The sequence below is a fragment of the Thalassophryne amazonica genome, chromosome 12 (assembly GCF_902500255.1).
Source record: "Thalassophryne amazonica chromosome 12, fThaAma1.1, whole genome shotgun sequence".
NCBI classification, from domain to species: Eukaryota; Metazoa; Chordata; class Actinopteri; order Batrachoidiformes; family Batrachoididae; genus Thalassophryne; species Thalassophryne amazonica.
The window spans coordinates 12389822-12461910 of NC_047114.1; the positions used below are offsets into that span (position 1 = coordinate 12389822).

Genomic DNA, 72089 nt, shown 5'->3' on the forward strand with positions numbered 1-72089 from the left:
GCTCATTTTAAAATGGATGCTCTAACACATTTCAAAAAAGCTGGGACAAGGCAACAAAAGACTGGGAAAGTTGATGAATGCTCAAAGAACACCTAATTGGAAACAGGTGAGTGTCATGATTGGGTATAAAAGGAGCATCCCCAAAAGGCTCAGCTGTTCACAAGCAACAATGGGGCGAGGATCACCACTTTGTGAACAACTGCTTGAAAAAGTAGTCCAACAGTTTAAGAACAATGTTTCTCAACGTTCAATTGCAAGGAATTTAGGGATCCCATCATCTGTAGTCCATAATATAATCAGAAGATTCAAAGAATCTGGAGAACTTTCTACACGTAAGCGGCAAGGCCGAAAACCAACACTGAATGCCCGTGACCTTCAATACCTCAGGCGACACTGCATTAAAAACCGACATCATTGTGTAAAGGAACTTACCACGTGGGCTCAGGAACACTTCAGAAAACCATTGTCAGTTAACACAGTTCGTCACTACATTTACAAGTGCAAGTTAAAACTCTACCATGCAAAGTGAAAGCCATACATCAACAACATCCAGAAACACCACTGCCTTCTCTGGGCCTGAGCTCATTTGAAATGGACAGACGCAAAGTGGAAAAGTGTGCTGTGGTCTGATGAGTCCACATTTCAAATTGTTTTTAGAAATCATGGACATTATGTCCTCCGGACAAAAGAGGAAAAAGACCATCCAGATTGTTACCAATGCAAAGTTCAAAAGCCAGCATCTGTGATGGTATGGGGGCGTGTTAGTGCCCATGGCATGGGCAAGTTACACATCTGTGATGGCACCATCAATACTGAAAGGTACATCCAGGTTTTGGAGCAACACATGCTGCCATCCAAGCAACATCTTTTTCAGGGACGTCCCTGCTTATTTCAGCAAGACAATGCCAAGAAACATTCTGCAGGTGTTACAACAGTCTGGCTTCATAGTAAAAGAGTGCGGGTACTAGACTGGTCTGCCTGCAGTCCAGACCTGTCTCCCACTGAAAATGTGTGGCGCATTATGAAGCGCAAAATACAATGGAGACCCCGGACTGTTGAACAACTGAAGTCATACATCAAGCAACAATGGGAAAGAATTCCATCTGCAAAGCTTCAACAATTAGTGTCCTCAGTTCCCAAACACTTATTGAGTGTTGTTAGAACACAGTGGTAAACATACCACTGTCCCAGCTTTTAAAAACAAAAAAGTTTATCAGTTTGAACATTAAATATCTTGTATTTATGGTGTATTCAATTGAATATAGTTTGAAGAGGATTTGCAAAGCATTATATTCTGTTTTTATTTACATTTACACATTGTCCCAACTTCATTGGAATTGGGGTGTAGATGCTTGTCATTGATATTTTATGAATTTATAGACAACAGAAAAGAGACTTACATTTTGGTGTGTCACTGCCGCTTAACAGTCCAACACAAACTTAAAATAGATGTCCAAAATTGTACTCAGTGGACTGGAAAAGCAGTCGTCTGTAAGGCTGTACACCGACTTCCTGTACTTCAAAAAACCAAACAAAACAAAAACAGACTGTGTACTTCCTTAGGGCAGTGAAAAAAATCACATCAGAAATGAGTCCAACTTTTCATCCGAACAGCTCTTTATGCCTCCAGACGGCTTACAACATAGGGGATTTGTTTGTGTGTGTATGGTTTAGAAGAATTAGCACCGTCAATTAGCTCCTTCGTCTGTTAGCAAAACAAACTCCGCATGTTTAGCTAAATGTTGCTTGCCTCCACTAGTGGGTGAAGTTCACAGCGTGCAATGGTACAAAACGTATGGAACCAAACTGCACACTAAATGGAACCAAATTGCATGCTAAATGCAAAGCAACACAAATTGGATGAATAATCCATGTCACGTGACATAGAAAGCACCAATCAAATGATGAGGGTCAACTCAGCCGTTATATAAGCCATCTCCCAGTTCCGAGTGCGCATCCGTGGGACAGCATATAGCACTTCTGGGTTAACGGTCAAGTACCCCAAACAATGATTTGCTGCAGGCTTACACAGTACAGATGGAGCTTGCATGACTCCTTTTTATTAAGTACTGTCACAATTACCCATGTTTTTGCTCAATCTCATGTGGCTGAACACCCATTGGTCCTTCTAAAAAGTTGATGCTAACCACACGGGACCGCGAAAAATGCCACAGTCTCATTCATTATTGGAATTAACCAGACAAATCACTCCACCAACAAAGAACGGTGGGAATAAACACTGACAGGAGCCAATGGGAGCAAAAGAGCGATCGATCTGTTCATATTTCCGTGTCCGGGCCGGGTGAGGTTTCCCGTGTTGAGTCAAATTAATCCACAGGCTCCTAGCGGTGCTCTTCCGTCTTCCCGGTACACCGGACGCTGCCCGGCGGGTCCTGGGAATAAAGTCGCTGGATTGTTAGTTGACATCGCTTAGGGCCCCTTCACACATAGTGAGAAGTTTGGTTGACGTCTGGTCGATTAGGGCGAAACAGCGTGAAATAGTTCAAAATTAGTGCACCACGAAACATCACGTCGACAGGCAGGCATGCACGAGTGTAGCTATGTTCATTGGAATTGGGAATGTATGATCCATTCTGTTCCTCTGTAAAAGGGTGCGATGGGTTCGCACAATGCACACTTTGTCTTTCAGGCGCTTGTGTGCGCAAATCGTTGTAGCAACAGGTGACCTAGAACCTGTTGCTACAACCTAGAATGACTCTCATGTCGAGGCATGAACGACATTACACGGTTTGCACACGATTCCTGCGTCATGCGTACTAAGTGTGCAATTCGTCCAAAGTTCGCACTATGTGTGAAGGGGCCCTTATGGTCGGAACTATGACGGTATCTGATGATCTTCGAACCTCTGACTTTCGTAACTGATTAATGAAAGCATTCTTGGTCCAATAATTTCACCTCTAGCCCCCGGCCATCCCTCTTAATCATGGCCCCAGTTAAGTGAACAAAACCCACCGAACACTGTACACGCTTTAATCACTGTAATTTTCAAAGTAAACACTTCAGACCGCATTATAACGGATACAATCCACCCGACTCATTGAGGAAATGATGTAATGCAGATTGTATTTTCTTTTGAGGTTCATAATCGTTTTGTTATTACATCTGAGTCTTTGTTATAGGTTCTGAGAGTTGTCACTGTGTTCCCTAATTCTGTTTTTTTTTTTTTTTTTTTTCAACAAAGTAAAAAAATAAATAAAATGCTTCGGACCCCGTGGGATACAGTTAAGAACATTAAGATCCAACTATGGCTGCTGGCAAACAGACAGACAGAGATAAATTACTTATTTAAATAGTGCTGCTCACAAGTGTCGGCTGTGTTTGGGTCAGATGACCTCTCACCTCTCCCACAATGCAGTGCGTCACCTGAGACTGAGAGATGGCTTATAAAAGCTTCTAGACACTTAAGACTCATCTTAAGTGACTAGGGACAGATAACTCCAGCAACAACTTTCACCTTTTCAGGAAATGAACAAAACTCTCGACAAGGAAAATCAATCAATCAATCAATCAATCAATCAATTTTTTTATATAGCGCCAAATCACAACAAACAGTTGCCCCAAGGCGCTTTATATTGTAAGGCAAGGCCATACAATAATTATGTAAAACCCCAACGGTCAAAACGACCCCCTGTGAGCAAGCACTTGGCTACAGTGGGAAGGAAAAACTCCCTTTTAACAGGAAGAAACCTCCAGCAGAACCAGGCTCAGGGAGGGGCAGTCTTCTGCTGGGACTGGTTGGGACTGAGGGAGAGAACCAGGAAAAAGACATGCTGTGGAGGGGAGCAGAGATCGATCACTAATGATTAAATGCAGAGTGGTGCATACAGAGCAAAAAGAGAAAGAAACAGTGCATCATGGGAACCCCCCAGCAGTCTACGTCTATAGCAGCATAACTAAGGGATGGTTCAGGGTCACCTGATCCAGCCCTAACTATAAGCTTTAGCAAAAAGGAAAGTTTTAAGCCTAATCTTAAAAGTAGAGAGGGTGTCTGTCTCCCTGATCTGAATTGGGAGCTGGTTCCACAGGAGAGGAGCCTGAAAGCTGAAGGCTCTGCCTCCCATTCTACTCTTACAAACCCTAGGAACTACAAGTAAGCCTGCAGTCTGAGAGCGAAGCGCTCTATTGGGGTGATATGGTACTACGAGGTCCCTAAGATAAGATGGGACCTGATTATTCAAAACCTTATAAGTAAGAAGAAGAATTTTAAATTCTATTCTAGAATTAACAGGAAGCCAATGAAGAGAGGCCAATATGGGTGAGATATGCTCTCTCCTTCTAGTCCCCGTCAGTACTCTAGCTGCAGCATTTTGAATTAACTGAAGGCTTTTTAGGGAACTTTTAGGACAACCTGATAATAATGAATTACAATAGTCCAGCCTAGAGGAAATAAATGCATGAATTAGTTTTTCAGCATCACTCTGAGACAAGACCTTTCTGATTTTAGAGATATTGCGTAAATGCAAAAAAGCAGTCCTACATATTTGTTTAATATGCGCTTTGAATGACATATCCTGATCAAAAATGACTCCAAGATTTCTCACAGTATTACTAGAGGTCAGGGTAATACCATCCAGAGTAAGGATCTGGTTAGACACCATGTTTCTAAGATTTGTGGGGCCAAGTACAATAACTTCAGTTTTATCTGAGTTTAAAAGCAGGAAATTAGAGGTCATCCATGTCTTTATGTCTGTAAGACAATCCTGCAGTTTAGCTAATTGGTGTGTGTCCTCTGGCTTCATGGATAGATAAAGCTGGGTATCATCTGCGTAACAATGAAAATTTAAGCAATACCGTCTAATAATACTGCCTAAGGGAAGCATGTATAAAGTGAATAAAATTGGTCCTAGCACAGAACCTTGTGGAACTCCATAATTAACTTTAGTCTGTGAAGAAGATTCCCCATTTACATGAACAAATTGTAATCTATTAGACAAATATGATTCAAACCACCGCAGCGCAGTGCCTTTAATACCTATATAAATCAAAGAAATGATGTTAGCTAGCGAGGAGTGTAGCTATGTTCTTTGAACTGATGAATTAGCACAGCAGCATCTCTGCACATCTTCCCATTTGTTTTCCTGTTGTGCTTTTGTGTGCTTTTGTGTGCTTTTGCTGTTACGCAGAAGATAAAAGGATATTTGCAGATGACGGGTTTCAGTATATATTAGCCCCAAAGATAACAGATGGCTATGAGCTTGCTTCACCTTTGTTGATGATGTGAAATGATCATACCACTCATTTTGAGGTTTCAGTCAAAAGAAGATAATTAGCACATGCGTTACATCACTGGTGACTAGGGGTGGGTATTGATAAGATTTTATCGATATCGATGCCATTATCGATTCTGCTTATCGATCCGATTCCTTATCGATTCCCTTATCGATACCTCGTGAATTTTGTACTAAAAGGAGGTTTTACAGGTTTTCTATGTATTTCATTGAGTCTTAAAGTAAATAAAAATGAAATTGGTCACTGTATTCTTGATCTCTGGACATAAATAAAAATAAACAAAACAGTGTTTCGCTTTGACGTTATTCATTCAGACTGGATTCTATCGTTCTACCTTGACTCGGCAGAGAGCCGCACAGCGTTTGGAGCTGTGAGAACGGAGGACGATTCTCGTTTCTTTCTTGCAACAAGACAGGAGTCCCAGTTACTAACTTTAATCTGCACAAAAGTGACTCACAATTGACCTATTCAGGGATGAAAGTGGTGAAAAACAAAAAAAGCTGAAACCCAAAATTACCCCCCAACACCACCTGCACGAAAATGTTTGAATTCTAGAAGCTCTGAAATGCAATCTGGGACTATTCCAGACAATAAACTGCAGTGAGTGCAGCATCCATTTTGATGAGAAAAAAGAAAAAAAAAACTTTCCTTATTCAAATTCATTCCAGTAGTATTCTGCTCTTACTAGGATGCAGCAGTTTTCTAGTTTGGCAGATAGTTCTGGAGGAAATCACTGAAGAAATTAACAAATTCAAAATATGGTTTGACCAAAACAAACTGTCATTAACTTAAATAAAACAGGGATGAAGTGGAGGTATAAGAGTCACTAGGTGTTCACAGGAAACACTTATTTATTTCTTATTTATTTCTGTATTTATTTATTTATGTATGTTCATTGTTATTTGCTTTTATATTTTCTGTTGTGTTTCTATTCAGGTTCTTTTTGTCTCTTTCTCTAAAATTGTATATAATAATCATTAGATTATTAATATATAAACAAAAATAAATTTAGGAAATATTACAATTTGAAAACAAATGCACCCGAATGTGATGACAGCTGCAACTGCTTAATGCTAACTTTTAACATTGAAAATGCCATACACATGCTAACGTGTTCGCATCGCTCCCGTTTTTAAGTCATAAAATACATCTATCAACTGTTTCAGAAGACCATAACAGGTCGGTTTAACATAGAAAAGGTAAATAATACTCACAGACATATGCTTTTTAGGGTTTTAGCGGGGGAAAATTAAGCGAAAGAAAGACAGAATAAACGAAGCGAGAGATCGAAGCATTGCTTCAATCTGCGAACCACTGCTTCGATTGGTTCAAGGTTCAAAGCAAAGCCGCGCTGCAGAAATGTAGAGAAATTATCATTTTCCTGACAAACACCCCCCAAAACAACGGCCACTCTGAAGGACCAATAACAGAATCATTAAGCACAAAGCTTATTGATGTCGGTGGATCGAATCATTTCTTAACGATACCCGAAAGGAAACGGTTCTCGATACCCATCGCTACTGGTGACCACTGATATCGTTTTCCTACTTTTCATTTGTTTTGATTATGGAAGGAGTGTCCAACTCTGATTCTGGAGACCACCTGCCCGCAATGTCTTCCACAACTGTGTCTCAGTTCAGGGGCCACATCCTTTGAAGTTTTCGCTTCTGCCGCCCCTACAAAGAAGGTTGAACTCGTGAGCTGCATACTAACAAACCTTTCAAATGAGACCCTTCGTTGCGTCACTATGATGCCTGTAGTCAGGGAATGCAACCTTCAAAGGATGCGGCCCAGAATTAACACACAGCGCATCTATCTGCTCCACTCACACCTGGCTAATTAATTCTGGTGGTTTCCAGCTCTTGATTGGTTGAGCATGTCTGTGTTAATTAGCTGTAGGTGAGTTAAAACACACAAGATGGCACGCAGCATCTTGGCTGTATGTTTCCTGGTGGTGCATCCATGTGTAGTAGATTTAATCTTTCACTGATTTCAAGTTGGATAATTGTTAAATTTATGTTTTCGGCTACCAGTCACATAACCTGTACGTTACGTGAATACACCAGACTATCAAATAACTTATCAAACGAGTTACAAAATATCAACTCAACACACCTGCATTAACTCGTGAGACAGATCTGAGGACTGGCCCAGGAGCAGACAAACATTTCCAACTTGTTTGGAAATGGACAGCTGGACAAACAGCACAGAGAAACTCCAATTTTTGCCAGGAACTGTAAACCTTCAGTCACACCGACGTGACACGAATGACAACCTCTCCAGAGTCACTGTCCTGACTGAGGGTGTTCTGTGTCATCAGGCCGGAGCAGAATGGGGCCAAGCAGACACAGGTCCATGGCTGGGGCCCCAGCTGGGTGGTCTGTAAGGCGCCATTAGGCCCTAAAGTCACCAGGGGGAACCAAAGCGTCCTGGGGGCCACTGAAGAATGTCCAGCACTACACTCCTCCATGTCCTTAGCCTTGTCATAGCTCTGGACGTCCCAGTGGAGGTTGACAGCTCGCCAGCGCATGAAGACATTGTAGACTGCTGCCCCCTCGTGGACAATTAGGCCTATTGGACAAAAACAATCACATCTAATGGTGCACGAAATTCGTTTTTTAAGTGTATCTCTTCAATGGAACATTCTTGCTGACATGTTGGAGAGCGCGATCATTTAATCTGTGTCAAAGGTCAAAATGTGAAGTTGCAGTCATTTTCATGAAAAGATATTTAACTCAATCAAATCAGAATTTTGGGTTTGTGACTAAGTGAAGCTCCAAATCTGCTCGTTAGCCTGATTGGTAACTAGGACTGAACTAGTAAGTGGATCTTTTTTCGTTACCATGGTAATGCCTTAATATCTACACGCTACATTTGATACAATAAAAACTTGTATCATACAGTTAATTTCACACCAACAAACATATCTCACGCTGCACATTCCTCACCTACGCAGACCAGGTCCATGAAGCCGTACATGCCATAGCAGATCTGAAAAAGAACGTCGCGGCGCTGCCAGATGGCCTGCGGGCTGAGAGCTGACCACAGGAGCCAGGAGATGCTGGCAACCAGGAAGAGTGAGCCGAGGAACACGGCAATGATCTGCACCTTCTCCACAAGGGTGATGGTGATTGTCTGCCACTGGACAAGAAGAAAAAGGACAGTGAAGAGCCTCAGTCATTCTGGTAGGACATTTCTAGAAACCACTTGGATACGTGATGAAACACCATGAAGACAAATCAAGAAGTCTATATTTTTTTGACTCAGCCCTAGATATGTCCTCAGAAGAATGGCTAAGTTACCGAAGGTCTTCGCAAACACTGCGGCAATGGCTAGCTGATTGTTTTTTTTAAATTGAAAACAGGCTCATCATATTCTCAGAGAAATGTACTGTATTGTCCTGAATATAAGAGTGTTTTTTCCCCCCTTGGTAATACATCTAAGAAAAGTGAGGTGGTCTTATATTCAGGTTCTAGGCTTTTATAGGTCATATACATCTGCAACAGGAGGTAGCACCAAATATTTGTGAAATAAATTAGCCTCCCAGGACTGAAGCAACCAGGAGGAAGAAACCTATCCATTGTGAAAAGAGAACATGCCAAAGGTTAGTTAGCCTAACCAGCAGCTGAGGAGAAGTTACGATGCAGACTTGAAGCTCAGTTCAATTGAACTGAATTAAATTTATTTATATGCTAAATCACACGGGGATCAATGTGGTATAGTAAAAAATTTTTTAAAGCAGCCAAGAAATATGGTGTGAGAGTGCAATGTTAGAAGATGGTGATGAACCCAGAAATGTTATGTGTCGGACGCAGCTCGGAGAACCGACCAGCGTTTGAAGGACCCAGTATGAAATAAGCAGAGCACGGTACAAAGGCTAACTGAATTTAATACATAACAGTGATAATATAACAAAAAGGTGCGGCCTGGCGTGGTGCGCTCCCAGCAGCGCTAACGGTCCGGAGCCAGAAGCTGTTTCGGACCCAAGGACCCCGCCGACACCCCCCAGGTGGCCGCAACAACCGAGTCTGTGAAAGAAGGAACCATTATGTGAGTCCACACTCTACACACAGAACACTTAAAGGTGTACAAACAGCAAACACTTCCTGGCTTGATTACTGATCAGCTTCCCAACCTGCAGGCATGGAACATCCAGTTCACAAAACTCCACTGCAGTGGAAGCTGATACATGACTAACAAACAGCTCAATACAATAAGGTGTGAGGGACACCACATTTACTGACTGTATAACTGTTAGTCACAAAATCTAACGTACCTCAGGAAGTGTGCTGACGAGCGTGAGACCTCACCCCCTCCTCTTTCACAGACTGTGCATCAAACCTGGACGTTCTCTGCATCCGCTGTTGATGAGATGGCTCCCGAGACGACGATCTCACCCGTCTGGTCACAAGGTCGAGTCTCTGGCAAATACACACTGTGCACTCCAGTCTTAAATGCCAACATGTTCCACTCCATCCAGATGCACCACAGCTGACGAGTCGCAGGTGATCAGGGTGAGGTCCTGACAGCCTCAGCAACACAGCCACTCAGTCCCAAATGCACGCCACCTGGGAGGAAAACCAAAAAACAGAAACAAACCGGCAGCCAGGCCCCCCCCCAGCCATATAACAAGAAAGATGCCTTAAAAAGCTTATCGTGGTCCTAAAAGCAGCAGTGTGCCAATATGCAACTGAAAAAGGATATGAGGTGCCGACTTACCATAAAAAGAGTTTATTATTGGGATTATTTTAAAATAAGAGCATTTTCTTTATTTAACAAAATGACGTATTTTTCCCAAAATATGTTTTCTCAAACAAAAAAAAAAGAAAAAAAAAAGAAAGAAAAGGCGGCTGGTGGGGGGGGGGGGGGGGGGGGGGTGTCTAAAATTCAGACAAATTTGTCTTTAGCTTAAGAGAAGCTTGTGTTAGTCACCATGGCTATGCAGTGGGCACTGGTAGGCATGTTGACACCTTCATCTACATTTGCTGCTTGTAGAAGAAATGTGTTTAATGTGTGCAACTTCAACTCAGTGATCCATTAAAGTGTAGGTGACACCATATGTAATGTTTTCTTGAGTATTTAAGACTAAAATTAAACAACAGTTTGAAATGAATGCTTTCCCGGTGCGCAGTTACTGAAGACATAAATATTCAGATTTTGAACTGTGCGCCACTAAAAATCAGGAACGTCTGGGCGAGTCACGAAATTGGAGAAGAAGGAGGAAGTGACATCAGCGGGAGAACCAATGTCTTAGCAGTCCCATTTGTTTTGTTAGCAATGGGATGTATTTCTGTGTGGAAGTGCTTCATTTCTGGAGTAATGCCAGCTCGATGTGTTGCAGTATTTTGTTTGAACATTCGTGCAGAGTCTGTTTGCTTAAGTTTCCTAAGGATCACCTGCATCAGAATGAGTGGATTAAACCGATAAGTGGCCCAGCGACTCAGCTGTCTTGTGCTCTGCACATTCTGAAGACAGCTGTTTTGACACATTGAGGAGGGTTAGGGTTGGTTTCAACAGCATCATGTTGGTGTCATCATGGTTTCATGTTCAGCATCCCAAAATACTTCTGCCGCCAGCTGTGCTGACTATTTTTCCACCAGGGAATCAACAGGGTGAAACTTCAGCTGGAACCAGAAGTTTGACGCTATGGACGAGCAGGTTACACACACAGTAGGTAGATTGCAAGCTGGCCTTCTCATTAGACCAGATTAAAAAAAAAAATTTAAAACTATTAGATTGTCATCTCCGCCCGCATTGTTGGGAAAGTGTAAGACACGGATCCACACAGGGGGCGTAAATGAACGGACAATAGAGATGCCAATGAAAACAATTTAATATTGCAAAATGTGCACTACAGGTCAAATACTGCTTTAGTCTGTCAATCAAAAGTTCCACAAGAAGGTGACGTGTGGGCAGGCCCGAGGATAGGAGACGCCTTATCCAGAGAAGAGCCGGGACCCACAAGGTTCCACCGCCAACGGAGACCTGCAACACACCGGAGCCGCCAAATCCCGAGTCCCCAGGTGGCCTCTGCTCCCAGCTGTCAGATCTGGTACTGCTGGCAGGAAAAACAAATAGATTACGGTGGGTGTGTGTACACCCAGCAACAGTCAGCAAAAGTCACAGTTCCTTCCTGAGGGAAAAAATCCACCACTCCCAGAAAACAGGGACACTGAGAACGTGCAGTACCAACAGTATACTTAAAGATAAGAGAAGTGAGGAGTGGAAACGCCAACTCCCTCCAGCTTCCACAAACCCAGCTCCAAGCTGCGAGTATACAAAGGTTACGACTGCAAAAATCAGTAGCAAGAATTGTGCGAACGGCACAAAACGGCTGAGTAGGTTACCTGTGTGGTAAGCTGATAACTCGGCAGGATTCTGATGATTCTCCCAGGCTTTTATGGTGGTCATGATGATGATGATGATGACTGACAGCTGTCAGTGTCGGCGCACCTGGAGCTCCTGTGAGGCGGCTGTGCCCTCTGGTGCCTGAAACCCGACAACAGGCAGGGCGCCCTCTGGTGGCGAGCCAGCAGTACCTCCTCTTCGGGCGGCCCACACAACACGCATGCCAAAATCAGTCGCATCTTATTATTTTTTTAATGGTGAATTTCATGGTGGAACAGGTGATGTCACTGCATCTCACTCACACAGTTAGCACGTCCTGATCACTTTTTTCTGATCAGGATGATAACCATTTTTTAATGGGGAAATCGGCCTGCATTTATATATATATAAAATCACTGTTCTGTGTTCTGAACTCGGTCAATATCGTCACTGTTGTCAGACTGAAGGTCTTCTTCCAAGGTTTCGTCTCCCTCGTCATCTAAATAAAGCTCCAAACGATCAGGCCCCACAGCTTCAGGCTGGACTTCACAAAAAATCTCCACTCTAGGAAAAAAATGGTCTGAAAACAGCTCGACCTCCGCCGTGTTTACAATTGATTTGGGCTTGAATCAGCTGGTCACATTCATGGCTGCGTTCATGGCTGCGGCTGACACCTGCAGTAGAGCTCAGGCTTCTTGTTCTTAAGATTCACCTTTCACCCTCTTATCATCAACTTTTGCTGTTCAGGATTTTTAAAAATATCAATATTTCATCATTTTTAGTATTATATTATGGGAGGTGGTGGCATAATGGTTACATGCTGGTCTGAGATGCCAGTGATCTGGGTTTGATTCTCGATTGTAGCCACGCTCCCAACTGGCACTTTCAACAGGAGTGTGGGGGAGGAGTGAGAGACATGTGCAGCAGGCCCTTCTGGAAACAAGCTTCAGGCTTTCGTTGGCTATTCATGATAAATAAGAACCTCTGTTTGTGCACATTTTTTGGTGTCATCAACTCTTTTAGATACACAGATATAACAGAATGAGGCTTTGGAAATAAAAGAAACTGACAAAAATGCTCTTTTTCAAACTACATACAACTACAAAATCACACTTGCTCCTAATTTCCACTGTGCGGATAAGCTTAATCTCTGCAGCAACACTAGACATGTCCAGGAGGTGGCATACATGTATATGGTATATTACATAAACAAAACAAGCTTGCATTTTTTTTATTGATCAGCAAATTTGAATCACTTTTTCCTCATTATATTCCCTTTCAAACTGGCGACCTGTAAGATTATGACATTTATTGTTATTGAGTTGTTATGGACTAATTTGCCCCTATTCAATCAATTGGGTACATGCCCAGGAAAGTTGAACTAAATTAGCTGCCTTGTTTTTGGTCTGTCTGTGGTTTGATACCTGCCACGGTCTCTTCAAGTTTATGGCAATGATGTGGAAACGGTAGGAGCACAGCTCGCATGTCCAGCAGCCTCGCTCGCTGATCCACTTCAGCAGGCAGTGCTGGTGGGTGTAACGCACCGAGCCGTCACAGCGACACGGGTTCAGCAGGTCACCCTGGAGACCAGACAAAGGGCAAAGGTCAAGCATGAACAGAGACAAGAGGAACACACAGAAAGGCTGATAGGATACATCAAGTTTGCACTATTCATCTGCAGGAACAGAAACAGGAACAAAAGTGTTTGTACAAAAGGTTTTCTGCAGTTCCAACTTGGGATTTTCAAGTAATCTTGAAGTTATCAGTACTCTGAAGCTGTCAGGGGACTTGGACATCACAGCTTTCTGTCTAACACCACTCTGTGACCTCTTGTTTTTGTCTAGCTTTCTCTTTGATCAGCAACAGTAATGTTGCAGTGCAGCTGGCTGTCTCTTACGAGGTGCTACGAAGTGCTGGTTCCTCAAACACTTCAGACATCAGACGAGACTTACACAAGACAAAGTGCAATCTTGTCACATCAAACACTGCTCGGTGACTTTTTTTCTTTGGCCAGCTTTAATTTTTATTACCAAAGAAGGAGGCAAAGATGCCACTGTTGGTACTGATGCAAATAGTAATTTGTCAGTAATAGTCGATTAGTAATTTTTTAGCAACAATTAGTATTAGAGTATGTGATACACATGAACACCACATGAGGCCCTGCCCTCATGTGGGCGGAGCCTCATGTGGTGTTCAGGAGTCAAATCACAATGGCAGTACTTGCTCTTCAGCTCGGCTCTTGCCTGACCTTTCCTGTAAATCAAACATTCCACTCCTCCATGAACTTCTTCACCTCATCATCCATCACTACACGATGCACGACTCATTTAGCAGTGAGGATTTCTCCAAGCCCAGGACATTAATCACATGGCAGTGTCAGTTGTTTTGAAGGAGGTTTTGATTTTCTTTAGCCTCCCTCTTCTCCAGCCGCCGGCTGCTGTAAGCGGCAGATTAATAGCAGATTAAGTCAGCGTTCAGAGAGCTCATTTTTATCATGTCATATTTACCTTTGTGGGTTTTAAAAGGACCTCAGAGGCCTCTGGCTGAATGGACACAGGTCAGTTGATTGGATGGAATAAATGTTAAAGCCATGCATTCAAGACATACAAAAACAACATTACTGACAGCAGTGGCTCTGATATGAAATTTGGGAGAAGTGGGGGGGCGACAAGACATCAGCGCGCTGATGCATACCTTGCGTGCACTACTCACCACGATATAAATGTACCTGCAATGGTGTTTTTGACCATGTGTCACTTCATTATGAAGTCATTCTTACCAATAAATCACAAGTATTTTGCTGATCAATATGCATTTTAAAAATCTATGCTTCTTGGTTGTTGATATGTATATAAATATAAAAGAAAACCTGGGGCATTTTTGGACCATGATTTCCTTGACCTGGACCAAACTATTCCAAAACCTAATCACTGGCAGATATCAGTCAAAGTAATATCCCCACAAGGTTTGATCCAGTGAGGCTTCTTGGTTAAGATACTTTTAAAAAACGTGTTTTTTTGGACCATGATTTTCCAGTTCTTTAATCTTTGTCCAAATTACTCCAAAACTGCCCCTGCTCCTAATATCCATCAACTGTGATGAAATATACCATCTGTCTGCCATCTGATCCTAATTTACATCACATACCTGATGATCAGATTATTCAATGCAACAAGTCCAGACATGTCCACTACGTGGCAGTGTTCAGCAAAGTAATGCCTTTTTAATTTGATGAGTTACAAGATACAAGATATGTTTTTTGAGCTATAATATTGATTCTTACGTATTTTCTTGTGAAGTTTTTAATTTGAAGCTCCTAGTGAATCCTCTGCATGGCATTATTTGCACTTGTGCTCTTATTTTAGTGACTTACTCCTCGCATATTTCTTTGGTTTTACTTCCTCTCACAGGCACTCCAGTTTCTGTTTAAAAAAAGTGTTTGTATGATTTGTGATATGTTCCAAGAAGTCAATAAAATGTTATGCCATTAACGTCATTATTTTATAATAACATGGATTGTGACTGGGTGCCACATCATAACAGATTCACCCTGGGTCCTGGATGGCAACCACCAAAACAAAAAAGAAGTCTGTCTCCAACTCTCAATATAACCGTCTATCTGCTACAGTGTCCTCATGTCCAGAACAACATATCATATGGACATAATGTTGTAGCTGATGTTTCCTCATAATGCCAGTGATCCTCCTCACCTGAGTCTCCATACAAAGACCTTCCAACAGTACCCAAGGACGCTCTGGAGAGACCTTGTACAAAGACATCAGTTATCACTGCTTAGTGTCCAGATCTCGCACCCGCACAGTAAGACAGGAAACAGCAGGACTCTGAAGACTTGGACCTTTGTCCTTTCTTTAAGAGTAGTAGAAGAAGTAAGTCCTATATAGGCCCTGAGGCCCATTGGTACTGGACGTGGATGAGAATTTGCAACTTCCTCTGGACGGAATACCAGGCGCAATGTAGGTTACATCCCCAGCCAAGGCCAGAAACCATTTACACCTGAGTGGGCAATGCAGGTGATGAGTCTTGTCCAAGGACACAGACGGGTACCATAAGCAGGAATTGAACTCAGCTCTACATATTGACCCGACTCATCCCACTGATCCAAGACTTGCTACAACTCTGAACATTTCATTTAATCCTCTCGGTCCTGCATTGTTTTTAAATCTTGCATGCACAGTTGTGAATGTTGCAGTTGTTGCACCGTGTTTTTGCAGTCATCCAGAGGATGTGCACATGAGGATGGAGCCGGAGGCACAACCATTAGATTAGCGGTGCTAACCATCTGTAGCCACATTCAGGACAGGATATTCACTTAGACATTAACTGCTCTGACTCGGCTCTTTGAGCTCCGGTGGGATGAATCGTCCCTCATCGATGCTCGCTGTCAAGAGCTGAACACGCCTGCTCAGTGTCAGGTTTCACACACGCATGGACAGGCCATTCATCCTTTAATGCAGGTTCACATCAGTCCATCACAGTCAGGCACGATGACTGTTACAGCCACACACCCACTGAAAGATTAATTTATTACTTAAAAAAAATTCTAATATGATGTTTTTTGAATAACAGCTATGTCCTTCATATTTCACTGGTGGTATAACCAAAGAATTAGGGAATAACCCCACTGTGTCTGATTTGCAGACGTTAATGCTGGATTTTATGGTCACAAATTGAGCTTTTCCGGAGCGGAGCCAATAAAACGGATATTGCAAGATTGCACAGAATGTCATCGGTCAATCCAGGAAGTGTTTGACATTTCACTGTGGACTCAAAATTTGGCACTTCCTGTTTCAGGGTGAACTTGCCACTGAGTTCCTGCAAGATTCCATGAGGTCTCCTCTGTCAATCCAGGAAGTGCTTGACATTTGTCATTTCCTGTTTCACTGTGGACTCAAAATTACAGTCCCTGTTTGGGACTTCCTGTACCATAGAGCCAGCCTTGCCTGTGCAGCGCTTCGCTTGTATGATAAATTAAATTCACCCATTTTGGCATTGTCGTCACTCCACCACTTTCTTTTGCTCTCAGCTGACAGCGCCATTATTGATATCTGCATAGCAATATGGTCAGGGTCAGAGTAACACATCAAATGTGAAATGGTCGAATATTTTGCCACCGTCGACACTGTATTTTATGGTTGGAAATCTCACACAATTAACCAATCAGATTTGTGGAACAAATGTAATTGGATTACAAGTAGAATGAACCTTTAGCTGTTTATTGTTGCTGCTATTGATTGGATTATATGAAAATTCATTAAGGTATATCTTCTATTATACATTCCATTTCTAAGGTATGTTCTTTATATTTGCTGCATTCATAAATAATATTTGTATTCTGTGCCTTCCGATCCCCCCATCTCAGTAAATGATCATCTTTACTGTACAAATAAATTCTTCAGCCTTCCTGCAATGCAAAAGAAGAGATCTAATTAAGTTTTCAGGTCATGTAAAGAAGCCAAACAGCAAACTCCAGAACCTGTCAAGAACTCATTAATCAGTGCATTTTATGATTTTTCACATCAAGTCTTCAATGTGAGATCGACAGACTGATTTGTACGCTGTCTGATGTTTTACGGACACTTTGACTGTTTTACGGGGACTGTTGTGGTGAAGAAGGTGAAGCACAGCAAGAAGGCAAAACTCTCGATTTATGCTCCATTCCTCACTGATGGTCATGACCTTTGGGTAATAACCAAAAGAATAAGGTTGCGGATTCAAGGAAATCAGAAAGGAGATTCCTCTGGCAGGTAGTTGGGCTTACTCTCCTGGACAGGGTGAGAAGCTTGACAATCCAGGATAGACTCAGAGTAAAGCTGCTGCTTCTTCACATCAAAAGAATCCAGTTGAAGTTGTTTGGGCATCTGGCGAGGATGCCCCCAGGTCGTCTCCCTAGACTGGAAGACCTGGATGTGCCTGGTCTTCCAGCCCAGGCACATCAGGAGGAGGCCCTGGGGAACACCCAGGAGACACTGGAGGGATTATATTTCCCAGCTTGTTGTAAAGGACTTGGGTGAGAATTGGGAAGTATGGAGTGAGCTGTTCATCTACTGCGTCCACGAGCCGGACCCGGAGAAACGGGAGAAAATGAATTAATGTAAAACCAGTGAGAAACAGACACGACCAGTTAGTTAATATTTGGTCATTTCATCTTCACAAACGTTTGATCAGAATTAACTCTGTCCATGGTGCTGGAATGTGTCAATAAGCCCAACCTGAGTTTTGCAGATGTGCATCCCCCCTGCGTTTTGAATCAGAGTCGATGTGTTAATTTTTTTTTTTTTTTTTCAGATTTAAAAATTTTTAATCCTTGGTTTTTAACTAGCAAAAGGGAGAGGTCTCAAAGTGCTGGCCTGGGACTTACAATTAAAGTACAAGTTCATTTTTCACAACCTTAGACCAATGGGCGATAGGTCTGGACTGGCATTATGAAGCACAAAATACGACAATGGAGATTGTTGAACAACTGAAGTCGTACATCAAGCAAGAATGGGAAAGAATTCCACCAACAAAGCTTCAATAATTAGTGTCCTCAGTTCCCAAATGTTTATTGAGTGTTGTTACAACCCCAATTCCAATGAAGTTGGGACATTGTGTAAAATGTAAATAAAAACAGAATACAATGATTTGCAAATTCTCTTCAACCTATATTCAATTGAATACACCAGAAAGACAAGATATTTAATATTCAAACTAATAAACTTTATTGTTTTTGTGCAAATATTTGCTCATTTTGAAATGGATGCCTGCAACACATTTCAAAAAAGCTGGGACAGTGGTATGTTTACCACTGTGTTACATCACCTTTCCTTCTAACAACACTCAATAAGCGTTTGGGAACTGAGGACACTAATTGTGAGTGTCATTATTAGGTATAAAAGGAGCATCCCCAAAAGTCTCAGCTGTTGACAATCACAGATGGGGCGAGGATCACCACTTTGTGAACAATGGCATGAAAAAATAGTCCAACAGTTTAAGAACAATGTTTCTCAACGTTCAATTGCAAGGAATTTAGAGATTCCATCATCTACAGTCCATGATATATTCAGAAGATTCAGACAATCTGGAGAACTTTCTACACATAAGTGACAAGGCCGAAAACCAACACTGAATGCCCATGACCTTCGATCCCTCAGGTGGCACTACATTAAAAACATCATTGTGTAAAGGATCCTACAGCGTGGGCTCAGAACACTTCAGAAAACCATTGTCAGTTAACACAGTTCATCACTACAAGTGCAAGTTAAAACCGCAGGGGCAGCAGCTCAAGCAAAGCGGCCCAGACCTCCCGATCGACACACACCTCTCCTAGCTCCTCCGGGGGAACCCCGAGGCATTCCCAGGCCAGCTGAGAGACGTAGTCCCTCCAGCATGTCCTGGGTCTTCCCCGGGGCCTCCTCCCGATGGGACGTGCCCGGAACACCTCTCCAGCGAGGGGTCCAGGGGGCATCCGGAAAAGATGCCCGAACCACCTCAGCTGGCTCCTTTTGACATGGAGGAGCAGCGGCTCAACTCCGAGCTCCTCCCGAGTGACCGAGCTCCTCACCCTATCTCTAAAAGAGCATCCAGCCACCCATCTCAGCCGCTCCCCCTCCAGGTCTCACTGTCACTGCCCACGTGGGCATTGAAGTCCCCCAGGAGAACAATGGAGTCTGCAGTTGGAGCACTATCAGAGTCCCTGTCGGAGTCAGAGTCCCTGGGAGTACCCCTCCCAAGGACTCCAAGAAGGTCGGGTACTCTGCACTGCCGCTTGGCCGTAGGCCAAGACAACAGTGAGAGACCTGAAGGCGTAGGGACGCGACCCTCTCGTTCACCGGGGTGAACTCCAACACATGGTGATTGAGCTGAGGAACAATGAGCAATGCTACACCAGCCCGCCACCTATCCTTGTGGGCAACACCAGAAAAGTGTAGCATCCGGCCCCTCTCCAGGAGTTGGGTACCAGAGCCCAAGCTGTGTGTGGAGGTGAGCCCGACTATCTCCCGTTGGTACCTCTCAACCTCCCGCACTAGCTCAGGCTCCTTCTTCCCCAGTGAGGTGACATTCCACGTCCTGACAGCCAGAGGCTGTGAGCCCTCAACTGCCACCCAGTGCTCTCTGCTGCACCCAACACCCATGGCCCCCTCTGCAGGTGGTGAACCCACAGGAGGGCAAGCCCACATTGCTCTTTTGGGCCGAGCCCGGCCGGGCCCCGTGCGCTAAGGCCTGACCAACAGGTGCTCGCGCACAAGCCCCAGCCCAGGCCTGGCTCCAGGGTGGGGCCCCGGCTCCGCCGTTCTGGGCGACGTCTTGGTCCTTGATTTTGTAGTGGTCATGGGAGCTTCTGAACTGCCCTTAGTCTGACGTGTCCCCTAGGACCTGCTTGCCATGGGAGACCCTACCAGGGGCACAAAGCCCCCGACAACATAGCTCCTAGGATCATCCGGGTACGCAAACTCCCCCACCATGATAAGGTGGCAGTTTGAGGGGGAGCAAAATGAAAATATAACACATATATTTTAATTTTAAAATAATGTGCTAATTCTGAAGGTTTAAACATTAACACACAGATGCCAAAAGCCATTATGGGAAAATGATCCTCCACTGATCACTGATTGGTTGGATTATTATAAAACCAACATACAAGTTACTGTAATGTGTGTGTTGGTTTTTAGAAATAATATGTGTTTGTTAAATGTCTTTTTTTCATGTCATTAAAAAGGCATTTGTGTTTGTTAAGTGTGATTCAGCACAGCGACATGTGATATTTGGGTGGGTGCTATTCACACTGCATTTTGACCAGTAGATGGGTCAAAATGCATTGACCACTGCCATCCAGTAGATGGCAGTGTGAATAGTGCCTGCCCAAATGTCACATGGTCGTTGCCCTGAATCACACATGGATGAGAGACCTCTTTGGAACACCATCGACTCTATGTGTGTTTCTGCAGGTAAAACTGGAGTTGTGTCAGGAAGGGCATCCGTCGTAAAACTTGTGCCAAATACCAATGTGGCAGACCAAAATTGGGAGCTGAAATGACAACACACTAACTACGCCAGCAAAAAAAAATAAATAAAAAACAATAGCGGACTAAGTTAGTGGAACTAAATTCAGCATAACCTAATTAGTCCACTGATGGTTTTTGAAGTTAGCTGAAAAGCTTATTCGCTATCAAAAAGGTTATCTTTGCTATTTAGCAGTTAGCGGATTAGTGGAACTGTGCCCACCACCGGAGGTGCCACATTTGAATAATCAGCTGAATGTGTGGAGGGCACCCCCCCGCCCCGCTCAGCTCAAAGGCCATGTGATATTTGGGTGAGAGCTATTCACACTGCCATCCAGTAGATGGGTCAAAATGCATAGAACACTGCCATCTAGTTGCATCTCCGATGTACCTTCTGCCAAACTGTAGAACTTCCAGGCCTTGGCCAACTTCTTCTGGGTTGTCTGGATGTCCTGGCTTTCCTCACTGTTCTCCTTCTTGCACAGTCACTCAGTTTTTGAGAACTGTCTACTTCACACAGATTTACCAGTGAGTTCCATACTGTTTGTATTTCTTCATAATTGATGAAGAAATAAATAACGTCCAAGACATATTTAGTAACTTGAAAATGTTCATGTATCCACCCCCTGGCTTGTCTGAAAAAAAATGGCAATAAAACTGATTATTTAGAGGTATTATACCAAAGCATTCCGTTACTTATGCAACCAATCATCTTGGCTTTATATTTTTAATTAATTTATAGAATGTTGTAGAGATTTGCTTTCAGGTTGAGTTTAAGGAAGATAAGTAAGTCCCTTTGGCTGCTCTCTTGTTTGCACTTGGGGTTGCCACAGCAGAGTCAAGGTGGATCTGCATGTTGAATTGGAACAATTTTTGACGCCGGATGCCCTTCCTGATGCAATTCCACATTACATGGAGAAGTGTGGCAGGGGTGGGATTTGAACTGGGAACGTTCCGCACTGAAACCAAGTGCACTAACCACTTGGCCACCACCTCTACCTGTTGAGTTTAAGGAAGATAATTTTAGAAATGTATATTTTTGTATTTTTTGTATTTGGAATGGCATAAACAAATTAAAATGTGTGAAATATCAAGTGTTCCAATATTTTTGGTGGGCACTGTAGCAGTAAGTCTTGTACAGGCCCTGAGGCCATTTAGTGCCAGTCTGGCCAGTACCCATTTACAGCTGGGTGGACTGGGACAATGACACAGGCAGGTAGCCTGAGTGGGATTCGAACACAGGTCTATATGGGCAGGCCTCCTGTGCCATTGAGCTTTGATACAAACAGCAAGACACGAAAACAGAGACAGACACCCAAACAAAGAGACAGTCAGAGACAAACGAGCAACAGAGACACAATGAGACCACTAAGCAGCTCAGACTTACTTATGTGACGTCATGAGACACTTTTTTCAGTGTTTGCTAAATGACAGTTTTCACATTTTTCACATTCACAGATTTTCACATTTTAAACACGTGAGAGTTTATTTTTATCTGCACATTGAGTTTTAATTTGGTTTTTGTGGTCAGTATCATCACCGAGAATAAAGTCTGTTTATGGGGCACCATTTAGATGAAATAAAAGATTTTAAAATCATCGTACTGTGCTTAAAGAGTTTATGTCAAATGAAACAAAAACCACAGATTTGCAACAAACCTCTTCAGACATTAAATAATGATTGCCTGATTTAACGAAATGAAGTAATATAAAAGTAATAACAACAAATCCATCCATTCATCGATTTTCTTCACCCACTTACTCCAATTAAGGGTAAACCATAAATATGTAGCATAAAAAGATCAAACTTATATTTTGTCAGTGGCTCGTCAAGTTGCTGGTGGAGCTGTCCGAGGTGCTGAATTTACTTCTGCCGTATTGAAATCCTTGTGAAATTAATTCTCTATTTTATTTGCTTATTTATTTATTTTTGTTTTTTAATATGTCATAAATAAATGCACACCGGACGTACTCGGCTCTGACTGGACAGATGCTGAAGCGATAATCAGAACAGAGCTCACCAGGTGAGCTCCCTTTTTTCGGAGAACCAATCAGCGTTCAGCGCTGTCAGGAATTATTTGTTAGTCTTCGTTCCAAGATGCGTGTATTTTGCGGATCCTCGTACCTGCTCTGCCCCCTGGAAGCAGATCCTGCAGCTCGGAGTCGGGATGCAGGTCTCGCTGCTGCTGCAGTTCCAGTACATCGTCTCCTCCTTGCACGATCTCCCCCCGACCGCTCCGTCCTCACTGCACACATCCCTCCCGCCGGGTTCCACCTCAAATCCTCCGTCTGTCGTACCGCACGCGTCCTCTCGCTCCGCGCAGTTCCGGCCCTCTTTCTCGCCGTCCTCGTCGCCGGGGTGCGGGTGTCCTTGGGAGCGGTGTGGCTCGCGTCCCTCCCAGGTGTGGCGGGGGAGCTCGGTACCTCCCAGTGGTTCTCCCCTCCCCGCCTCGCCCTCCTCCTCTGCGCTCATAATGAAATGAAAAGTCCGAATGAAATGACATCGATGCCGCGCGCAGCTGAGCTGGAGTCCACGGCGGCGGCGGCGGCGGGATGAGCCGCAGCGTCCGAGATTCCTACAGGCTGCAGAGCGGCGGCTCTCTCCGGTGCTGCTGCGGGCCGTCGCTCCCTCGGAACCGTCTCACGTGCTCCGGAGACGCGCGAGTTTCCTGTCTGCCTCCATGCGTCGCAGCGGAACTCGGAGCCGTGCTCAAACCCTGGATCCCCCCTGGTTTACTCCTCCTTCTCGGTCCCCAGCTGACTGTCAGCCAGGTTGGAAATACTGCTGAAGGGGTCTTGAGCAAGAATTCTCAGTGTGATGATCGTAGAAAGAGCAGCTTCCCCCTGAGGACAGACCCATCAGTCACATCAGGACCCATTACCATGATGCAGCTGTCGGCACGCGCACGCTCAGGCTGCCAATCGGAATATTTGATGTAGTCGCGCCCCGCAGCGCCCTCCCCGCCTTCGCTCACTGTACTGAGTTTAAAGTCTACCCTGAGACGGGATAGATTAAAAAGCCCAGGTGAAGTTATTTTGCTGTTTAATGGTTGTATGCTTATGGTTGCCATCAAGGATCCATTCAAAGAAAAAGTAACAATTTTGAGTTCAGTGCTGAAAAATACCTTAACAAACGTTCCTGATGACGTCATTCAAGCACGTCAGACCTGCTACAATCCACTGTCCTGTAGGTGGTGGTAGTGAGTTTGGACAAGCTTGTAACTCTGCTGTAGTCTGTTTTTCAGTGTCATCTCTCTGTGTCAGCCCCCCGACACACATCATTCACTTCATCTCTCACTAAATGTCTGTTTGCTGTCTCTGATGGTCTTCATCTCATCTATCTTCCACTCTGAGTTGAGTGTGACAAAGACACGTTCTTACTAGGTGAAAGAGAGCAAAATGGCATAAACACAGGGGTTAGGGTTAGGGTTTAGGGTTAGGGTTAGGGGCCTTGGTCACAGGCTGATGAACCAAACAGGACCACATCATCTGCAAAATTTTTCCTGCGTTTGAAGAAAATCAAGTTGGTGTGCATGAGCAACTCAGGTGAAGTACACTACTTGCATTACGAGGGACCGTCAGTCACAACACTACAGCCAGTGATGTTTCCCTGAAACACAGCATGCAGTGTTTTCTGAGTAAAGCTGACTTGGGCAGGGGCGGTGGGGGTGCCCTCCACACTTTCAGCTGATTATTCAAATGTGGCACCTCCAGTGGTGGGCACAGTTCCTCTAATGCACTAGCCGCTAATTAGCAAAGCTAACATTTTTGTTAGCAGATTAACTTTTCAGATAACTTCAAAAGCCACCAGCGGATTAATTAGCTTCTGCTAAATTTAGTTCTGTTACCTTAGTCCGCTATCATTATTTTGCTGGCATAGTTAGAGTGTTGTCATTTCAGCTGCTCCTGTTTTTTATATGGGATCACCACAGCGGACACAGCCACACTGGTATTTGGCACAAGTTTTACACTGAATGCCCTTACTGACACAACTCCAGTTTTACCTGGAGAAACACACAGAGCCGCTGGTGTTCTGAAGAGGTCTCCCATCTAAGTGTGATCCAGGGCAACGACTGTGTGATATTTGGGAGGGTGCTATTCACACTGCCATCTACTGGATGGCAGTCCCTGTGGGACCCCCATAAAGGCTTCACTGGGTTCCTGGACTCACTGGTTGGAGACCATCCTGAATGTATCATTTCACTGTTCATTGTTTCATTGTAACTCCTAAAACTGCTGTTGTCAACTTTAGAAAATGTCCCAAACTGCTTTTCTGTTGCTCAGCATCTCATCATCTTCTAAATGAACCTGATAGTAACATTTGACGAGCAAATCACTCGTCAGAGGAGACAGCTTTTCCAAGAAGAATCTTTTATTTTATTTATTTATTTTGAGGATGTCTATCGCTTTCCGGGGAGCGAGCCAGTAATGGACGCTAATGCAGCAAAGGAAATTATCCACTCATGTCCAATCACTACCTACAAGGCACAGATCAATACCAGGTCCCCCGGGTTTGGATGGAGATCAGGATTGTGCTCAGAAATGGGAGGGCCTGTGGTAAACTGGTTTTGGTCATGTTTTGTTTAGGAGGGCTGGCCCATCACATCAGAATTTAGTTTTGGTTTTTAGTGTAGCACCCAGTCACAATATTTATTACAAGTTTTATTCCACTTCTGCCAAACACAGTATACACAATATTATTAAACGTTCTGACTTACAATGTAAAAGAGTAAAATCCAAACTTTATTTTAAATGAATCCTTGGTGGCTAGAACTGGTCTTGAATGTAGAAAATACATAAGCAAAATTTTTAAAAATATGTATTTTTTAAATGTAAAAAAAAAAAACCTGATAACATCATTTTTTTTCATTTTAAAAACAAATATGTCATATTTTGTTTCTCTCTCTCTCTCTCGCTCTCTCTCTCTCGCTCTCTCTCTCTCTCTCCCCCCTATGTTTTGTATTGTGAAGTACTTTGTAAAAAGTGCTACACAAGCAAGTTATAACTGTCCTTCTCATCCAATTAAAGCCAGAGCAGGAAAGTTACAAAAAAATGTAAATATTTAAGTCAGATAATTGTTTAATTTACTGGAATTACTGAGGCTGAAAGTCAGGATCCTTTCAGCAGCAGATGAGACCAAGAGGCAAAGTGATCATTTATCCCTTTATGTGCTTGTAGCTCTGTACCTTGTGGACGTAGCTGGTGGTGCTCTGGTCCCATAGTGCAGTGGGACCAGAGTGCAGGGGATCCCAGTCAGACCACCTCTGACTGGTGGATCCTGAGACATTCCCAGGCCAATGTGGAGATATAATCTCTCCACCTGGTCCTGGGTCTTTCCCGGGATCTACTCCCAGATGGACATGCCTGGAGCACCTCCCTAGGGAGGCGCCCAGGAGGCATCCTTACCAGATACCTGAACCACCTCAGCTGGCTCCTTTCAATGTGAAGGAGCAGCGGCTCTACTCCAAGGTCCCCACGGATGACCAGAGCTGCTCACCTTATCACTCAGGGAAACACCAGCCACCCTCCTAAGGAAACCCATTTTGGCCGCTTGTACCCGCGATATAGTTCTTTTGGTCATGACCCAACCATCATGACCATAGGTGAGAGCAGGAATGAAGACTGACTAGTAGAGCTTCGCCTTTTTGCTCAGCTCCCTTATCATCACAACAGTATGGTAAAGTGAATGCAACACCATCCCTGCTGCGCTGATTCTTCGGCCAATGTCACGCTGTATGAGACTGGCTAGAGTGACCGGAGACCCCGAGGTACTTGAACTCCTTCACTTGGGGCAAGACCTCATTCCTTATAATCAATCAGGTTCCTGCTGAGAACCATGGCTTAAGATTATGAAGGTGCTGATCCTCATCCCAGCCACTTCACACTCGGCTGTGAACCAAACCAGTGAGTGCTGGAGGTCACAGGCTGATGAACCAAACAGGACCACATCATCTGCAAAAAGCAATGATGAGACCCTGAGCCCACCAAACTGAAAACCCTCCTTCCCCTGACTATGCCTTGATATCCTGTCCATGAATATCACAAACAGGATTGATGACAAGGCTCAGCCCTGGCAGAGACCAACCCCCAATGGAAATAAGTCCAGCTTACAGCTGAGAACCTGCATTGTTCCTGTTCAATCTTAGGTTTGACTATCGGCCGAACCCTCCTTTCCACCACCTGGGAGAAGACTTTACAAGGGAGGCTGAGTAGTGTGATGCACCTGTAATTGACACACACTCTCTGGTCCCCTTTTTAAAACAGTCCCCAGTTTGCCACTCCTTAGGCACTGTCCCAGACCAAAGCTGAAGAGACGTTTCAGCCAAGACAGTCCCTCCACATCCAGAGCCTTCAGCATTTCTAGAAAGATCTCCTTAACCTCCAGGGCCTTGCCACTGCGGCGCCGTTTGACTACCTCAATGACTTTCACCAGGGAAATTGATGATGATCCCACATCTGCTTCCAGATCTGCCCCTACTACAGAGGGTTGCTCCAGTCTAATGCAGGAGTTCCTCAAAGTGTTCCTTCCAGTGCAGAGTTTTAGCAGCTCATGAAGTTGCTGGTGGAATTTTATTCTGCCTTTTTGGATATTATCCCAATGCTGCAGAATTTTATTCTGCAGCATTGGGATAATATTTGTATATGTCGCAGACATGAACGAGCAAAGCTCTTCACCATGTCATTTAGGTCCTACAGACTTTTTTCAGTAAATGCTTCTGGAAAGCATTAGCATAGCTAAAAATCTTTAGCTTCTGGGGAGTTTTGCTCCCCAGACCCTCCCAACTACGGCTCTCTTAACACCTCCACCCCCCCTTTTAAGAATTTTTTTAATTTGCATCTCACATGCCAGGAAAAAGTCCTCATCATGTAATTTAGGTCCTTCAGACTTTTTTTTTGCAGTAAATGCTTCCGGGGGGACAATTGCATGGCTAAAAAAACTTCAGCTTTTGGGGGGCTTTGCACCCCCAGACTCTCCAACTATGCCCCTCTTAACCCCCTGCAACTTTAAGCATTTTTTTTAAATGTAGATGTAATTTCATATTGTAACTTTTCAGCTACTTCACAGTAGGGCTGCACAATATGGTCAAATTAGCTGAACTTTCAGGTCTTCTTTTTAAGAAAAACCTCCTCCACACCACTCCATCAGGAAGCTATATTTTATATTTTTAATTAAATTTATACCAAGTTGAAGAGATTTGCTATCAGTTTGAGTTTAAGGGCCCCTTCACACATAGTACGAATTTGGTCAAATTGCGCATTAAGTGCGCATGAAGCAGGAATCGTATGCAAACCATGTAATTTTGTAGCACACACCAGCAGCTGAAAGACAGAGTGTGCGCTATGCGAGCCCATCGATCCCTCTCGCGGCAGGTGTCAGTCAAATTCCAGGTGACATGCACAAACATCTGACAAAGCTGGCATGACACTTTGAAAATGTGAGGGCATGTGCACTCTTGGCACGACAACAGTCTGCAGACAATCACTGTTGTACTCACAGTGAAATTTGTCTAAGTGCCCCACGAGTGTGGCTTTGGTATGTGCGCTGAACTGGAGGTGTGGCTATGACAGAAGTGGCCGTGGAGCTTTGTCATTCTGGACATCCCAGCTGGACAGTACTGTGTTTGGCACGGACATGGACTAACAACTGACCACTGTGACATGCATGTGTCTGTTTGCTGCCATCAAGTGGATGAAAATAAAAACATATATCGCTGTGGCGACGGGCTGCAGCAAGCAAGCGCGTGCGCGCACAAGGTGTGCACATGGACAGGTCCATGTGCTTCCTGATATAAGACAGTATTCAGCATCTTTTACAGGACAGCAATGGTAGCTCACTTGGTAAAATTTCTTGCTGCAATCAGAGATTCTGGAAGGTGTGGGTTTGAATCTCGTGGGTGACATGTATTTCTTTTTGTTTTCCAGAAAAAGAATATTCCAAAACAAAATATTTTCATTAACACAATCAGGAAAATATCAATCAGCGCAGCTGCTGGGGAAAAGCTTCTGTGTTCCCGTGTGCACGAACTGTCACACCAGTATCATGGAAGCCTGCCCGTTGGCGCGATGTTTTGTGGTGTGCACATACCAGCTGCTCCAACGGGTGTCGCCCTGGAGTTGTACATATTTGCACTATGTGTGAAGGCGCCTTAAGGAAGATAACTTTAGAAATTAGAAAACGGCCCTTTACTCACCAATATGTATAATTATAACTATACATAACTATAACTATAACTATAGTATATATATATATATACATATAACTCCTAGTATAACTAGGAGTCCATGGTTCAGACGATGTGTTCAGCTTCAAATCTCAAACTTTTTTCTTCTTCTACTAAGGTGGATAGAGCGATCACAGGCCATGACCTGCATTTAGATGCGACATCATAGATCACGTGGGGACTTCCTCCAAGCTGTGTGACACACACACACAAAGGCTGAATTGTGGCTCTAAATTTGAAAGTGACAATTGTCAACATCAGATTGGGCAGCTTCAAAACAAATTAATTATTTAAAAAAACTTTTACATCCAGTTGACTTTAGAAGCCACACAATTAGAGAAACTGCTGATTAATTATGTTAGCTAGTAGTTTCAGCAAAATGGCATGATATTTGTGTTTTGACTAAAATCCTTGTGCATTCTTCCAACTCTGTCCTTATGCATTAGCTATATCTGCCATCTGCCAGTTCTTAAATTGGGATCAAGCCTGCCTGAGCTAATTAACAGTCAGTGATTACAGTCATTGAAGCATTGAGCTTCCACCATGGGCAACTTACACATACAGCTTACACTTACAACTTACACACCCCCATACCATCACAGATGCTTGCTTTTGAACTTTATGCTGGTAACAATCTGGATGGTCTCTTTCCCCTTTTGTCCGGAGGACACAACATCTATGATTTCCAAAACCAATTTGAAATGTGGACTCATCAGACCACAGCACACTTTTCCACTTTGCATCTGTCCATTTCAAATGAACTCATGCCCAGAGAAGGCGGTGGTGTTTCTGGATGTTGTTGATGTTTGGCTTTCGCTTTGCATGGTGGAGTTTTAACTTGCACTTGTAGATGTAGCGACAAACTGTGACAACTGACAATGGTTTTCTGAAGTGTTCCTGAGCCCATGTGGTATGATCCTTTACACAATGATGTTGGTTTTTATTGCAGTGCCGCCTGAGGGATTAAAGGTAACTAAATAGCAAAACAAACTATACGAGGGCTGTCAATAAAGTAACGGTCCTTTTTATTTTTTTCAAAAACTATATGGATTTCATTCATATGTTTTTACGTCAGACATGCTTGAACCCTCGTGCGCATGCGTGAGTTTTTCCACGCCTGTCGGTGACGTCATTCGCCTGTGAGCACTCCTTGTGGGAGGAGTCGTCCAGCCCCTCGTCGGAATTCCTTTGTCTGAGAAGTTGCTGAGAGACTGGCGCGTTGTTTGATCAAAATTTTTTCTAAACCTGTGAGACACATCGAAGTGGACACGGTTCGAAAAATTAAGCTGGTTTTCAGTGAAAATTTTAACAGCTGATGAGAGATTTTGAGGTGATTCTGTCGCTTTAAGGACTTTTCACGGTGTGAGACGTCGTGCAGCGCTCTCAGGCGGCGTCATCAGCCTGTTCAAGCTGAAAACCTCCACATTTCAGGCTCTATTGATCCAGGACGTCGTGAGAGAACAGAGAAGTTTCAGAAGAAGTCAGTTTCAGCATTTTATCCGGATATTCCACTGTTAAAGGAGATTTTTTTAATGAAAGACGTGCGGACGGATCCGCGCGTCGGGACGCAGCCGACGCGGTGCGGCGGCACAGAAAAAACACCTCTGTGTTGATAACCATTTGTAAAATCCAGGCGGCTTTTGATGGCTTTCAGTGGAGTGAGTATATGAGAAATTGTTTAACAGGCAGGACATGTTCCAACTTGTCCTTAAGGCTTTCAACAGAGGTGTTTTTCCTGTGGCGGAGCGTCGCGGCGGCTGCGTCCCGACGCGCGGACCCGTCCGCACGTCTTTCATTAAAAAAATCTCCTTTAACAGTGGAATATCCAGATAAAATGCTGAAACCGACTTCTTCTGAAACTTCTCTGTTCTCTCACGACGTCCTGGATCAATAGAGCCTGAAATGTGGAGGTTTTCAGCTTGAACAGGCTGACGATGCCGCCTGAGAGCGCTGCGCGACGTCTCGCACCGTGAAAAGTCCTTAAAGCGACAGAATCACCTCAAAATCTCTCATCAGCCGTTAAAATTTTCACTGAAAACCAGCTTAATTTTTCGAACCGTGTCCACTTCGATGTGTCTCACAGGTTTAGAAAAAATTTTGATCAAACAACGCGCCAGTCTCTCAGCAACTTCTCAGACAAAGCAATTCCGACGAGGGGCTGGACGACTCCTCCCACAAGGAGTGCTCACAGGCGAATGACGTCACCGACAGGCGTGGAAAAACTCACGCATGCGCACGAGGGTTCAAGCATGTCTGACGTAAAAACATATGAATGAAATCCATATAGTTTTTGAAAAAAATAAAAAGGACCGTAACTTTATTGACAGCCCTCGTACTCGTAGACAACACAGAGGATAAATGAAGAACAGAAAACAAAACCAGAAACAACAGAATACCAACACAAAACCATTGTAATTATTGTATGGCTTTTGCCTTACAATATAAAGCGCCTTGGGGCGACTGTTGTGATTTGGCGCTATATAAATAAAATTGATTTGATTTGATTTGATCATGGGAACCCCCCAGCAGTCTAAGTCTATAGCAGCATAACTAAGGGATGGTTCAGGGTCACCTGATCCAACCCTAACTATAAGCTTTAGCAAAAAGGAACGTTTTAAGCTTAATCTTAAAAGTAGAGAGGGTGTCTGTCTCCCTAATCCAAATTGGGAGCTGGTTCCACAGGAGCCTCCCATTCTACTCTTACAAACCCTAGGAACTACAAGTAAGCCTGCAGTCTGAGAGCGAAGCGCTTTATTGGGGTGATATGGTACTAAGAGGTCCCTAAGATAAGATGGGACCTGATTATTCAAAACCTTATAAGTAAGAAGGAGAATTTTAAATTCTATTCTGGAATTAACAGGGAGCCAATGAAGAGAAGCCAATATGGGTGAAATATGCTCTCTCCTAGTCCCCGTCAGTACTCTACCTGCAGCATTCTGAATTAACTGAAGGCTTTTCAGGGAACTTTTAGGACAACCTGATAATAATGAATTACAATAGTCCAGCCTAGAAGAAATAAAAGCATGAATTAGCTTTTCAGCATCACTCTGAGACAAGGCCTTTCTAATTTTAGAGATATTGCGCAAATGCAAAAAAGCAGTCCTACATATTTGCTTAATATGCGCATTGAAGGACATATCCTGATCAAAAATGACTCCAGGATTTCTCACAGTATTACTGGAGGTCAGGGCAATGCCATCCAGAGTAAGGATCTGGGTAGACACCATGTTTCTAAGATTTCAATCAATCAATCAATCAATTTTATTTATATAGTGCCAAATCACAACAAACAGCTGCCCCAAGGCGCTTTATATTGTAAGGCAAGGCCATACAATAATTACGTAAAAACCCCAATGGTCAAAATGACCCCCTGTGAGCAAGCACTTGGCGACAGTGGGAAGGAAAAACTCCCTTTTAACAGGAAGAAACCTCCAGCAGAACCAGGCTCAGGGAGGGGCAGTCTTCTGCTGGGACTGGTTGGGGCTGAGGGAGAGAACCAGGAAAAAGACATGCTGTGGAGGGGAGCAGAGATCAATCACTAATGATTAAATGCAGAGTGGTGCATACAGAGCAAAAAGAGAAAGAAACACTCAGTGCATCATGGGAACCCCCCAGCAGTCCTAGTCTATAGCAGCATAACTAAGGGATGGTTCAGGGTCACCCGATCCAGCCCTAACTATAAGCTTTAGCAAAAAGGAAAGTTTTAACCCTAATCTTAAAAGTAGAGAGGGTGTCTATCTCCCTGATCCGAATTGTGAGCTGGTTCCACAGGAGAGGAGCCTGAAAGCTGAAGGCTCTGCCTCCCATTCTACTCTTACAAACCCTAGGAACTACAAGTAAGCCTGCAGTCTGAGAGCGAAGTGCTCTATTGGGGTGATATGGTACTATGAGGTCCCTAAGATAAGATGGGACCTGATTATTCAAAACCTTATAAGTAAGAAGAAGAATTTTAAATTCTATTCTAGAATTAACAGGAAGCCAACGAAGAGAGGCCAATATGGGTGAGATATGCTCTCTCCTTCTAGTCCCCGTCAGTACTCTAGCTGCAGCATTTTCAATTAACTGAAGGCTTTTCAGGGAACTTTTAGGACAACCTGATAATAATGAATTACAATAGTCCAGCCTAGAGGAAATAAATGCATGAATTAGTTTTTCAGCATCACTCTGAGACAAGACCTTTCTAATTTTAGAGATATTGCGTAAATGCAAAAAAGCAGTCTTACATATTTGTTTAATATGCGCTTTGAATGACATATCCTGATCAAAAATGACTCCAAGATTTCTCACAGTATTACTAGAGGTCAGGGTAATGCCATCCAGAGTAAGGATCTGGTTAGACACCATGTTGCTAAGATTTGTGGGGCCAAGTACAATAACTTCAGTTTTATCTGAGTTTAAAAGCAGGAAATTAGAGGTCATCCATGTCTTTATGTCTGTAAGACAATCCTGCAGTTTAGCTAATTGGTGTGTGTCCTCTGGCTTCATGGATAGATAAAGCTGGGTATCATCTGCGTAACAATGAAAATTTAAGCAATGCCGTCTAATAATACTGCCTAAGGGAAGCATGTATAAAGTGAATAAAATTGGTCCTAGCACAGAACCTTGTGGAACTCCATAATTAACCTTAGTCTGTGAAGAAGATTCCCCATTTACATGAACAAATTGTAATCTATTAGATAAATATGATTCAAACCACCGCAGCGCAGTGCCTTTAATACCTATGGCATGCTCTAATCTCTGTAATAAAATTTTATGGTCAACAGTATCAAAAGCAGCACTGAGGTCTAACAGAACAAGCACAGAGATGAGTCCACTGTCTGAGGCCATAAGAAGATCATTTGTAACCTTCACTAATGCTGTTTCTGTACTATGATGAATTCTAAAACCTGACTGAAACTCTTCAAATAGACCATTCCTCTGCAGATGATCAGTTAGCTGTTTTACAACTACCCTTTCAAGAATTTTTGAGAGAAAAGGAAGGTTGGAGATTGGCCTATAATTAGCTAAGATAGCTGGGTCAAGTGATGGCTTTTTAAGTAATGGTTTAATTACTTGTTGTGTGTTGGGGGGGGGGGGGGGGGGGGGGCGTGGCTGGATGTTTTGGTGTTCTTTTCTTTTCTTTGCTCTCCAGGTGGCATGAGGGCTGATTTGTCTGTGAAGAAGGTGCTGGCTGAAGAGTCTTCACCCTCATTAACATCATGGAAAGCACCTGTGAGTGGTGCTCACGTGCAACCTGGACGACTTGCAGCTGAAGCAGATAATTGGATGGCGTTCTGCATTTAAGTCATGTGTGATTCAAGCAGAACTGCCGGGAACTCGACCTTGTGACGTTCGTTTGTGAGACGCTGAGGACCGCGCCTGGGTCTTGACACATCGAGCCCGTGAAGCAGGGAGGGGTGAGGACACATGCTGTCAGCACACACGAAAGGTAATTAAGTGTTTAAGTAATTGTTGATAGTAACTTGGTGTTTTGTTACACAGTATACTGGAATTGTGAAGAGAATTGTGCAGTTTGCTTCTCACTGCTGTGGCGTGAAGGATAAGTGATCCTCCACTTGTTGTGAGAAGCTGCTCATTTGCATAAAGTAAAAAAAAAGGACACTGACCTGAGTGTGTTGCTGATAGCGTGTGTTTATTGGAAGATATAGTTGTATCTGTTGCCTTACCTCACCTTCTCTTTGCTTCACAGAGAATCAGTTTGTCGTGTCCACCTGGGGGGTGTTTGGCGGTGGTAGGAAGTCCAGGAGCGCCGGCTTTAATCCTTGCGGGCGCTGGAGAGCGAGCCACGAATCACTCCACCAGAGGGATGTTGTTTTTATGTTTTTACACTTTTAAGCACAGGTGAATAATAAATAGTTTTTGTTTGGAACCGCTTTCTGGTTATTTTTAGCGCTGGGTCCTGTCTGACGCAGGTCCGCTCCTCAACCCGCGTCGACACATAACAATTACTGCCACCTTAAAAGCCTGTGGTACATAGCCAACTAATAAAGATAGATTGATCATATTTAAGATCGAAGCATTAAATAATGGTAGGGCTTCCTTGAGCAGCCTGGTAGGAATGGGGTCTAATAGACATGTTGATGGTTTGGATGAAGTAACTAATGAAAATAACTCAGACAGAACAATCTGAGAGAAAGTGTTGTGTGGGCCGCCAGAAGAGGAGGTACTGCTGGCCCACCACCAGAGGGCGCCCTGCCTGAAGTGCGGGCTTCAGGCACGAGAGGGCGCTGCCGCCACGGACACAGCCGGGAGTGACAGCTGTTACTCATTACTTCCTGACAGCTGTCACTCATTCTTCATCACCTCACTCCATAAAACCCAGATGTCATCTCCACATCATCGCAGAGATATCGTACTTCATTGAAGGTAATATCCTCAGCCGTTTTGTGTTACAATATATCTGTATATTGTGAGTGTTTGCAGGAGTACCGGTTCCTCTATCTGTGGAAGCTGAGTGAGTGCAGGACGGCACTCTTTTCCCCTGAGGAATCACTGCGGTACTCATCACATATTGAGTGAGAGGTGGAGGTGGCATTCCCACCGTTGTTGTTACTGGGTGTACACACACCCACACTTGACTGTCTTTGTTCTCGCCAGCAGTACCAGATCCGACAGTCGGAGACGGTGATCACCTGGGAATTCGGGACTTGGCGGCTCCGGTATTCACCAGGTTCAGTGGTGGCAGAAATCGTGTGGTTCCGACCCTTCTCAGGACAGACGTCTTCTATCCTTGAGCCTGCCCACACGTCACCTTTGTAATTTGACTGTAATCATATTCTGAGATTGTCTGTATATTCGTTGTGCACATTTCACAACATTAAATTGTTACTTTTTGGCTCATCTATTGACCGTTCATTTGCGCCCCCTGTTGTGGGTCCGTGTCACTACACTTTCACAACAGAAAGAGTCTAACCAAATACCGGCATCACTGAAAGCAGCCAAAGATAACGATACGTCTTTGGGATGGTTATGAGTAATTTTTTCTCTAATAGTTAAAATTTTATTAGCAAAGAAAGTCATGAAGTCATTACTAGTTAAAGTTAAAGGAATTAGTGATGAGTAGAAAGATGTCCTAGCTTTACGGAGGGCTTTTTTTATAGAGCAACAGACTCTTTTTCCAGGCTAAGTGAAGATCTTCTAAATTAGTGAGACACCATTTCCTCTCCAACTTACGGGTTATCTGCTTTAAGCTGCGAGTTTGTGAGTTATACCACGGAGTCAGGCACTTCTGATTTAAAGCTCTCTTTTTCAGAGGAGCTACAGCATCCAAAATTGTCTTCAATGAGGATGTAAAACTATTGACGAGATACTCTATCTCAATTACAGAGTTTAGGTAGCTACTCTGCACTGTGTTGGTATATGGCATTAGAGAACATAAAGAAGGAATCATATCCTTAAACCTAGTTACAGCGCTTTCTGAAAGACTTCTAGTGTAATGAAACTTATTCCCCACTGCTGGGTAGTCCATCAGAGTAAATGTAAATGTTATTAAGAAATGATCAGACAGAAGGGAGTTTTCAGGGAATACTGTTAAGTCTTCAATTTCCATACCATAAGTCAGAACAAGATCTAAGATATGATTAAAGTGGTGGGTGGACTCATTTACATTTTGAGCAAAGCCAATTGAGTCTAATAATAGATTAAATGCAGTGTTGAGGCTGTCATTCTCAGCATCTGTGTGGATGTTAAAATCGCCCACTATAATTATCTTATCTGAGCTAAGCACTAAGTCAGACAAAAGTTCTGAAAATTCACAGAGAAACTCACAGTAACGACCAGGAGGACGATAGATAACAACAAATAAAACTGGTTTTTGGGACTTCCAATTTGGATGGACAAGACTAAGAGTCAAGCTTTCAAATGAATTAAAGCTCTGTCTGGGTTTTTGATTAATTAATAAGCTGGAGTGGAAGATTGCTGCTAATCCTCTGCCTCGGCCCGTGCTACGAGCGTTCTGGCAGTTAGTGTGACTCGGGGGTGTTGACTCATTTAAACTAACATATTCATCCTGCTGTAACCAGGTTTCTGTAAGGCAGAATAAATCAATATGTTGATCAATTATTATATCATTTACTAACAGGGACTTAGAAGAGAGAGACCTAATGTTTAATAGACCACATTTAACTGTTTTAGTCTGTGGTGCAGTTGAAGGTGCTATATTATTTTTTCTTTTTGAATTTTTATGCTTAAATAGATTTTTGCTGGTTATTGGTGGTCTGGGAGCAGGCACCGTCTCTACGGGGATGGGGTAATGAGGGGATGGCAGGGGGAGAGAAGCTGTAGAGGGGTATGTAAGACTACAACTCTGCTTCTTGGTCCCAACCCTGGATAGCCACAGTTTGGAGGATTTAAGAAAATTGGCCAGATTTCTAGAAATGAGAGCTGCTCCATCAAAAGTGGGATGGATGCCGTCTCTCCTAACAAGACCAGGTTTTCCCCAGAAGCTTTGCCAATTATCTATGAAGCCCACCTCATTTTTTGGACACCACTCAGACAGCCAGCAATTCAAGGAGAACATGCGGCTAAACATGTCACTCCCCGTCCGATTGGGGAGGGGCCCAGAGAAAACTACAGAATCTGACATTGTTTTTGCAAAGTTACACACCGATTCAATGTTAATTTTAGTGACCTCCGATTGGCGTAACCGGGTGTCATTACTGCCGACGTGAATTACAATCTTACCAAATTTACGCTTAGCCTTAGCCAGCAGTTTCAAATTTCCTTCAATGTCGCCTGCTCTGGCCCCCGGAAGACAATTGACTATGGTTGCTGGTGTCGCTAACTTCACATTTCTCAAAACAGAGTCGCCAATAACCAGAGTTTGTTCCTCGGCGGGTGTGTCGCCGAGTGGGAAAAAACGGTTAGAAATGTGAACGGGTTGGCGGTGTACACGGGGCTTCTGTTTAGGGCTACGCTTCCTCCTCACAGTCACCCAGTCGGCCTGCTTTCCCGGCTGCTCAGAATCTGCCAGAGGGAAACTAACGGCGGCTAAGCTACCTTGGTCTGCACCGACTACAGGGGCCTGGCTAGCTGTAGACTTTTCCACGGTGCGGAGCCGAGTCTCCAATTCGCCCAGCCTGACCTCCAAAGCTACGAATAAGCTACACTTATTACAAGTACCATTACTGCTAAAGGAGGCCGAGGAATAACTAAACATTTCACACCCAGAGCAGAAAAGTGCGGGAGAGACAGGAGAAGCCGCCATGCTAAACCGGCTAAGAGCTAGTAGCTGCGCTAAGCTAGCGGATTCCTAAAAACACACAAAGTGAATAATGTGTAAATAATTTAGAGGTGATTCAGCAGAGGAAGTGCTTTAGTTAAGGCACGTGAAGATTACACTGTGAAACAAATCGTTATCTAGGTAACTAGATCAATCTAACTGCGCAGATTAAACAGCTAACAGATTGTTATGTTTCGGACGCGGTCGGAGCACCGACCCAGCGTTTGAAAGGACCCAGCATAAAATAAGCAGAGCACGGTTCAAAGGATAACAGAATTTAATAAACATAACAGTGTGCAGTGCTAAACAACCAAAAAGTCCGCGGTCTGGTGAGGTGGAAACACGGTGCGCTCTCAACAGCGCAAACGGTCCGGAGCCACAGCAGTTCGGACCCAGGGACCCCGCCAACACCCCCCAGAAGAAACCGGTATTTCACTACCGGTACTCACTACCGGTAGTGAGATACCGGTAGTGTATCTCACTACCGGTGAGATACACTACCGGTAGTGTATCTACCGGTAGTGTATCTCACTACCGGTAGATACACCGGTAGTGTATCTACCGGTGTAGATACATCTACAGTACACTACTGTGCAGTGTACTGTACAGTGATACACTGTACACTACACCGGTATCAGGCCTTGTAGATAAAATGCTCAGAAGGTGTGTGTGTTCCCGGGAAAAAGAATGTCTGTGTGAGTGAAAGGTCAGGAATGTTCATGAACTCTGGTGCGGAAAAGAGTGCGTGGAGAACTAACCTGGATGCTTGGGGAATAATTGGTGTTGAAATTCGTTATTAATGTGCCGGCTGATAGCATGCGCTGTAGGGGTTAATTTAGGGGAGTATGCTGACAAATAGATACAAGGTAATACAAGGTTATTTAAAGAGTTTAACAGAGACTGAAGTGAAATAAGTGAGAAAAAGAGTTTAACAGAGAATACGTGCAGAGGAAGCACAAGATAAGCGCCTGAGGGGGCGCAGTAGAAATACCGTACGTGATAAAGAGATTTAAAGAGAAAAGTGCAAAGTAGCACAGCTGACAGTAAGTAAAAGAGCTCAATAAAGGACGTCATTTTTTAAGAAAAGAGAAAAACTATAAAAAAAAAATAAAATAAATAGAGAGTTAGTGCAGAATACATGAGAATTAATGAAGCAGAAAATAGTGCAGTAAGGCACCAAATACACGCTTGTGGGGCGTGGGAGAAGAATAAGTAATTAAGTACACAGTAATATGAGTTTTTTTATAAGAAAAGAAAAAGAGAGTATTTTCAGTGCAAAGGCACATTAAGCTCACTAGGAGCTCAGTAAGTGAAAAAAAAAGGTAGAAGAAAGTGCAGAAAGGCACAGGATACGCACGCGAGGCGCGGTAAGGCGTAGAAATAAATGAAATATTGTATGCTCAGAGAGGAGCTTGTGAAAAAAAATATATATTAAGCACAGGATACGCACGTGAGGCGCGGTAAGGCGTAGAAGTAAATTAAATATTGTACGCTCAAAGAGTAGCTTGTTAAGAAAAAAATAAATAAATAAATAATATATGAGTTGCTGGCAGCGCCGGAGAAGCTGTCTAACGTGAAGAAGAGATACATATTTAAACAGAACACATTGGTGTTAAGTGATTAAAAAGGTTGTTTAAAGCCGCAGAGTGAAAAGTGGCAGAAGTCTAGATAGAGATATATAGAAAGTTGTTTTTAATCATTTTTGTGTATAAAGCTTTTGAAGATTGGTGTGTGGGAGAGCGGAGAGTAATCGGGGAGTTGCAGGCAAAGCTGTGAGGGCTTGCAGGCTGGCTGACATACAAGATTAATGTAAAGAGTACGAGGAGGAGGAGACGTTTAGACCCAACAGAAGGACTTGGGAGGTGCATGACAGGCAGAGAGGAAAGTGTGAAACAGAGACAGTGAAGAAAAAGACAGGAGAAGAGACTGCTATGTAAATACAGAGAAGGTAGATATTATTTCAAAGAAAGAAAACTAATAAACAAACATAGCAGAAAAAGACAAGAAGCAGAAAGTTAAAAAATTAGAAGGAAAATAGAAAGTCGGGAGCAAAGACATTAGGAAGTGTTAGGGTTGTAAGAGGAGTAAAGAAATAAAATTGGTTATAAATCAAAAGAGTTAAAGCTTAGATTATAGTGAAAAAGCTGACAGACTGATCAATGCTTGGGACAGTCATTGATGAGAGACTTAAGTGATGATGAAATAATACTCCCAGAACATTACTTGACTGACGGAGACATCGAAACCCAGGGAATCAGGACACATTTTTGGCTGGAAAGGACCTATTTTGACAGGGTAGGAGCAGAACATTGGCAGGACGAACAAGAGATCAATCAGAAATTATGGCAGATTACTAAGGTAATCAATCTGAAGCAAAAGAAAGAACAATTCCCTGTAATTAATTGGGAGCTGCTGATAAGACGTCTGTGGCATCAGGGTTTAACCCCGTGGCTGGAGCTGCTTTGTGCTGATCCTAATAAAGAAATTAGCATACCATTAAATCATTTAATAACACTACCAACCGATCCAGGTGAAGAACTGTTTCCTAGGTTGACTCTGACTGTGGTCCCAAGGAAGGTTCGGTGGGAAACAGGTAAATTTTCATATTTAGTTAAAGAAAAAGAAGACGGGCATAACAGTTGGAAATTTAATCCTTTTAAGGGTTTAAAATACAAAACAGGTGTTACAGCCGGCAAGTTATTGGTCTGGATCAGGACAGCCCCTGAGGGACTACCAGAACACCATAGAAACACCTCACATAGCGTTTGTCAGGGTTACATGGGTAACTCTCAAGGTCAAGGTCGGCAAAGTACCCCGCTAGACTTAGTACTAAGAAAATATCCAGGAAAACGCATTAAGGCCAACCAACGTATGAGAAAGTGGCACAAAAGGTCACATGGGGGCAGGCAATGGCCTTTGGAGGGATCATTTGATCCGGTGATGTGTGAAGCAGTTGCGGTAGAAATACAGAAAAAAGAAATTAAAGATCAGCAGAAGAACGTAAATAACAACAAAAAACGCACTGAAGAAAAAGAAGTTTTGGCCTTGTTCAAGCAGGAAGCACAGAGGCTACAGCAGAAAAGAGAAAAAATGACAGAGGAAAGATTCAAAGAGACTAAAGCCAGTGCACCGAGCTGGGAAGCAGAGCCACCCCCATATAAACGTCATGATATGGGAAAGACAGCTGGACAATTTGTATTAGGAACTCGTGAAGAGGACCAAGGCATGGATGTGGAGGGCAAATTCACACTGACACTAAAAGCTCGAGAGCCACAAGGAGACAGGTCCTCAGTCTGTCAAATGGATCATACAAGGTCTCCAAGTCCGAAAGTAAGTGGTCGCTCACCACGACCAGCAGGGGGGGCCACAAATAACAGTGACACGGAGGCAGACGAGGATAAAGAGAGAGACCTGAAGGCTCCGCCTGCACATCGAGGTCCACTGAAAACCGTCCCCTCCCACCATAAGTCAGCCAACTGGACCTTCACAGGCTATAGAGGCTCCGAAGAGTGGCACAAGAGCTTCTGTGACACACTGGATCTGGCCAGAAGAGATAATGAAGAACTAGCTGAGCAGCTTCGGCTAGCGAAGGAAAGAATACAAAGACATAGGGACGCCGAGGAAAGAAGAATATTACAACAATCGACGCCCAATCAAGGGAATCACATTATAGAGCCACCCACCCGAAAAATTTCTGGTGAGATCGTCATTGAGAGTGCAAAAGAGGCCCGACTCAGGCAAAGACAACAATGTGTAGCCAAAGACATAGCGGCTTTAGAACAGGATATAACCAACTGGATAGACTGCCTGGAACCAGTCAGTCGCACTCGATCTGGAAGACAGTATGGAGCCCCCACAGAAGAAGAGGAGGACGAAGACCTCATATGCCCATTGGTGGTTAGAAATGGTCATCATGTGTATACCCCATGGAGCTGGACAGACATGGTGGGGCTGGCCAACAGGCTGCCAGACATCACCCAAGGAGCTGGGAGATGGATAACTGCCTTAGAAGAAGGCACTGCAGGGGTAACCTTGTCTTTAGGTGACATAAAAGCCTTGCTAATGCATGTCATGGGAAAACATGACACTGAAGAATTAGCAGGAAAGGTTGGACTAACACAAATGATGGGCACTAATCAACATGATGAAGTCCCCTTTAATCGCTATAGAAACTCCATGTGGGAAGGACTGAGAAGAAAGTACCCTGAGGTCTTGGATCCCTCTAAATTGGATGATGAGGAGTGGACACCTGAAGAGTGCCCAAAGAAGTTCCTGCACCGATTCCAGAAGAGATGGGCGGAGGAAACAGGAAATGCATGGAACCATTCTCCAGCAACTGAAATCCTGTTTAAAATAACTGTAAAAAAGGCTCTACCAGAGGAGGTTCAGAAAGCCCTAGATGGAGTCGTGGGACTATCAAAAATGAATTGGGCTTTATACTCTGAGCATATTTGTCACCATCTTGAAATCTACAAGAAAGAAAAACAAAAAGAAGAAGATGCAGCAAAATCCCTGACGAAAAAATTGGTGCAGATGCAGTTGGGAGAGCTAACCAAAGTCAAGAAAGAAAAAACAAAGACCCAGGCACCAATGATGACCCCTGTTCCTTCTGAGCCGGCAAGCACGGGCCCTACGGCAAACACTGCTGCCACCATACAGGCACCTGTGGTAACAGCCACACAGAGCCCCCAAGGAGCAGCAGGAAGCACTCCTACAGGAGAAGTCTCAGCACCAGTGGAGCATCACTATCACTACCATAGCACTGGCACACCCGGAAATGGACCCACCTACAGTCATGGGTGGAGAGGAGAGTCACGGAACTTTCAAGGTCAAAGAGGAGGGTGGCGAAGAGGATCTCGCCAACCTTCATTTGGAAGCAGATTCCAGAACTCAGCTCCCAGGAACAGTCAAGCGGGACCGCCTATGGGACCAACACCCCCAATAGGGGATCAACCCTCTAATGAGTGTTGGAGCTGTGGACAACCTGGACATCGAATGAGAAATTGTCCGGCCCGACCTTGGGTTGGACCCTCTGCCTATTGGCAATAGGGGGGCCTAGAGAAGACAGAGGGGGAAACGGTGGCATTGGCTATTTCTATGATACCTAAGGAAGAGCCAGCCGTCACCGTTAATATACAAAACAGAGATTTCCCTTTCATGGTGGATACAGGGGCAACATACTCTTGCATAGGGAAAATGGGCGCTCATCTCCCCCTCTCTGGGTCTGTAATTAAGACCATCGGCTTCTCTGGGAAAACTCAAATAATACCTTTTACACGCCCACTTCCTGTAACGATTGCAGGAAAAACAATTGAAGCACCCCTGTTATACTCACAAAATACACCTGTGAATTTGCTGGGAAGAGACATTTTATGTAAGCTACAAACCCAGATAGTGTGTACCCATCAAGGACTGCAAATACACTTTCCTGACGAAGCACTCACCAACATTATGGTGCTTATGGACATGGAAAACAAGGTCCGACCTGTGCAACCCATGGTATATTGGCTGAAGTTACAACCAGAAAATTCAAATCTTCAACTGGAATGGGAAAAATGGAAGCCCTGGGCAGAACAACACTATGAAGCAGTATATACACCTAGTTTACCTTTACATGTCACCCTGATGTTCGATGCCAAACAAGAACAAACTGACTATGCATGCTGCTGGGATGTATTGATGAATCAACGGCTGTTTCACATAACCACCACAGAAATTTATTTAGGCCCCCAAGGGGCCGCAGCTTCTGTCAAGCTAACTTCAGCTGAACAACAATGGTATCAAGTGCCGAATGCCACGCCTCATGTGACCCTTTTAGTCTCAGAAAAGTACGAATCCCATGACCTAGGTCCAATGGTAAAGACAGCCTCAGAAGTTGAAGAATGGCAAAACATGGAAAGTCCACAAGTACATCTGTCAAAAGACCAGCAGTTTATACAAATTAATTTAAAAGTAAATGATGAGGCTATAGCTCAAAAAGTGGAGCTCAATCCTAGACCAGAGGGACAGATGGTGTTATCGGCCCAACAAGAGAAATTGTTAGAGCAAATACCACCAGTGGTGTGGTCCAAAAGCAAAACGGATGTAGGACTAGTAAAAACAGCCTTACCAGTAAAAATAAAAGTAAAACCGGGAGCAAAACTGCCTCACCAAAGGCAGTATCCATTAAAACCTCAGGCTATTGAAGGCATAAAACCAGTAATTAAGGGACTAATGGCAGCTGGAGTTTTAATAAAAACTGCAAGCCCATGCAATACTCCTATCTACCCTATCCCTAAAAACAATACCAAAGAGTATCGGCTGGTACATGATCTGCGTCCTATCAATGCAATAATAGAAATGGATGCACCTATAGTACCTGATCCGCATACTATACTATCAAGCATCCCTGCTGGAGCAAAATGGTACACAGTAATCGATCTGTGTTCAGCCTATTTCAGTGTGCCTGTGCACCCAGACTCACAACATTTGTTTGCATTCACATTTCTGGGACAACAGCTAACGTATACACGGCTACCTCAGGGACTGAACCTGTCCCCAGCCATCTTTAACAAAGTCCTGGCTGAAGATTTACAACACCTTGACATACCCAGTACATTGGTGCAATATATGGATGATCTCCTTATTGCATCAGAGACTCAAGAACAGTGTGAAAAAGATTCATTAATTGTATTGCATGCATTGGCAGATGGAGGTCATAAAGTAAGTAAGGACAAATTGCAGTTCTGCAAACAACAAGTAGAATACTTGGGAAGACAGTTGTGTGGGACCACGCGATGTATAGCCCCAAGCCAAGTGGAGGCTATAATCAAGGCTCCCAAACCCCAAACAGTGGGACAGATGCTTTCATTCCTTGGGATGGCAGGGTACAGTCGGCCGTGGATTTGTGATTATGCTATAAAAACTGCACCTTTGCGTGCCATGATTAGAGCAGTGGGGCAAACAAGCAATGCAGCTCTCCTCGTCTGGACAGATGAGGCAACGGGAGCTTTTGAGGCCCTAAAAACAGACATGCAATCTGCTCCTGTGTTAGGTAACCCAGATTATGGGAAACCTTTCCATTTGTATGTTACTGAAAAAGCTGGATATGCATGTGCTGTACTAATGCAGGAAACAAATGAAGGAAAACAACCATTGGCCTATTATAGTACAAAGCTTGACAACATTGAAACAGGATTGCCACCATGCTATCAGGGTCTAGCAGCAGCTGCCTTTGCATTTCAAAAAGCATCATCCATAATCATGGGACATGCAGTAACGTTGTACACGTCGCATCAGTTACATGCCCTGCTAACCAGTCAACGTTTTGTCTTAACACAAGCTAGACGCACTGGATATGAAGTTGTGTTGTCCGCTCCAGAAATAACAATACAACGTTGTCACACGGTGAATCCCGCCACCAAATTGACCACACCGTTAGATGGTACTCCACATAACTGTGTGGCAGAGACAGAGAAATTTTTGAGAGCCAGAGAACATTTGTATAATCACGCCATAGATGCAGATCTAACCCTGTTCGTGGACGGCTCATGCTTTCGGGATGCTGCGGGATTGCATGTGGGTATGGGGATAGTTAAACTAAACACGGATGGCGAGACCTTTGAATTACTGGAGTCCCAAGGAATTGATCAGCCTTGTTCAGCCCAACTGGCAGAAATCAAAGCCTTAACTATGGCTTGCCAGATAGCTAAAGATCAACGTGTTAATATCTACACAGACTCAGCCTACGCTTATGGCGTATGTCATGTACATGCAAACATTTGGAAACAAAGGGGATTCCTGAGAGCAGATGGCACCCCTGTCACTCATGGAGAAGCGATTTCCCAACTGTTACAAGCTCTCCAATTACCGTCTGAGCTAGCCATCATTAAATGTGCAGGTCATCAAAAGAATAATAACATCATAGCTCAAGGTAACAACTTAGCAGATGACGCAGCTCGCAAAGGAGCACAAGGAGAAAATATGTTTCCCCTGCTAACCATCCAAGATTGTGCCCCACTGGTTTCACTTGACGCACTGATAGTGGCTCAAAGTAGGGCCAGTGGAGAAGAAAAACGAATGTGGGTTAAACGAGGCGCTATTGAGACACGCAGTCAGGGGCCAGCGGACAAGCTGTGGCGCAGTAGTCATGGACATTTTGTGTTACCCACCAATTTATTACGACATGCAATCATTTGGGCCCACGGACCCGATCATTGTTCGCGAGTCCAAATTATGAACAAACTAAAAGCTGTCTGGTGGTCACCATATATGGCAGCTACAGTGGACCGTTTGTTGAATGAGTGTGAGGTATGTGCACAGTACAATGTCCGGAAATCATTCACAGCCCCTTTAGCCCACATTCCGGTCCCTGATGGGCCATTCAGACATCTTATGATGGATTTCATAGACATGGGAGCTGAAAACCGAGTTAAACGAATGAGATATGTTTTGGTAGTGATATGCAGATTCAGCCGATGGATTGAGGCAGTAGCCTCTGCAAATCAAGACCATAAAACGGTAGCCAAATTCTTGTGCCGAGATGTCTTTCCAAGATTTGGCATTCCAGATACTATCTCATCTGACAACGGTAGGGCTTTTGTAGCCAAGGTTACACAAGAAACATTCAAGCAATTGGGTATCAAACAGAAGTTTGAGTGTGTTTATCACCCTCAATCAAATGGGGCGGTGGAACGGGCTAATGGCATTTTAAAGAACAAACTAGCAAAAATCATAGCAGACAGCAATGGCAAACTAACCTGGCTGGATGCGTTGCCGCTTGCTTTATTGTCAATGCGCTCACAAACTAACCGACTAACCCATTTGACACCATTTGAAGCTCTTACAGGTCGGCCGATGCCTATTCCATACCTGAGAGGACCCTACGAAGGACCATCGCTGGAGCAGCTACAAGACGAATGGCATAATTATCTGAGACAGTTAACCCAAATACACAAAACTATCTTTTTGCAGGTCAAAGGTGCTACAGAAGACAGAGAAGCAGAGATTCCACTCGAAAATCAGAGCATCCAGCCTGGTGATCTGGTTTACGTCAAAGTGTTCAAAAAGAAGTGGGACGGGCCCCGCCGAGAAGGTCCTTTTAAAGTTATTCTTGCCTCACGTACAGCAGTCAAAGTAGACGGTAAGGACACTTGGTTTCATTTAAACCACTGCTGTAGGGTTGGTGGCCCAGCGCCCCTGCGGCCTCGGCAAGCTCGTCTTGGCAGAGCCGCCGGGCCAAGGGGGGAAGCAAGAGAAGCCAGAGACCCTACAGCAGCACCGAGGGACGGCCACGCCTCCCTGCAGCCAGAAGAAGCACCGAGGGAAGGCCACGCCTCCCTGCAGCCAGGCGAACACCGGCCAAGGCGCTCACAGAGACTGATTGAACAAAGACGACGCACAGCTTCAGAGAGTAGTGGATCCCTGCCAGATAGAGCAGCGACAGACTCAGATGCAGACTCAGAAACAACTGGAGATACAGACCGACAGATAGACAGGCCACAGGAGACATCAGACTCGGACAGCAACTCAGTAGATTTACCGACAGAAGAACCGCAGGAAGTACAACCCAGACAAAGCACAGATACACCACACATCCCTAGTGACAGCTCATCTAGTGACGGCTCACTCAGTAGCACATCTAGTAGCACATCTCAACAGTCATCAGAGCATTGATTAAGGAATTATTCAAGGGATTGACAATACTACTGGTGGTCAGTATGGGAGAAAATAGACATCCAAAACATACAACGGACTGTGCCGTGGCCATGGCCGCAATAGCAACTAAACAAGGCATTCTAAACACAGGAAAAATAATTTGGTATACATTAAATCAAAAGCCTACAAGAACATAGGAATACAGGGAAAGCTGGGGGATTACATATTAGGCGAAGCCATTAGCATCAAATGTGAAGAGGAGGGAACACTCAACATAGAGGTAATTTGTGATAAAGGAGGATGCAGGGAAACCAAGCAAGACGTAACTGTTACAGTACATGAAGCCACAAAATGGGTAAAAATCAAACCAAGGAAAAAGAGGACAATTAGAAGCCTAGAAACAAGCAGTCACTTAGGGAGATGGGATCCCAGTACAGACCTAGCCCGTACACAAGGGTTGAAGACAAATTTATTTTACCAATGGTTGAAATTTTCGGCTAGGCAGATCAGTGAAAAGCCTTGCATAGCCTGTCACCGGAAAGGTGTGATACCTCAGGCTAAACCCCTACCTGATATCAACAACTTTTATAGGAGCCCCCAACATAACTCAGACCAAGCAGAATGCTATACACAATGTGTTATGAAAATGGCAGTAGGTGATGAAAAATATGCTGCCGACAGTAAACTTTGTCCAGTGCCTCTAAGTACAGAAGGAACCGTTCCACCTATGATTAAAATAGAGAAAGGGATGATACACCCATTCTGTATAGCTAAAGGCTTAGTAGCACAATACATAAGCGATTGGCAGGTAGGGACGACCCAGCCAAAACACCACATACAGTGTATGCAAAAGCAGCAAGAATACAAACCGGCCAAAACAGCATGGAACATTACCGTCTGTCACACCCTGCCAGCAGCAGGCATACAGTGTGAACAAATAGTACCGGCCACAGGGGGGTCTGTAATTGGACTGAATCTCACCCATGCTTCATGGGTATCTACTCCAAATTTAGCTAAGGGAACGGTACCCTTAGCTGACATCTTTTGGATATGCGGACAAAGAAGGAAACTCCTGTCATCGCTGTCCCCTAATTGGAAAGGCCTTTGTGCTCCTGTGATGCTCACAGGAGCTATAACAGTAATTGAAATGCCAAATTCAATACAACCCATGCCACAGAAACTTTGTAAGAAAAGAGGAATAATGACACTTAAAACAGACTACAACGTCACAATAAGAAACGGGATACCAGAAGGGATACCCCGACAGTTAGAAGCCATAGACAGTAGCAGAGTTAAAGCAGGTGAAGACGCGGATAAATGGGGATGGGCATTGGCTCTGTTCGGGGTTACTCCAAAAATCCGTTCTAGGTTCCAGGAGGTGCAGTGGATTAATTACTTGTGGTATAATCAGCAAAGATACCTGAACTGGACATTGGCAGCAGTAGGAGCCTTAACCGAACAACTGCACGCCACCTCGCTAATGACAATGCAAAATAGATTAGCTATCGAGATGATGATGGCTGATGAACAAGGAGTTTGTATTATGATCAAAGCCACCGAATGTTGCACAGCTATTCCCATGCGTACAGGGGAAGACGGAAATTTGACAGAGCTCTTAATCACACTTGAAGAGATGCAACAGGAACTGTTAAGTAACTCCATAGGAGGGAGAAATGAAACTGACGATTCTGGATACATTGTAGGGAATGGAATGAATATTGGCCCACTGTTTTCACTGTTTGGGGCTCTAAGGAGAGGGTGGATATCATGGAAAGACTGGTTATATCAGATAGGTGTAATCTTGGCACTAACAGGGGTGGCGGTCTTGCTGGTAATATGTTGTGGTATTCCCTTGATAAAATTTCTGGTCAATAAACTGATTGCATCTACAGTAGGACAGCTCCCACTGTTAGCCATCCGAGCCCTAGAAGAAAGCACAAACGAAACAGACAGAGAACCAGAATATATGGAAATGGATGAAATACCAATTATCCTCCCCGACAGCCCCCAGCTACCTAATATTGTGGCGTACACCCCAGATAGGGAGGACTGGGATGGACCGTGCTTGGTGATATTGTAGACGAGGAAGAAGACATGCACGCACATTTACATTCACACACATGCACCCACAAAAGTGAGGGATAGGATAGACAATATCTGAAAGAATGACATGGAGCTGTAATAATGAACGTATATGTATATTACTAGGACACAGGAGTATGGCTGAGAGACCAGACTCCCCTGATCAGGGACCTATGCCTGATCTGCCTCTATCAAGTCTGATTGGACTCTCAGAACTGTTTGGAGAAGAGGATATACTGGAGGGACGGTCGAGCCATGACTGGTCACCACAGCCGCCATCCATCCAGCAGCTAAACCAGTTGGCAACAGAAGGATCTTCATCGTTCCAGCACCTGGCGATGACGGCTTCACAGAATCTGCCTGCAGCAAGAGTCGGCCCGAGGACTCCACCATCACCTGAAGGACCCTTTGGACTCAGGAACACACCCCTTCCGCAGATACCATGGAGACAGTCACATGTGCCAGTGGCAACGATACCCTCCAGGGGAGGCAGCCAAGGTCGGCCATATGCAGCAACCGCCCGAGTGCATCCTAGACCCAATTCACTGGTAGGACCTGTCCCCAGCTTTCCACCCCCAAGGCAGGAGAGATATTCCGATTAGCCCAGTACCTCTGGAGGAGGATCAGCAGGGGTGGACCTTAGTCGAACTCACCGACCAGGACAGAGGGGAGCTTTGTACAGGCTGCTAAATGCCCAGAGTGTCCCAACCACTTGCCTGTGCGACATCAACAATACTCCCCCCCCACACGAAATGCCTTCCCCCTTGTACTTCCTGTCCCCTGGACTGCACAACCTTAATCTGGTCATGGTCACCCCACTGGACATGGCAATCTTGGTTCGAGAGCTTCGTCTTCCACAAGAGTCTGTTCCAAAAACCTTGGAGCAGCTCCTGCCCCTCACAAATCACATTCCCCATGGGCTATTTGAGGAAATCATGCCACAACTGAGTCAGACAGCTGCATACCTGTTAAGGATACACCGTGACAATGCCAACATCTCTTGTGCTCAGGAGGGCCTCCATACTCAACTGTGTGGTCTTCAGTCTAGTATGGACATGCTAGCCAGCATGATGGAGCATATGGAGAGGGAACAGCTAGGGCTGGCCACCACCACCCTGAATGTGGGCAAGAATTCTCTGGGGGCCCTGTACAACCTGGCCAAGCAGCACAAGGAGCTGGAAAGATCCATCAGAGAACTGCGCGACTGTCTGAAAGCCAGAATTCCTGATCCTTCCCCCACTACCCCTGAAAGGCCAACCTCCCCATATTCCCCAACTTCTCCCAAAACTTCAGATGCTGAGTAAATGCTGAGGAGCGCGGACTGACGTAATGGCACTGAAAACGGACGATGACCTTGGTTCTTGAGTTTGAATTACGGACTGGTTTCAGAAATCTGAGTGTAAATAAAAAAACAAAGAAGGATATATGTTAGTAACGAAGGTCGGGTAAATGTCTGTCCTTACCATCATCTGCGTAACACAGATAAAGCTAAATGCATACACATAGATATCACATTGCAAAGTTATAAAAAGGGGACCCTTACACGGCGTGTTTGGAGATTTAGTAGTAAAGATGCACCATAGGGACCCCGTTTTCTTAAATTATAGCATGCCTCAAGAGACATGCGTCGCCTAAATTTGGCGTCTGGCCAAAAAGGGCATTAGAAAACAAGCTGAAAAAGAAGAAAAACAAAGTGGAGAATGTTGAGAAATGGCCTATAATGAAAACCATTATATGATTGACTAAGGCAAATGACTTAAGGACAGACATGAAGGGAAACCATTTATGGTGTTTATCATTTAACTAGACATAGCTGCGCTAACCTTAGAATAGTTTCTTGATTGGTTGACTAAATAGTGGTAACGTAGGGGTTATTTGATGCATTTAAGTAATAAATGTGTGACTCTTTAACAAAATAATATGTAGAACCAAGTATAATGGGTTGGAGCCTCTGGTTGAGTGAGGCAATAGATGCCAGAAGATGATTGGTTGCACTGATGTCAATGTAAAGCCTTTACTTTGCCATGATTAAGAGGTTGCTGTAACTTGTTTTATGTGGCCATTTTAAGTGCCTTGAATTACACCAAAACTCAATGTTTGAATGTCACCTTGCGTTGATATAATCCAGCTAATTGATCACCTTGTGCCTTAGTATGTAGGTTCACCTGCACTTCAATATATTTACCGTGTGAAGTATCACTGATATTCATATCCGCACCAGAGTTATCAGTAATTCGAGTGATGTGTTTTTCTTTTTTATTGCAATGCACAAATGAGGATGTCTTGTCAGTAAACAACCCAAGAGTATAGTTGATGTAATGGGACTCTTTCGAGTCCCAGAGGAGGGACTGTAGAAGAATTTTTAGGTCCTTATTTGAACTATGATGAACTATCAAGTGTCCTGATCCGAACTGTATGTCCTCTGGTTGAACTAGCAGGTGTTCAACCCAAAGAAAAGGGCTCTATTAGTCATTCAGTCTGTCAGGGGCTTTCCAAGGCCTCTTAGGTGCTTTCCCGCAGGCCACGTGCGAGGGGCCTCGGGCCAGCTGCACCTGTGGCTGAGGCCACGTGCGGGGGGCCTCAGGCCAGCTGCACCTGTGGCTGAAGGTCTTTTAAAAAAATCAGTTGTAAATCCTTCACGTTTTAATGGGAGCGTTTGTCACATTGAAATAATGGCCTAACACCTGCTTAGGGTTCACTAGAGGACGCTTCCAATAGAAAACCATGTCTTGGGAATGAAATAAATAAAAAAGTCGAAGGAGGAGCGATGCCCGCGGGTCTCCAATAAATAGATGAGCGTGGTTGTCACATATTCAGTCTCTCTAGAGGACTCAGTTTGTCTAAGCTCTGTGTCGAAGGCTTAAATAAACTTAAAAACTCTGTGCATTTTATCTTGCTTAAGGCTGAATTATTCTAAAGTGTTGTGTCCTTTTCTAGCATATCACTTGCAATTAGTTTGTGTTATCTAAAAGACGACATCCCGAGAAGACTAAAGACGAACCACGACAGTACATAGCCAACTAATAAAGACAGATTGATCATATTTAAGATCGAAGCATTAATTAATGGTAGGGCTTCCTTGAGCAGCCTGGTAGGAATGGGGTCTAATAGACATGTTGATGGTTTGGAGGAAGTGACTAATGAAAGTAACTCAGACAGAACAATCGGACTGTCTTGGTTGGTCTCTGCAATATTGCGTGGCAGTCAGGGACAGTGGTCCCTCTGTTTAAAGAGGTGGGACTGGCCAACCCTCACCTATGGTCATGAGATTTGGCTCATGACCGAAAGAACAAGATCACGAATCCAAGCGGCAGAGATGAGTTTCCTCTGCATGGTGGCTGGGCGCTCCCTTAGAAATAGGGCGAGGAGCTCGGTCAGCGCGGTCAGAGTCGAGCCGCTGCTCCTCCATGTTGAAAGGAGCCAGCTGAGGTGGCTCAGGCATCTTTTTCGGATGCCCTCTGGACACCTCGCTAGAGAGGTGTTCCAGGCACGTCCCATTGGGAGGAGGCCCTGGGGAAGACCCAGGACATGCTGGAGGGACTATGTCTCGCAGCTGGCTTGGGAACACTTCGGGGTTCCTCCGGAGTAGCTGGGGGAGGTGTGTGTCGATCGGGAGGTCTGGGCAGCTTTGCTTGAGGTGCTGCCCCCACGACCCGACCTCGGATGAAGCGGAAGAAAATGGATGGATGAATGGATGGATGGGTTCTGTTTATTTATTTATTTATTTATTTTGTGTGGGTCACCCTGTATGACAACAACCATTGCCAGGTGAGTTCTCCAGTCACAGCTTCAGGAACAAACTGATTCCTGAAGCTGTGTGATTCCTGTAAATGTATGCTGTGATTTTCAACATTTAGGATCCTCTGGTTTGAAACCACACCCAGTTTGAAGGCACCCTTCAAAAATCACAGCAGTTTGAAGTCAGTCAGTCATCTGCCAGGTTTCCACCATGTTAATGTCTCCCAGCTATCACTTTTATTTCTCCTCCTACTTGTCGTGATCAATTAGTCTCCTTCTAGCTGTCGTTCTGTCTGCAGGGCCCCCACCCCCGACCTCTCTGCCTGTGCCGTTGACAGTCAAACACGGTGAGCTGTGTGGGCAGAGAAACCATCATCACTCCATAAACACTCAGCTGGCAGGAGGAAGTGGAGAGAGAGGCTGCTGAAGATAAAGTGGAAGACCACAAACTAATGGAGTAACTGAGCTCGTTATAGCAGTGACGTCAAGGGTCAGCATCCTGCTGCAGCCTGATTGGCTTCCAGTGACATCATCTACACAAAGCCAGGAGGCATAAAATTCCCCAAAGGAAGCACACACACACACACACACACACACACACACACACACACACACACACACACACACACACACACACACACACACACACACACACACACACACACACACACAAAGAAAACCAAAACAAAATACTGCATAGGTACTTATGCAGTATTTTTTTTGGCTCAACACCTATTTGAATCCATGACACGTCCCGAAAACGTCATGTGACGACCAGTCATAGTTTGTCTACATGTACACACGTGTGCATTCTATTTCACATCACGTCTCTGCTGACCTGCTAACTTTGTCAGGTCACAGTTACTGCTGTGGACTTGGATTATTCGGGTTCCATCCTTGTCGGAATTTTTGCGGCTTCATTTTTAAACAATCGCACACTCCATTTTTTTTTTTTTTAACAAACAAACAGATGAAGCAGTCTGATAAAGTTGTGTTTGGTTTCTGTGTTGTTGTGTTCATTAGTAACACTTTTTTGTCTCCTCCTCCCTGTTAGTCATAACATAGGTATGGTAACCTTCAGCAGTCACATGACATTCTGTGGACATATCCTGTTGTGGGGAAATGAACTTTCTAAACTGTGGGAGGGACACGGAGAGACACTTCCTCTCTAAAAGCGGATTAGCCTCTCACTGTAGATCTTTGGCTCTGATTGCCTTCCTGATTTCAAAATTGAGGAAATCAGTCAAAAGTTGTATGTTATATTACTACACAGGGGTATGCAGTGATGAAAAGGGATTTTCCATTTTCCCCTGATACGGGAACTCGTTGGCATATGCCCAATGCGGTGCGATATGGGCTATGCATTAACATCCAATTATAACAAGACTTTTCCACAGCCAAAATGGTTAACTCAAAACTGTCTTCTGCTGAAGAGTGGGATTCATGGGATTATGGATGCATGATATATTTCCAGAAGAGCTTAAAGCGGTAAACAAACAGTGAGCCTTTGAAGTTGTGGATTTTTTTTTTTTTTGAGTGTATCTTTATTTTCATATACTGTATTCACGCGTCAGAGCACCCAGGGATCTCCATGTGAAATTCTGCCTGAAGAGGGGCAGGCTGAGGCACAAGCATTATGTTTGTCAGAATGTGCAACTTGTACTTCAGAAAGTATGATACAATGTCATCTGTAAAAACAACATAAGATGCATGTTTTTGCACTTCCCAGCCACCGTAGATACATACGGTACCTAAAAGCACACATCAAAAGTGAAAATCCATAATAATACTTAAAAACCATGGTAATGCTGGAACTTGTGGTATGGTGGCAAGGCATGAGGCAGCATAAGTTGTAATTATTAAGTAATTATTGTATGGCCTTGCCTTACAATATAAGGCCCCTTGGGGCAACTGTTTGTTGTGATTTGGCGCTATATAGATAAAATTGATTTGATTTGATAAGTTATCACCTCACAGTGAGTCTGACTTCCCTGTTGCAATTTACCTTAAAATTATCATCAGAAAGTTGAAAAATTAATATACCAGGTGGAAATAATGAGTAAGAGCAAGAGTTGAACGCCGATGAGAACGTTTTATCCTCATGCAAGCAGAGTTGCCAACTTTGGGATCTTGGCTGGAGTAAGACCTTGTGCCCACACGTCGTGCGCCGAAAATTTTTTGTCACCCTAGCCCTTATTTAAAAAAATGGTCCTCCTTTACTAATAAAAATAATAATAGAAGGGAAACTACACAGATGTATAATAAAGCAAATGGTGACTGGTTTCTAAAGACAATTATGACAGAGTTTTTTGGGGGAAGAGCGAGATGCAGCAAGCAGCGGAGTATCTTTTTTTTTTTTTATTGTTTACATGTGCGCGTGAACGGGACAGTTGGTCCTCAAACTGGGTCCCGCAGAGGCGGAAGGACCGCTGAAAGCGGCCGTCATCCAGACGCAGCTCCTGCAGCAAATAATGATACTCTCTGCATTGGGAGCTTTTCACAACAACTCACTCCGTGTGATCAAGGTCCGTCATGATGACTTGACGCCGAGCAGAATGGAAGCTCCTCCTATTTGATGATGCACTGGAGCAAATTTTCACAGCGAAAGTCCACGCAAGCAGAGCGACACACCGCGCGAAGGAGGCGCGTCCGTCGCCACGCGACCCCTGCGAATTTGTAGAGTCTGATCGCGCCTGGTGTGAACGCGGCACACACACAGACAAACAGACACAGCTGAAATGATCTTGTTTTTAAATAAAAACCTTTGAAGCCCCCCAAATCCCCTTCATTTTATACAATATGGTCATAACAGTCCCTAGTTGAACAAACATTTCACAATTTATATCTCTGTTACATACAGTATGTTACGATGGCACAATCACATTATAACACAGGTATATTATTAATGTCTTTACACTTGTCTGGAATGACACTTTAAATGTAATGTGCTGGTAAAATAAATTATGAGTAAATCCTCTGTAAAATATATTGGTCTTGACTTAATCAGACTTTATCTGGTGATCTTAAGTGCAAAGTTCTTCTAGCTCTCTAGCTAGGTGTCCAGGGGGCATCCGAAAGTGCAAAGTCAAGTGCAAAATTAAAATTCTTATACAGACAGGCCAAAGATTTGGATGGATTATGGTTGGGGAAGGAGTAGGGTTATAACCTAAGGTTAGGATTGGGGGTAGGAGTAGGGTTAGTAATAGTGAGTTAAAAAAAACCCTGTCACGGAAATTTGTATCATCTCTTGACGGGAACATGAAAAAAAAAAATGAGCCTGGGCTGCAACTTCCACATTGGCAAGACACGCTATGAGCCAATTTCTACCATGTGTGTCATTTCGCTAGAGAAGAACGTTCTTCTCTACAAGAGTCAAGACAGAAGTCAGACTACCAGAGCAAGAATTTTAGCTGAGGAAGCTTCTGCGATTTGAAGCGAAACGTCCTCACATCAAGCAACCCAGTCCAGTCGAAGGTTCAAGCTTTTCTACTATGGAAACCACCTGGACAACTGAGAGCCTTCACAGAAACATTGCAATGGAATGTCTCCTCCGGTCTGCATGACTGCTGGTCCGAGCGTGAGTGTCCTTGAGAGTAGTCTGTGGTTGTTTCCACACCTGATGGCATCTTTGTAAATGGTCTTGAACTGACGGTACAGAGAGCTCCTCTTCTTGCTCTGGGAAGAACGGGGGTTGGTAGCTTATTGAGGCTTCAAAAGGCAAGAGACCCGTGTCAGAAGATACCTGGCTGTTATGGGCATATTCAACCCAGGGAAGATGAGAGCTCCAGTCAGTAGGGTGGTCAGCAGAAATGCACCGAAGGATGGTTTCAAGGTCTTGATTAGTCCGTTGTAGTGTCAAAATTATTCATTTAAATATCTTACACATAGCCTGCCTAGAACTTTGCATTCTAAACTCTATTCACTGTCTTTATACAATGTTGCAGCTTTGCAACTGCACTGATACCACTCACGCCTCTTCTCCAAGGCGGAAAACTGTGATAAAACTATTCAGCAAGAGTTTTCATGGGAAACTCAAAGTTTCATTTTACTGGAAAACTAGAAGCACTCGGAGAGTGCAAACCTCCTCCAAGGCCATAGGGTCACTGACGTCACATGGAATACCCTTTGGCAAAGAGACTTATTCCACGTCGTTTCACACATCTACCGTCATGTTTCAGATTCAGTGGTTAAACCCTTAGATCTTCAGCAAATGTATTTATAAAGAGAAACTGCATGAACTACACAAGTTTTTTATTTTCTAAAAACAAGTTTATTCAATGAGGAGAAAAAAATAAGTCCCTTTGGCTGCTCCCTTGTTTGCACTCGGGGTCGCCACAGCAAATCCAAGGTGGATCTGCATGTTGATTTGGCACAGGTTTTACGCCGGATGCCCTTCCTGACGCAACTCCACATTACATGCATTTATTCAAATTCATGCATTTATTTCCTCTAGGCTGGACTATTGTAATTCATTATTATCAGGTTGTCCTAAAAGTTCCCTAAAAAGCCTTCAGTTAATTCAAAATGCTGCAGCTAGAGTACTGACGGGGACTAGAAGGAGAGAGCATATCTCACCTATATTGGCCTCTCTTCATTGGCTTCCTGTTAATTCTAGAATAGAATTTAAAATTCTTCTTCTTACTTATAAGGTTTTGAATAATCAGGTCCCATCTTATCTTAGGGACCTCGTAGTACCATATCACCCCAAAAGAGCGCTTCGCTCTCAGACTGCAGGCTTACTTGTAGTTCCTAGGGTTTGTAAGAGTAGAATGGGAGGCAGAGCCTTCAGCTTTCAGGCTCCTCTCCTGTGGAACCAGCTCCCAATTCAGATCAGGGAGACAGACACCCTCTCTACTTTTAAGATTAGGCTTAAAACTTTCCTTTTTGCTAAAGCTTATAGTTAGGGCTGGATCAGGTGACCCTGAACCATCCCTTAGTTATGCTGCTATAGACGTAGACTGCTGGGGGGTTCCCATGATGCACTGTTTCTTTCTCTTTTTGCTCTGTATGCACCACTCTGCATTTAATCATTAGTGATCGATCTCTGCTCCCCTCCACAGCATGTCTTTTTCCTGGTTCTCTCCCTCAGCCCCAACCAGTCCCAGCAGAAGACTGCCCCTCCCTGAGCCTGGTTCTGCTGGAGGTTTCTTCCTGTTAAAAGGGAGTTTTTCCTTCCCACTGTAGCCAAGTGCTTGCTCACAGGGGGTCGTTTTGACCGTTGGGGTTTTACATAATTATTGTATGGCCTTGCCTTACAATATAAAGCGCCTTGGGGCAACTGTTTGTTGTGATTTGGCGCTATATAAAAAAATTGATTGATTGATTACATGGAGAAATGTAGCAGGGGTGGGATTTGAACCCGGAACCTTCTACATTGAAACCAAGCACATTAACCACTTGGCCACCCAAATGCTAAATTATTGTTGTGTCGTAACTTAATTGTTGTTCAGCCTTTGTGACCCGTCTTCATGAAGTTAGATACAAAAATGCTGAAATTGGCCCTATCCTGCAATGATAAAGAATCCTTTAAAAAATTACTGGATTTGGATTGTGTTCCGGATCATTACCAAAATTCAGTGACTTCTAAGTTAGGCCAAGATACACCCCTGGTAAAAATGTCATTGAAATCTGTTGAGGATTTTTTCCTGCTAACAAACCAACTAGCAAACAAACGGACACAACCGAAAACATAACCTCCTTGGCGGAGGTAATTACACATTTTCCAGTAAAATGAAACTGTTTGCTGAACACCCGGTTCTGGACCTCTGGGCCCCAAATAGCCTGGTAGAAGGGTGGTGGAAAAAGTCTCCTATCAGTGCACTGTAATTACTGGTTCCTTTGAGTTCTACATGTGTACATGGGTGTATAATATGTTAAGTGTAATGGGACACAGGTCATTTTTGGACCTGTAGACATTTTTTGGTTTTTATTTGAGAAGAATTGGTTTATTTTTGTCAGGGTTCCTGAACGAGTGGCACAAAAGGAGGAGGACACAAATGCAGACCCACAGACAGAAATGGGAATAGGGAATAATCAAAAGGCTTTATCTGGAGGCTAAGCAGTGGTTCGGTACACGGGTAGGCAGGCAGCGATACAAAGGTAACAGGCAGACTTGGGCTGAGGCGAAGTCAAAAACAAGCAATGTTCAAAAACACAGTGAGGCAGAGTAGGCAGGCAGAGACGAGCGCAGAGTCCAAAAAACAAGCAAAGTCATACACAGTAAAGGCAACCAGATCTAAGTCACAACAATGGCGTGAAAAAGAGCAAAAAGGGCTTGAACGAGGGCAGAAGCACAAGGCATGGACCACAATGAACTAGCGGTGAAGAACATGAAAGACAGGGCTTAAATGCAGGTGGGGTAATCAGGACGTGATAGGAGTCAGGTGTGGAGAAGGTGAGGACATGACAAAGATGAGTCCAGCAGGTGCAAGAGAGTGCAGGAAAGTGACACTTTACTAAACAGAAGCAGAGTGAAAGCTGGGGCAAGAGAGTGCAGGAAAGTGAAACTAGATAAACAGAAGCAGAGTGAAAGCTGGGGCAAGAGAGTGCAGGAGAGTGAAACTAGATAAACAGAAGCAGAGTGGAAGCTGGGGCAAGAGAGTGCAGGAGAGTGAAACTAGATAAACAGAAACAGAGAAATCAGTGACAAAAACTAGAAAATAAAATGAGATCAAAATAGTACAACAAGGAAAAAGATCAAGACTAAACTAGAACAGAACTACATGTGGCAACAATATGTAAACAGACAGTACATCCAGTGACTAAAAAGAAAAATCAATAGAGCACATAAAGGACAGAGACAAAACTAAAATGGCACTAACAATGACGCAAAAGAAAACAACCAAACTGAAAATCACCGGCCAGGGTCACAGACAGATGGCAAAACCATAACAGGAGCCCGGAGGGGCCCAAACCATGACAGTTTTGCTTGTTTGTTATGCTTGTAGCAGTTGTGGGGTTCTGTTCTTGGTCTAGGGTGCTGGAGGAGAAACATGTATACACACAGATGCTGAGGGAAGCTCTAAATGTTCACCTCCCTCCTCCTCCTTCTCCTCTCCCTGCCACTCCACACCCTCACAACTGCTTGAGAAATTGAAAAACACTGCAGCAAAATTTTGTTGTGCTTTAAAACATGAAACACAGGGGTTTTACTGTAATTGATACTATTATTTTTACTACCAGTCAAGGACCCCGTCTCCTGTGGAAATCGTTTTTCAGATGAGACTGCTAAAGCTGTAGCCCAGGGTACGCTGACAGTCGAGCTTTCTGCAGCTGACAGTATAGATTTACAAATTCTTAAAGATATGCAACATCATGCATCTGAAAAAGCTCTTTGGGAGCATCACAATGTCCACCAAAATGCTAACGTGTATATGCCTGATCCTCGAATAAACTAGTCCTGCCCCACAGCCTTTTTAGGTGGGCTGCTGTTTTGAGTCATGGGCTGTGCCATGTCTCAATGGGGGGGATGGTTGGACTGGTTAATAATCAATTTTTAACATTCAGGTTTCACGCATATGCAAAAACATTACTGCAGAGCATGCTTAATTTGTGCAAAACACAATCCGCAGGGAAAAGAGAGGCCAATACGAGGGAAATTTCCAACACCACATTACCTGTTCCAAATAATCCATACGGATTTTATTGAACTGAACCAATGTGAAGGGAAAAAATATTGCCTAGCATTGATTGATGCATATAGTAAGTGGGTAGAGGTATTCCCTGTTAAACATGCAGATGCTATGACAGTCGCAAAGATTCTTTGTAGAGATATAATCCCAAGACATGGGATACCTGAAATACACCAAATGTACATTGATAATGGCACACACTGTAAATAAAATCATCCAGTACTTAACAGATCACCTGAGAATAAATGCAAAAACACAGTGCGCTTACCATCCTCAAAGTGCAGGTCTAGTGGAAAGAACAAATGGGACCATTAAAAATAGGCTCAGGAAATGCATGGAAGAAATGGGGGAAATTGGGTTTATTGTTTGGATTTGGTGAAATTGTATATGCATATAACACCCAGCTCAGAGACTGGCCTTACGCCATTTGAAATTTTGTATGGCAGGCCCTATAGAATACCAGATTTACAGAAAATAGCTGGGCCTGACAGTGAGGATGAAGAATTAGTTGATTATATGACACGTGTATTGTCCCATAAGAATGTCATACACTCTAACACGATACCAGGCTCTCCTGTTTCTGTGCAGGACCCTCAGAATCAGATCCAGATTGGCGATTGGGTGCTGATAAAGACCATTAAGAGAAAGAACTGATCATCTCCGAGGTGGGAGGGTCCATTCCAAGTGCTGCTAAGCACCCACTGCAGTGAAAATTGCAGAGAGGTCATATTGGGTGCATCTATCCCACTGCAATAGACAGAGATATCTGAAAGATCCTGAACTACATAAGGGACACGACGTGTAACAGTGACGGCTGATGGCCTATGGGTTCAGCAGCAGCTGGAAGTGCGTCATACCAGAGAGAGAGTGACCAGAGTGAACAAAGACAAAGACCAAAAGTTGAACCAGATACGACACCTAAGCCTATCCAGGGTCCTGAAGCAGATGAGAAACCAGCTAAGCCTGAGGGAAAACTGCCAACATGAGCGAGGGAAAGAAGCAGATGGACTACAAGCTTGAAATAGAGCACTGACATAACCAGACCAGGAGAAAGAAGCAGACGAATCCAATTCTTTAAGAACAGGCCACGTGAAAATCCTGTTCTATTCCTGTGTACCTGTGTTTAAAGAAACGTCAAGAACAGGGCACAGGACAGAGTACATGACACATTATTTTATTTCCAATTGCAGCATGCCTTACACATACTGACGATAACACAGATTCATGCGTAACACCTGAAGGAAAACAACATGCAAAGAGTTCCTGATTCCCTAAGCCCCCAAAACCCTGAATTGCTGAACTGAGACTTTGAACTGTCGCCTTCAGTCTCTAAGCCCAGAACTGTTGAAATGAAATCCTGAACTGTCACCAAAGAAAGAAGATATTTTCAAGACCAAAGGTGTTGTCTCTCTCTCCCTAGCAAAACAAAGAAAGAGGATAACCAGAATATAGCAACAGACTGCTTAAAGACCGTTTTAGCTATGGAGAGCTTTGCTTCTAGAGCAGGATGCAAAGTGTGCACTCTGCTGATGATTTCAACAATTATTGCTGTAATTATGGCATTTACTGTGTGGTGGTATGAAAAAATATATGAACCACGTTATAATTCAGACCAGAAGAAAGTAAAACCACAAAGTTTTGAGTGGATGTTTGATATGCCACGTAATCCATATCAGATGAACATGTGGTACAGATATGCTAAGTTTTTGGCTAATGAGGTGAATGTGAACAACTGTGGTAAGTTAAGTGTCAGTCGGGTTATGTCATGACAAACTGACATTTTTTGGGTTCTCCAGATTATGACCAGAAGTTGTCTTTGACATGACAACTTGACATTAAATTTGTTGGACATCTCCTTATTATGACAAGCTGACATTAATCAAAGTGACATTACCAGAAAATGTCTTTGTCATGACAACTTGACATTAAATTTGTTTGGGATGTCCTTATTATGACAACTTGACGTTAACAAAATATACATGTATTTGTGTCTTCGTGGCAAGTTGACATAATGACTATTAGGTAGCACTTTATAATAACTACACATTATTTAGCTTTAATTAAGCATGAATAAATACATAATGAATTAGTAACAATTAATTAGGAATGGCTCATACTTAATAAGTAATTAACTAAGTAAGTAAGTAATTAAGTAAGCATTTAATTAATGCTTTCTTTCTAATGAACAGTATCCTGCATTATGTGTTTACTAAGTTGTTTTCATCAGTGGCGGCTGGCCCATAGGGGGCGCTGGGGCGCCATCCTCCCAGATGTGGAGGGGCAAAATTATAAAATATATATATTTTTAAACGTATTACCAATGACAGTTTTATTTAAGAGTATGTTTCTACATGTAATCTGAATTATTAAAACATTTCCACCAAGTGACTCATTCAACAGTGCATTTCCACCGACAGAAGCACAGAACGTATCATTTCTCTTCTTGGGTGCTCACTTATCAGCCCTTTGAAGTGCCGCGAAATGACCACTTGTGTATGTTGCTAAGGAAAATAATAAATGTTTGGCCAATCAGCATCGCCAAATTTAATATCTTGTGGGAGCCGGTGGATTTATCAAAGTGTTGCTGTTTTTGGCGGAAACAGAAACGCCACCGACGTTTGTTTTATATTTATTTTTTTGTCTCTGTGTGTTTTGCTGGAGTAAGTTGAAGAACTTTGGGGCTTTACGATTGCTGCGCTCCTCCTGGCCGGTGGTTTTCAGCTGCGGATTTGCCTTTGGATCCCACTTCAGCCCAGGTGAGCTGACGTCGAGCTGTCCAAATGTTGCTCCTGGTGTGGAAATGAGGATGAAAATTTAAGATAAAACGATAGTTTGTTTGTTTTAGGGGGTCAAAGCTGTGTACAGTGCCCAGTTATAACAGTTAGGGGAGATCGGGGCTGTTTGTAACAGTGTTCAAAGCTGCAGCCATGGTGGCATTTTAGTCATAAAATATTGTAGTAGTTTCAACTTGATTTCAGTTGACATGTAGCTTATTCGTAGCTTTGGAGGCCAGGCTGGGCGAATTGGAGACTCGGCTCCGCACCATGGAAAATTCTACAGCTAGCCAGGCCCCTGTAGTCGGTGCGGACCAAGGTAGCTTAGCCGCCGTTAGTTACCCCCTGGCAGATCCCGAGCAGCCGGGAAAGCAGGCTGACTGGGTGACTGTGAGGAGGAAGCGTAGCCCTAAACAGAAGCCCTGTGTACACCGCCAACCCGTTCACATCTCTAACCGTTTTTCCCCACTCGACGACACACCCGCCGAGGATCAAACTCTGGTTATTGGCGACTCTGTTTTGCAAAATGTGAAGTTAGCGACACCAGCAACCATAGTCAATTGTCTTCCGGGGGCCAGAGCAGGCGACATTGAAGGAAATTTGAAACTGCTGGCTAAGGCTAAGCGTAAATTTGGTAAGATTGTAATTCACGTCGGCAGTAATGACACCCGGTTACGCCAATCGGAGGTCACTAAAATTAACATTAAATCGGTGTGTAACTTTGCAAAAACAATGTCGGACTCGGTAGTTTTCTCTGGACCCCTCCCCAATCAGACCGGGAGTGACATGTTTAGCCGCATGTTCTCCTTGAATTGCTGGCTGTCTGAGTGGTGTCCAAAAAATGAGGTGGGTTTCATAGATAATTGGCAAAGCTTCTGGGGAAAACCTGGTCTTGTTAGGAGAGACGGCATCCATCCCACTTTGGATGGAGCAGCTCTCATTTCTAGAAATCTGGCCAATTTTCTTAAATCCTCCAAACCGTGACTATCCAGGGTTGGGACCAGGAAGCAGAGTTGTAGTCTTACACACCTCTCTGCAGCTTCTCTCCCCCTGCCATCCCCTCATTACCCCATCCCCGTAGAGACGGTGCCTGCTCCCAGACTACCAATAACCAGCAAAAATCTATTTAAGCATAAAAATTCAAAAAGAAAAAATAATATAGCACCTTCAACTGCACCACAGACTAAAACAGTTAAATGTGGTCTATTAAACAATAGGTCTCTCTCTTCTAAGTCCCTGTTGGTAAATGATATAATAATTGATCAACATATTGATTTATTCTGCCTTACAGAAACCTGGTTACAGCAGGATGAATATGTTAGTTTAAATGAGTCAACACCCCCGAGTCACACTAACTGTCAGAATGCTCGTAGCACGGGCCGGGGCGGAGGATTAGCAGCAATCTTCCATTCCAGCTTATTAATTAATCAAAAACCCAGACAGAGCTTTAATTCATTTGAAAGCTTGACTCTTAGTCTTGTCCATCCAAATTGGAAGTCCCAAAAACCAGTTTTATTTATTATTATCTATCGTCCACCTGGTCGTTACTGTGAGTTTCTCTGTGAATTTTCAGACCTTTTGTCTGACTTAGTGCTTAGCTCAGATAAGATAATTATAGTGGGCGATTTTAACATCCACACAGATGCTGAGAATGACAGCCTCAACACTGCATTTAATCTATTATTAGACTCTATTGGCTTTGCTCAAAAAGTAAATGAGTCCACCCACCACTTTAATCATATCTTAGATCTTGTTCTGACTTATGGTATGGAAATAGAAGACTTAACAGTATTCCCTGAAAACTCCCTTCTGTCTGATCATTTCTTAATAACATTTACATTTACTCTGATGGACTACCCAGCAGTGGGGAATAAGTTTCATAACACTAGAAGTCTTTCAGAAAGCGCTGTAACTAGGTTTAAGGATATGATTCCTTCTTTATGTTCTCTAATGCCATATACCAACACAGTGCAGAGTAGCTACCTAAACTCTGTAAGTGAGATAGAGTATCTCGTCAATAGTTTTACATCCTCATTGAAGACAACTTTGGATGCTGTAGCTCCTCTAAAAAAGAGAGCTTTAAATCAGAAGTGCCTGACTCCGTGGTATAACTCACAAACTCGTAGCTTAAAGCAGATAACCCGTAAGTTGGAGAGGAAATGGCGTCTCACTAATTTAGAAGATCTTCACTTAGCCTGGAAAAAGAGTCTGTTGCTCTATAAAAAAGCCCTCCGTAAAGCTAGGACATCTTTCTACTCATCACTAATTGAAGAAAATAAGAACAACCCCAGGTTTCTTTTCAGCACTGTAGCCAGGCTGACAAAGAGTCAGAGCTCTATTGAGCTGAGTATTCCATTAACTTTAACTAGTAATGACTTCATGACTTTCTTTGCTAACAAAATTTTAACTATTAGAGAAAAAATTACTCATAACCATCCCAAAGACGTATCGTTATCTTTGGCTGCTTTCAGTGATGCCGGTATTTGGTTAGACTCTTTCTCTCCGATTGTTCTGTCTGAGTTATTTTCATTAGTTACTTCATCCAAACCATCAACATGTTTATTAGACCCCATTCCTACCAGGCTGCTCAAGGAAGCCCTACCATTATTTAATGCTTCGATCTTAAATATGATCAATCTATCTTTGTTAGTTGGCTATGTACCACAGGCTTTTAAGGTGGCAGTAATTAAACCATTACTTAAAAAGCCATCACTTGACCCAGCTATCTTAGCTAATTATAGGCCAATCTCCAACCTTCCTTTTCTCTCAAAAATTCTTGAAAGGGTAGTTGTAAAACAGCTAACTGATCATCTGCAGAGGAATGGTCTATTTGAAGAGTTTCAGTCAGGTTTTAGAATTCATCATAGTACAGAAACAGCATTAGTGAAGGTTACAAATGATCTTCTTATGGCCTCGGACAGTGGACTCATCTCTGTGCTTGTTCTGTTAGACCTCAGTGCTGCTTTTGATACTGTTGACCATAAAATTTTATTACAGAGATTAGAGCATGCCATAGGTATTAAAGGCACTGCGCCGCGGTGGTTTGAATCATATTTGTCTAATAGATTACAATTTGTTCATGTAAATGGGGAATCTTCTTCACAGACTAAAGTTAATTATGGAGTTCCACAAGGTTCTGTGCTAGGACCAATTTTATTCACTTTATACATGCTTCCCTTAAGCAGTATTATTAGACGGTATTGCTTAAATTTTCATTGTTACGCAGATGATACCCAGCTTTATCTATCCATGAAGCCAGAGGACACACACCAATTAGCTAAACTGCAGGATTGTCTTACAGACATAAAGACATGGATGACCTCTAATTTCCTGCTTTTAAACTCAGATAAAACTGAAGTTATTGTACTTGGCCCCACAAATCTTAGAAACATGGTGTCTAACCAGATCCTTACTGTGGATGGCATTACCCTGACCTCTAGTAATACTGTGAGAAATCTTGGAGTCATTTTTGATCAGGATATGTCATTCAAAGCGCATATTAAACAAATATGTAGGACTGCTTTTTTGCATTTACGCAATATCTCTAAAATCAGAAAGGTCTTGTCTCAGAGTGATGCTGAAAAACTAATTCATGCATTTATTTCCTCTAGGCTGGACTATTGTAATTCATTATTATCAGGTTGTCCTAAAAGTTCCCTAAAAAGCCTTCAGTTAATTCAAAATGCTGCAGCTAGAGTACTGACGGGGACTAGAAGGAGAGAGCATATCTCACCCATATTGGCCTCTCTTCATTGGCTTCCTGTTAATTCTAGAATAGAATTTAAAATTCTTCTTCTTACTTATAAGGTTTTGAATAATCAGGTCCCATCTTATCTTAGGGACCTCGTAGTACCATATCACCCCAATAGAGCGCTTCGCTCTCAGACTGCAGGCTTACTTGTAGTTCCTAGGGTTTGTAAGAGTAGAATGGGAGGCAGAGCCTTCAGCTTTCAGGCTCCTCTCCTGTGGAACCAGCTCCCAATTCAGATCAGGGAGACAGACACCCTCTCTACTTTTAAGATTAGGCTTAAAACTTTCCTTTTTGCTAAAGCTTATAGTTAGGGCTGGATCAGGTGACCCTGAACCATCCCTTAGTTATGCTGCTATAGACGTAGACTGCTGGGGGGTTCCCATGATGCACTGTTTCTTTCTCTTTTTGCTCTGTATGCACCACTCTGCATTTAATCATTAGTGATCGATCTCTGCTCCCCTCCACAGCATGTCTTTTTCCTGGTTCTCTCCCTCAGCCCCAACCAGTCCCAGCAGAAGACTGCCCCTCCCTGAGCCTGGTTCTGCTGGAGGTTTCTTCCTGTTAAAAGGGAGTTTTTCCCTTCCCACTGTCGCCAAGTGCTTGCTCACAGGGGGTCGTTTTGACCGTTGGGGTTTTACATAATTATTGTATGGCCTTGCCATACAATATAAAGCGCCTTGGGGCAGCTGTTTGTTGTGATTTGGCGCTATATAAAAAAATTGATTGATTGATTGATGTAATGAGGATCAGCCCACAGAAGTGAAATATTCTTTGGAGTATTCCACAGTCTAAAACGAATGATTTGCTCAGTTTAAAATAATAATAATAATATAATAATAATAAACTAAAACAGCAATTTGCATTTTTTTTAATTCTAACTCAGCCACTGAGTTCACACAAGCCACTAATAGTCAGCCTCAAGTTTTGCAAAGCATTTAATCAATTGCTTTTGTATACAGCGGTCCCTCGCTATAACGTGGTTCACCTTTCGCGGCCTCGCAGTTTTGCGGATTTTTTTAGAGCAATTTTGCATGCTTTTTTTTTAACGGCGCATTGTGTTTTGCGTCTTTATCAGGCGGGCCGGTCGCAGCACCGGTCGGCATCACCGCGATTGCTCTCACTGCCTCCGATGCGCTTTCTACGGCTCGGTAAACGCAACAGCAGGCCACTCACACCGCCCTCTGCTGTGCGGAACTGCGCCAAATCTGGCAACAGGTCCAGAGACGACGCTCGCTGTTTTGATGTGGATATTGACCGCAGCCGCTCCGTGGCCACCGAGAGAGGACTTGGATTCTTTGCGGGTCCTGCATCCTTACCTTTGGAGGCAGTGAGCGAAGGGAGAGCACGTGCATTGTGTTCTGCGTGTGTCTGTTTATAATCTTCTCGCACAGAAGAAAAAAGAGAGTGTTTACACAAGAGAGAAAAGTGAGAAAATGTTAATGCCTGTTTGAGAAAAGTGTATAAAGTGTGTAGTGAGGGGTTTTACAGCCTTAAAACATCTATAATAATTGCAAAAAATAGCGCTGACTACTTCGCGGATTTCACTTATCGCGGGTTAATTTTAGAACGTAAGTCCAGCGATAAACGAGGGACCACTGTACTTAATTTACTTTGTCCTCTACACTGTTAATTCATCCATCCATCCATCCATCCATTTTCTTCCGCTTTATCCGGAGTCGGGTCGCGGGGGCAGCAGCTCAAGCAAAGCCGCCCAGACCTCCCGATCCACACACACCTGGAGGAGGTTAATTCACTGTTAATTCATTTTAATCAATTTAATTGAAAGGTTTTGGTGTTATTAGTTAGCCAAATTATTTAATTTAACTTATTCTAGCTTCTTTATTTTGCCTCATTCCACTCAGTAATGTTCATGTAAATTATTACCTTAATTTTACCTTAATTTTCTCTCTTTCTCTCTCTCTGTCTCACACACACACATACACACGCACACACATACACATATATTGAAAGTCTAAAATTTGCTGATATTTTCTGCTCTGTTAGGGTCGGTGTCATTGTGAAACCCTATGATCTGTTTGGTTGAAGATAATGGCAGTGCAGTACAGTTTGGTGTACTATGTGTGTGTCAAATGGGGAAATGTTCCTTGCTCAAGAACTTGAGTGTTGTATTGTATTTTCATACTGATATAAAGTATAAATGAGGCCTAATATAGCTGTAAATGGTTAACTTTATCTGTGAAACTGCTGATTTTGAGAAGGACATGAAATGATTATTGTGGAATTGTAGTAATTTTGCGACTGTTCATTTGAATGTCTGTACTGGACTAGGCAGGGACATCTACTGGCACACCAGCCCCACCAAGATTTTTTTCACCAGCCGCCACTGGTTTTCATACTTAATAAACCATGAACAAACTACTTGTACGAGGTCTGTCCATAAAGTAACGGACCTTTTTATTTTTTTCAAAAACTATATGGATTTGAATCATGTGTGATTGCATGAGCCAAGCTTGAACCTTCGTGCGCATATGTGAGTTTTTCCACGCTGTCGGTTGCGTCATTCGCCTGTGGGCAGGCTTTGAGTGAGCACTGGTCCACCCCTCCCATCGGATTTCTTTTGTCTGAGAACTTGCTGAGAGACTGCCGCTTTGCTCCATGAAATTTTTTTCAGAAACTGTTAGAGACAGGCAGTTGGAAACCATTTGATAGATTCAGTTGGATATCGGTGAACATTCTGTCGGCGTCACGCGGATTATGGACTGTTAAAACCTTTTTAAAGACGGCCCACAGCTGCGGAGGGCGCGCGGAGCGCCGAGCGGCCATCGACAGACTGGATCGACCAGATCATTTCTAAACTGGACGCTGTGTTGATCTGGGACATCATGTGACTACCACAGAAATGGCAGGAGAGCTGGACATAGCACTTTTGCGGCACATTCCACTGTTACAGGAGATTTTATAATGAAAGACATGCGGAGGATTTCGCGCGTCGGCACGAAGCAGCTCAGGACGCGCAGCAAAAAAAAAAACACCTCCATGTTGGAAACCATTCAGAAGATTCAGACAGCTTTCGATGGCTTTCAGTCGAGTGAGTATCTGAGAAATTGTGTAACAGCTGGACATGCCCCAACATGTCCTGTGAGACTTCCAACACGGAGGTGTTTTTTTGCTGTCGATGGCCGCTCGGCGCGCCGCGCGCCCTCCGCAGCTGTGGGCCGTCTTTAAAAAGGTTTTAACAGTCCATAATCCGTGTGACCCCGACAGAATCTTCACCGATATCCAACTGAATCTATCGAATGGTTTCCAACTGCCTGTCTCTAACAGTTTATGAAAAAAATTTCATGGAGCAAAGCGGCAGTCTCTCAGCAAGTTCTCAGACAAAAGAAATCCATCGGGAGGGGTGGACCGGTGCTCACTCAAAGGCTGCCCACAGGTGAATGACGCAACCGACAGGCGTGGAAAAACTCAACGCATGCGCACGAAGGTTCAAGCTTGGCTCATGCAATGACACGTGATTCAAATCCATATAGTTTTTGAAAAAAATGAAAAGGTCTGTTACTTTATGGACAGACCTCGTAAGTGCACGTATGTGTTACACTGCAGAGAATGATGGGCCACTCATCTCCCATATTTATTTTTTTGCAGGAACTGCAAAACAGAAAATTGTCAGGTAATTGTGGGGTCTCCAGTGACCTCGCTCTCCCTGTCTCTCTTATCCCGGGCGTCCGGTGATTTGAAGAAAGGTGTTGACAGTTATTTAAATCTGAACACAATTACTCTGAGAGCTAGACCACCACTCAGAGATTTATTAAACAGAATTTAAATGTCACAAAATTTGACAGAATGCAAGTTTTACAGAATTTGTGAGATAAGCTAAAGCATACCCAAAAGTTCTGAGGGTCCCAGGAGCTGCAAGCTTCCAACCAGCAATCTGGTGTTCCAGCAAGCTGACAGCAAAGAGGAACCCCGAACAGTGGGCTGGCTTTGTATTTATGCTACTTCAAAGTTTTTCTGCTAATCTTGGGCGTTGTCCTTCATCTGGGTGGTCTTGATCCCTCTATTTCGTGGCATGGTCCTGCCCACATGCACTGTGAAATCTTCTGTCCTCTTCTGTTCTTGAACTGATAAGAAATTTTGGGCGACAACTGCTAACTGAAAAACTGTCAGCAAGTCACATCACGTGGTTATACCACAAGAATGTTTGCACATTTCAAAATTGCACAACCTTCTAACAAACAGTTTAGTCTCACATTTACAAGACTTTTGAAAATGATTATATAATTAACATATCTTCATGACAGCTTGCCTGTAAACTAAACTAATATTTGAGCAAAAGCAAATCTTAGAACAAAAGCAAATGTAATCATAAACATAACATGCCTTTAATTAGGTAAGACACAATACATAATTCAACAGCATTCAAACATATAACTCAAAAGTATTTGAATATATAGATATCATGTAATTAACCTTAGCTATTGATTACGTGTTTAACCCTC

At 43.6% G+C, this 72089-nt stretch overlaps 1 protein-coding gene across 1 annotated transcript; it reads right to left on the minus strand.

Annotated features, from left to right (window-relative positions):
* Positions 1-7274: 7274 nt before the first annotated feature.
* On the minus strand, positions 7275-23143 carry march11 (membrane-associated ring finger (C3HC4) 11). The gene is made up of 4 exons (XM_034184012.1): positions 22701-23143; positions 13002-13157; positions 8199-8391; positions 7275-7821 (listed from the first exon to the last, which is right to left on the minus strand). The coding sequence occupies exons 1-4, from the start codon at positions 23046-23048 to the stop codon at positions 7499-7501; spliced, it is 1020 nt and encodes a 339-aa protein (XP_034039903.1). The 5' UTR covers positions 23049-23143; the 3' UTR covers positions 7275-7498.
* Positions 23144-72089: the final 48946 nt, after the last annotated feature.

Bases quoted from the DNA above. Each gene is read 5' to 3' on its own strand.
- march11 (XM_034184012.1), bottom strand. From the start codon at position 23,048: ATGAGCGCAGAGGAGGAGGGCGAGGCGGGGAGGGGAGAACCACTGGGA. The intron at 13,158-22,700 runs GTACGAGGATCC...TCTGGTCTCCAG, and splicing joins GCTTCCAGGGGGCAGAGCAG to GGTGACCTGCTGAACCCGTG. The intron at 8,392-13,001 runs GTATCAAACCAC...CTTCTTGTCCAG, and splicing joins ACTTGAAGAGACCGTGGCAG to TGGCAGACAATCACCATCAC.